This window comes from Onychomys torridus, chromosome 1 (genome assembly GCF_903995425.1).
Source record: "Onychomys torridus chromosome 1, mOncTor1.1, whole genome shotgun sequence".
Taxonomy (NCBI): Eukaryota; Metazoa; Chordata; class Mammalia; order Rodentia; family Cricetidae; genus Onychomys; species Onychomys torridus.
The window spans coordinates 17,129,114-17,190,856 of record NC_050443.1 but is presented as its reverse complement, the minus strand read 5'-3'; the positions used below and the strand labels follow the sequence as shown (position 1 = coordinate 17,190,856).

The 61,743-nt window shown below is 52.8% G+C and overlaps 5 protein-coding genes across 15 annotated transcripts in view; 1 reads left to right on the top strand and 4 right to left on the bottom strand.

The window, feature by feature from the left end:
* Window positions 1-1,302: 1,302 nt before the first annotated feature.
* Window positions 1,303-27,338, bottom strand: Prr12 (proline rich 12). Its single transcript, XM_036188526.1, has 14 exons — window positions 26,784-27,338; window positions 25,218-25,330; window positions 24,193-24,354; window positions 20,804-24,108; window positions 19,626-20,298; window positions 17,219-17,643; window positions 8,352-8,468; window positions 8,062-8,195; window positions 7,196-7,659; window positions 4,524-4,649; window positions 4,173-4,270; window positions 2,516-2,662; window positions 2,341-2,436; window positions 1,303-2,196 (listed from the first exon to the last, which is right to left on the bottom strand). The coding sequence occupies exons 1-14, from the start codon at window positions 26,867-26,869 to the stop codon at window positions 2,050-2,052; spliced, it is 6,093 nt and encodes a 2,030-aa protein (XP_036044419.1). The 5' UTR covers window positions 26,870-27,338; the 3' UTR covers window positions 1,303-2,049.
* Window positions 27,339-27,709: 371 nt separating this feature from the next.
* Window positions 27,710-35,784, bottom strand: Prrg2 (proline rich and Gla domain 2). Of its 4 annotated transcripts, none has more exons than XM_036198841.1 (8): window positions 35,622-35,776; window positions 34,838-34,898; window positions 34,107-34,257; window positions 33,388-33,569; window positions 33,156-33,195; window positions 30,000-30,144; window positions 28,523-28,651; window positions 27,710-28,213 (listed from the first exon to the last, which is right to left on the bottom strand). In XM_036198841.1, the coding sequence occupies exons 3-8, from the start codon at window positions 34,222-34,224 to the stop codon at window positions 28,195-28,197; spliced, it is 633 nt and encodes a 210-aa protein (XP_036054734.1). In that variant the 5' UTR covers window positions 34,225-34,257; window positions 34,838-34,898; window positions 35,622-35,776; the 3' UTR covers window positions 27,710-28,194. The 4 variants fall into 4 exon arrangements, with proteins under 4 accessions (XP_036054734.1, XP_036054755.1, XP_036054766.1 ...); XM_036198862.1 differs by lacking the exon at window positions 35,622-35,776 and adding an exon at window positions 35,561-35,592; XM_036198873.1 differs by lacking the exon at window positions 34,838-34,898 and having other exon boundaries at window positions 35,622-35,784.
* On the top strand, window positions 35,698-45,248 carry LOC118590956 (nitric oxide synthase interacting protein). Of its 2 annotated transcripts, XM_036198827.1 has the most exons (9): window positions 35,698-35,778; window positions 41,524-41,667; window positions 41,974-42,079; window positions 42,626-42,707; window positions 44,043-44,202; window positions 44,284-44,402; window positions 44,481-44,668; window positions 44,743-44,851; window positions 45,140-45,248. In XM_036198827.1, exons 2-9 carry the CDS (start codon window positions 41,598-41,600, stop codon window positions 45,209-45,211), a joined length of 906 nt encoding a protein of 301 aa, XP_036054720.1. In that variant the 5' UTR covers window positions 35,698-35,778; window positions 41,524-41,597; the 3' UTR covers window positions 45,212-45,248. The 2 variants fall into 2 exon arrangements, with proteins under 2 accessions (XP_036054720.1, XP_036054712.1); XM_036198819.1 differs by having other exon boundaries at window positions 44,043-44,402.
* A 4,532-nt stretch (window positions 45,249-49,780) lies between these two features.
* Window positions 49,781-58,863, bottom strand: Rcn3 (reticulocalbin 3). The gene is made up of 7 exons (XM_036179001.1): window positions 58,634-58,863; window positions 58,001-58,247; window positions 55,342-55,544; window positions 54,025-54,197; window positions 51,732-51,792; window positions 50,470-50,669; window positions 49,781-50,228 (listed from the first exon to the last, which is right to left on the bottom strand). Exons 2-7 carry the CDS (start codon window positions 58,240-58,242, stop codon window positions 50,121-50,123), a joined length of 987 nt encoding a protein of 328 aa, XP_036034894.1. The 5' UTR covers window positions 58,243-58,247; window positions 58,634-58,863; the 3' UTR covers window positions 49,781-50,120.
* Window positions 58,864-59,364: 501 nt separating this feature from the next.
* The window catches only part of Fcgrt (Fc fragment of IgG receptor and transporter), a 9,862-nt gene continuing 7,483 nt past the window's right edge, over window positions 59,365-61,743 (bottom strand). For all 7 annotated transcript variants that reach the window (XM_036191280.1, XM_036191244.1, XM_036191253.1 and 4 more), the window contains exons 5-7: window positions 61,384-61,653; window positions 59,979-60,095; window positions 59,365-59,670 (exon numbers count right to left, since the gene is read on the bottom strand). In XM_036191280.1, the coding sequence (XP_036047173.1) occupies window positions 59,561-59,670; window positions 59,979-60,095; window positions 61,384-61,653 (497 nt within the window). In that variant the 3' untranslated portion in view covers window positions 59,365-59,560. The remainder of the gene's footprint in view (window positions 59,671-59,978; window positions 60,096-61,383; window positions 61,654-61,743) is intronic.

Below are 61,743 nucleotides of genomic sequence, written 5' to 3'. Positions count from 1 at the left end.
CTGTAATCTAAAGCAAGCCACTGCCTATGGGCCTGCAGGCCACAATTTATGGGCACTTAAGGTTCACCCTCAACCCTTACCAGAAAGCTAACTCCATTGCTAACATCCCAATTTCAGTGCCCCTCCTCCACTCCAGTGTGGGGATGGGGAAATTGGGGCCTTCCTACACACTAGGTTAGCACTGTATCACTGAACCACACCCCAGCCTCTCACCAGGGGATTCTAGGCAGCAAGTAACTCTACTAGCAAGACCTGACCCCAGCCCTTTTCAGGCTGGCCTTGAGTTTCCATGGTAACTCCTCCTGTGAGTACATGTATAAGCCATCACACCCAGCATCTATTTAACTTGATTTTGGCTCAGAGACCTGGGACAGAATTTCTGCAAGCTCTTGGAGGGCTGCAGGGGCACTCTCAACAGTAAATGACTCAGTAACAGTACCTAACATTCATTATGGCACTGAGCCATACTCCCAGTCAACTGAGAGCTCCACACCAACCTAGGCTGTCTCAAGTGCTTCTTGGTGACTCATCCCCAGCATCGGACAGTGGTAAAGGGAACCCTCAACTCCGTAGTAAAAATTACTACCCAGCTCCGGTCACCTGTTCTCCATGAATCAACCTGAAGTCTAGTCTTTAAAAAGCTACACAGAGAAACCCTGTCTTGAAAAACCAAAACCAAAACCAAAAACCAAAAACCAAAAAAAAAAACCAGTGGAATTTAACTGGGGGACAAGGGGGTGGACAGGGACACAGGACCCACACGCCTATAATCCTGGCACCTGGGAAGTGGAAGCAGGAGGATTAGAAGTTCAATGTCAGTCGGGTACTTGGTGAGTTTAGACTACAGGAGACCAAGAAGTAGAGGCCAGTTGTGTTCTGTGCATGTCATCCAGTGTGGTCCTCTGCAAGAGCAGCTTGTGCTCTTAACTACCGAGCTACCTCTCCAGCCCCGAGGCTTTGGAGAGTCTGGGAGACAATGGCAGATGACTTAGATGGCTTCCTCCTTGTCAGCCACCATATTGTAAGAATGCTCAATGAGTTCCAAGGAAACACCACAAGTAAAGAAGTGAGGCCGCCAGGCTTACACCGGGATCCTGCAGCCACAACCCCCTGGGCAGCCTGGCAGATCCCTGGCCACCCTGACATCCTTGACCTTGACAAACCATGACAAAATTCACGCTTGTATGAGATCATTACATTTCGGGGCCACACACACACTAACCCTAGGCTGTCTACCTGATGGGCGTCCCTTGCTCCCACTGCCCAGGCCCACCCCACCGCCGCAGACAGAGCACTCCAGCCTGCTGGTAAAGTGTTGCTGTTGGGTTTCGTTTGGCTGGTTCTGTGTACACAGTGTATACAAGGTGAGTTGTACAGCGCCCAAGAGCAAGAGGTCAGGGAGAGGAGGGAACAGGACAAAAAGGAGCAGGGTGGGACGGAAAAAGGCATTAAAAAATAGAACCGCATTGAGAAGACAAAGGGAGTGGGCCGAGGGTGGGGGGAGAAGATACTGTAGGAGAGGAACAGGAGGGCAGGACGAGGGGAACTTCTCACCCTCCCTCTCCACCCTCCCCCCCCAGGTATGTACAATAAATAAGATTAAAAATAATTAACAAGATGTTTGGCCCCTCCCACCCAACAACACACGCCCTTGGGGAGCAGCCTTTAGCAAAGATGTTGGCTTGGAGGGGGGAGCTTGAGAGCAGAGGGGGTCCCCCAGTTCTCTCAGGTTGTCCCACCTCCCTCAACCATACATAGAATTTTCCTATACATTATGTACATGGTGGAGGGGCAGGAGCAATGGCTGTGTTGGGAGGGCTGGGCTAGGGGCCAGGGCAAGTGTTACTAAATAGACATTTATACATATATATAAATAATTTCTCTGTACACGAATGGGGGAGGGCGTCAGAGGGATAGAGGGGAGGGCTGTGTGGATACACCCTGGCTGAGGACGAGCCCTTCCCTCCTGGCAGCGAGGGAGCCCAGACGTCAGCTCCAGAGGACAGTTCGTGGAGGAGGGACCCTCCTCGCCAGGCAGGCCGGGTGCAGTCACCCGCAGCGGCTGTGGGCCTGTGCTTGGGCCAGGAGGTCGCTGAAGGAGTCGAACAGCTGCTCCAGCCACGGCTGGTTCCGCATACACTGCTGGACTACTTCCTCTTGGCCCAGGTCCTCGGCACCACCCTCGATGGCCAGGGTCTGTTGGGAAGCAAAGTGAAGCTGCACGGGAAGAAATGGCTAGGGAGAGGATGGGAGCAGGACCCTGAGTCTGAAGGAGGCAGGCTGGAGTCTGGACCCCCAGGTCGAGGGGAGGAGGGCTGAAGGTCTGGGCTGGGGACTCACCTGGTCTCGGCAGCGCAGGAAGGTGTGGTATTTGTAGTGGTGCAGTGAGTGATAGAGGGTGTAGTACCCCGACTTCTCCAGCTCCACCTTGAACTCCTGCACAGAGGAGCAGATGCTCAGATCCTCAGCCCGTCACCACTCCACCGAGGGTCACCCTTCCTGAGTCAGGTCCTACCTGGGCCCGCACGACGCTTCTCTTGAGCTTGCTGAGTGTCTTGCGGTTGTAGGGCTCCCCTGCAGGCCGCAGCCGCACAGCCCCCTCCTCGGGGGAGCCTTCTCCAGTCTGTTCCACCTGCAGCTGTGGGAACGTGTGCAGGGCATCCTGCGGAAGCCAAAGAGTCAGTGGCGGCCACCTCCCTGGACCCACACACCACCCAACTCTAGCACTCAGATCCTTCACTGTCCCCTAAGAGAGTTTCAGGAGACCCACAGGCATATTTTGTCTCCTAGGCCTGGCCCCTGTGACTCTATTATGGCCTCAAATCTCCCAAATACTACTTTTCTACCCACCATTCTGTAACACCCCAAATTATGTGCTCTATGGCACAGGGAGACTGCTCTGTTCTTGCAGACAACCCAGGTTCAGTTCCTAGCACATATGGGGATCTGAAGCCAGCCTCTGGTCTCCAGGGGAAACACACACACACACACAATTGGTGGCTGGAGAGATGGGTCAAAAGCTGCAGAAGATCCAGGTTTGGTTCCCAGCATCTACATGGCAGCTTCCAGCCCCCTGTAATTTCAGTTCCAAGAGATCTGCTGCCCTCTTCTGGCCTTGAGGGCACTGCACACACCTGGTGCATATGCATGCATGAAGGTGAAACACTCATAGGCCCACATCGATCTAAAACTGTGTACTCTAGTTCAGAGCGCAAGCCTGACCTATCCCAGAACTGTGTAAACCAGATGAACATCCGACCCAGGGGAGCAGAGTCATACTACTACCAAATGGAGTCCTCGCTCTCGCTTTTTTAAAGATAGGAACTCACTCTGTAGCCCTGGCTGGCCTTGAACCCACAGAGATTCACCTGCCTCTTCCTTCCAAGTGCTGGGAGTACAGGAATGTGGCACCACACGGTTACTTTTTATCTTGTAACACAGCCTCATTAAGTTGCCCAAGATGGCTCTGAGTTTTGATTCTCCTGCCTCAGCCTACCAAATAGCTGGGATGACAGGTATGTGCAGGCTGATTTCTATGAGTTCAAGGCCAGCTTGGTCTACACATAGAGTTCCAAGATAGCCAAGGCTACCTAGAAAGACGCTATCCCAAACAAACCAAAACAAAACAAAAAACAAACAAAAAAATGTATCAAACAGAATCCTTAGAATCAGATGAAAAATTTTACCCTACCTTTTCCAAGTCAGACTAACATGTTGCCAAGCATCTCCAAGACAACATAATATTCTATTCCAGATTTAATTCTCAGTGACAATCTAAAAGCCACCCCAAACAATCCAAATAGGACTAACCTCTTCCAGAACCCCAACCAGCCTCCCACGTTTACAGTCTGAATATTGTCAGGCCTGTACCACCGTGTCTGGAGAAGGCAGTTCTGTGGATGGACACAAGCCATACTACAAACTGAGCCACATCCCCAGCCCCAAGATATCAGAACTAAAATCCTCGGTGCCATGTCAGCACAAGATTGTCAAGGTGGCCCTGGGATGTTCCATCCAGCATGACAGGCCATTCCGGAGGGAAATGGCAGGCAGGACTGAGCCCTGGGATTTGAAGTCTTGTACTTAAGGAACTTCAAGTGGCTGACACCCCACACTCCAATCTCCACACCTGATCTGGGCCCTATGCAAGCCCCTCTCAGGCCCCTAAGCACCTGCAGCGCTGGGCTCAGTGACAGCCGCTTCAGGACCTTTTTCTTGTGCTCATTGAGGAGGCCATCAATCTTCCGCATGGGTGGAAGGTAGAGTTCATCTGCAAGAGCAGGGGTGTCAGAAGATAGCAGCTCCCATGCACAGGAGGAAAGAGGCTGGGGTCCCCAAATCCCCTTCTCGCTCCACAGGCCCCAGCTTTCCTCTCCAAGGACTAAGTGCCCAGTGCTCACCCGCAGACCTAACCATAGGCCTATCCCTGCTCCCAGGCCCATCCTTCAGCCCCAGGAAACCAGCACCCACCCACAACTCCTTCCCTCCTCTGAGGTCCAGCCTTCTGCCCTGGTCCAGCTCACCATGAGTGTCTTCCAGGGCCTGGATCATGTCCGGGTCCAGGGCAGTGCTCACTAGCATCTCCACATAGCTTCGGTACATCTCCCGCATGGCCCGTGTCTTCAGCAACCGTCCTGGAACTACCCGCTCTGGGGAGATATGGGACACAAACCATCTCTAGGCTACTGTGCCACACACACACACACACACACACACACACACACACACACACACACACACGACTTTCAACGGCAGGGATGGAGTCACAGTGCAGACTCTAGCTAAAAGGGTACAGGCAAGCCCCTGCTGACTGAGGTCAGGAAAAAGCAGCTTGGCCTCTTCAGCCAGAAGACAAAGTCAAGGTCACAAGAACATGGAGTGACAAGAACTACCATTTGGGGCCTAATTCAGTGTGGCTCCATTGAAATCCACAGAAACAAAGTTGGTTACGAAAACACTGAATCAAGACAGAGATGAGCTGAGAGCGGTGCACTTTGTTCCCACCGGAGGTGGAGGCGGTGGGTCTCTGAGTTCAAGGCCAGCCTGGGCTACAGTGAGACTCAACTGAAACAAACATATCCAAACAAAGTGCAGTCGAGGGCTGAGGATGTAGCTGAGCTGGCAGAATGCTCATCCGGCATCCACAAATCCCCATGTCCCATGCCCAGCACCAAACAGACTGGGAATGAAGACGTACGCCTGCCTGTGATCCCAACACTGCCACACCAGAGGCGGAGACAGGGGGATCCTCAAGTACATAGCAAGTTCTAAGCCATCCTGGGCTACATGAGATCCTCTTAATAATAATAATAAAAACAGAGAAAAGAGAGGGAAGAGAAAAAAGAGGAGGAGGAGGAGGAGGAAAGAGGAAGACAAGAAAGCTGTGAGGGGAGGACCACACTGACCAACTGCTTTCACAGCTGCACACAGAGTCAGCTAAAAATTTACACTGGAGCCGGGCGGGCGGCGCACGCCTTTAACCCCAGCACTCAGGAGGCAGAGGAAGGCAGATCTCTGTGAGTTCCTGGCCAGCCTGGGCTACAGAGCTAGATCCAGAAAAGCCAGGGCTGTTTTAAAACTCTGTCTTGAAAAAACAAAACAAAACAAAAAAAAGAAAAAAAAAACGAAAAAAACAAAAACCTACATTGGGGCTGGAGATGCGGCTTAGTGGTTAAGAGCACCAACTGCTTGAGAGGACCCAGCACCCACCACCTTCTTCTGGCCTCTGCTACACCGGGTGTACACATAATTCATGTTGTGGATTATCTTTTTGTACACTGTGAAGATGCGCCAGTGTTACTGGTTTAAAAAAGCTAAATGGTTAATAGCTATGCAGGATTTTCGGGGCAGATTCGGAGCAGAGAGAATGCTGGGAAGAAGGGCAGAGACGCCAAGGAAGCCAGCTAGAGGCGGAACAAGTCTGACACACAAAATGGGATAGAGGTAAAAGCCACGTGGTAGATAGACCACAGATTGAAAGATATGGGGCCGGGGTGGCGGCGCACGCCTTTAATCCCAGCACTGGGGAGGCAGAGGCAGGTGGATCTCTGTGAGTTCGAGGCCAGCCTGGTCTACAGAGCTAGTCCAGGACAGGCTCCAAAGCTACAGAGAAACCCTGTCTTGAAAAACCAAAAAAAAAAAAAAAAAAAAAAAAAAAAAAAAAAGAAAAGAAAAGAAATGGGTTAATTTAAATTATAAGAGCTAGTTAAAAACAAGTCTAAGCTATTGGCCAAGATCTCATAATGAGTCTGTGTCATGATTTGGGAGATGGCTGGTGGGACAGAAAAATCCACCTACAGGTACAGACATATATGAAAGCAATAAATAAATGAATGCCTGGAATCTTTGCAAATGGATGTGGTATATATGTTCAACTCTACAGATGAGGTCACGCCTTTCTCAGGGTCACCCGGGGGGTCAGAAGAACACCACTGTCTCTGGGCTCCAGGACAGAGGCTGGTCCCACATCTGCCCCAGGCCTAAGGACCTGTGATGACCCCAAACCACCCATCACTCAACATAACACGTGCAGCTGGCTTTGCTGGACACAGGGAGCACCCATGACAGGTGCTCCCTCTTGGTGCCTGTTCCCTCCTCTGGACATGGTGTTTTAAGTTTATTTGTTTATTTATATATTCTGTAACTAATTTATTTACTCTGCAATAAAGAAGATACAAACACTGAGTTACATCTCACCCTTATTTGTATTTTGGAAATGTCTTTTTGGGTTTTGTTTGGTTTTGTTTTTTCCCTGGATAGGGTTTCCCTGTGTAGCCCAGGCTGTCCTTGAACTCGGAGATCCGCCTGGCTCTGCCTCCCCAGGGCTGGGATTAAAGGCTTGCCACACCACCTCCCGGCTATTCTTTCATTTTTTTTTTGATACAGTGTTCTTATGTAGCCTCGGATGGCTGCCCTACGTCAGTATGCCTATCTTCCAGATGGAGTTACAGCATCTACCTCTTAGGGCTGTCCTGAAAATTAAGCAATGATGTACCAAGGTTTTAGCACAGACATCATTACATAGGAAAGTGACTGTGACTGTTAACTGTTAGCTTCTTCCATTACTGGGGAGGAGTTCCCTTTGTCCCCATCTTGTGGAAACTATCTGCAGCCCTCAGGCTGACGCTCACCCTGCCCCCTCCTGAAGTATTCCCTCCCTAGGTGACCCCCTCCGCCTTCAGCCACTGGAACTTACCATCCTCACTGGGAGCACCAGGGGAGGACTCTGAGTCTGATGAGCTGCCCCCAGGCCTGCCACCTGCTGAGGCATTTCCCACTGCCTCTTTCAGCCACTTCTTCCTCTTCTTCGGAGGTGGCTCGGCCTTCACCTTCGTGGGCCTGGTTTTGGGCAGCCGGGAGGTGGTGGACTGTCCTGTGGCCAGGCTCCGGTCGTTCCTCATCTGCCGCCCACCGGTGGCCCGTTCGCTCCGTAAAGGTCGATCACCTCCACGAGTCACCCTCTCCTTCTCCACAGGTCGGGGTGGGGATGGCTTCTCTGGGGCAGGGGGCTCGAGTACGGCAGGCTCCGGTGTCAGTTCTGGAGGCTTCTCCGATGTTACCTTCTCAGGGGTCTCAGGCTTAGGAGGTGGAGCTGGGGCCTTAGATGGAGGTGCAGAGCTGCCCCCCACAGGGGTCGGGCCCTTGGTCTGCCCAGACCGTCTGGGAAAGGACAGAAGAGACTGTTATCAGCAGGTTGAAGATTCTCTCTCACCCCCTGGGGCCCTGAGATATATCCCATAATGCTCACAAATGCTGTTCATGCTTTCTTCATGTGTAGGTGGGGAAATCTCTGCTCTCCCGCCTCCCTCAGCCTCTCTCCTTCCTTTCTCTGGGTCTCTGTCTCTCAGTACCCCTCACTCTGGGTCTCTGCCATCCCCTCTCTGGGTTTATCTCTGAGTCTCTGCTGCCTGCTTCTCAGGGTCTGTCACCTCCCACTCAGGGTCTCTTTCTCCTTCTTCCAGCTTGTCTCCCTGGCTGTAGTTCCCTCACTGAAAAGCTCCATCACCTGTATATGGAACCAGCCTCACCCTTCCCTCTCAGGGACCCTGTCACTGTCGGTACCTGACTGGCAATGGGGGCCGGTGCCAGGGTTTCCGAGCGCACACCCTCACATAATCCTTCTTGTTGACATTCTCCAAGAACTTCACATAGAGGCGCTGGTACCGGTTTTTCGCATCCCCAAAATAACCCAAATACTGTGGAGGGACCAAAGCCAGTGAGAGCCAGCATGCTTTACCGGTAAAAACCCACCTCCGGAAAAGGAGGTTTCCACCCTGCCTGGGCCATGCCAGAGAGGGACCCCAGTACTGAGCACTCTACCCCAAAGTCTGTACCATAACCCAATGGCTTACATTACTGGTGGCACAAAACTGCCTCTGGCCATCCTTGATCTCTGGAGTGAACTTCTGCAGAAGGGCCTTCTGGACACGCCAGATGGGTGGGGGCTCGCGGCCGGTCTGGAGTGCCAGCTGAGGAGGAGAACAGGGAGGCCTAGAAGGTTACCCTCATCCTTGCCCTGCTGGCCTGTTCCCACAGAGAAAAATGCAAAGCTGGAGAGGCACGGTCGCTCACACCTCTAATCCCAGCACAAGAAACTGAGGCAGGAAGATTGTCACAAGTGTAAGCTGGCCTAGGCTACAATGCAAGGCTGCCACAAAAACAAACAAACAAAAGACCCCCCAACAATGAAGACCCATCTACAAGTATTGCCCTCTTGGTGGTCTCACAACGCCCTAACCCCGAAGATGAAGCCTGATTACTACCCATGTTTTCCTAGTGTCTCGTTAAAATGTTTCTTTTCCCAGTGTCAGGGCTGAACCCAGAGTCTTGTGTGTGCTGAGGCATTGTTGACCCCCTAGGCCCTCACTGATGAGGGCTACACCCCAGCCATCTAAGACAGTCTCACTAACTTACCATCCTCACGGGCAGCCCCCCCTGGACCTCGGATGGCGGCTGCACAATCGAGCCCAGCCTCCTACTAATGCTTGAGTAGACAGGCTTCTTTGGCTTAAACCAGTGTTTGAACTTATGATATTTAAATGTGGTGAGCTCTGAACACGTGAGCACCCACCATTAGTGATACATGAATACTTGCTAGACCCAGGAACACAGCAGCAGAGACTCACAGCCATGGTCATCTCCTACACCAGCATCCCTGCCTCATCTCTGTACGTGACTTTAGACCCTCTCTATGCCTCCTATTCAGCAGACTGTTAGAACACCTTCTCTACACTCATGTGACTGATCTAAGAGTCACAAAAAACTGAGTCTGTGTAAGCAAACTGTACAATCCAAGAACAGACAGCCATTATCTAGCATGCAGGCCTCAATATTGGGGCTGGTACTCACAGCAGACATAACTAATTGACCCCAGATCTCACTACTTCTGAATACATTGCTAAAAGACAAACAAAGCAATAACTTGTGATAATGTGAAGAGAAACATCTATGGAACTAGGTTAAGAGGTAAAAGTTGGGGCTGGAGAGATGGCTCACTGATTATGAGAGCATACCGTTCTCCTAAGAGGACCCACGTTCAGTTCCCAGAGTCACAAATGCCTGCAGTTCTAGCTGCCGAGGGCCCACACACATATACTTACAAAGACATTTACATAAATAAAAATAAAATAAAACAAATCTTTAAAGAGGCAAAAAACATGGGTTGGGGATTTAGCTCAGTGGTAGAGCGCTTGCCTAGCAAGCGCAAGACCCTGGGTTTGATCCTCAGCTCAAAAAAAAAAAAAAAAAAAAAAAGAGGCAAAAAACAAATAACCTGGCCCCTTCTTTTGGGGGTATAGCCTGAAGGTGCCATCCAGAACCAGGAAGAAGCTTCTACCAGAAACCAAATCTGCCGCAGGCTGACCTTGAACTCCCAGTCTCCAGAGCTGTATGACATTTGTCCATAAGCCACCCAGGCTACTGCAACTTAGTACAGCAATCTGAGGAGACAGTGATAACCACAAAGCCTTTCACGAGGTATTCCAAACACAGGGAGCAAGACACACAACTAAGCAGAATGGAGTATGGGCATGATGGCGTGGGCCAATCATCCCTGCCACTTAGGAGGCTGAGCCAGGAGGACTGAGAGATCAAAGCCAGGCAAAGGTACACAGTAAGACACTCATTAGTAAGGAGTTGAATGGGGATGGGTTGTGGCTCAGCAACAGGGCACTTTCCTAGCACATTTTCTTCCCTGGCTTCCAGCCCTAGGTGTTAGGTATGAGACATGTCATCAACCTGCCAGATGAAGGACAGCAGGGACAGACAGGCTCTCCCTCTTAACCTCTGACATCCTCCACTCTCAAGGTTGCAGCACTAGGGTCCCATTGCACAGGCTTTACACCTGGCAACTGACCTTCACACATGAAGGGGACCACAGAGGAGATAAAACACTCAATGGCCCAAAGGAGCCAGGTGTGGTACTGCATGCCTGTAATTCCAGCATTTTGGGAGTCTGACTGCTTTGACGTTGAGGCCAGACTGGGTTACAGATTGAAACACAAAAGTGCTTCCTGAAAGAGGTGACGTCTAAATGGGTACTTGAAAGAGCAAAGTATGTCCTGGGCGACACAAGAATGCAGAGATGTGGTTATTGCATTCAAAGACTACAGATCAAGTGATCAAGAAGAATTCAGATGATAACTGCAATCAATTAGTCATGTCTGCCTTCTAATTTTATACTCACAAGTAGCAGGACCTGGGATCTATTGGTAATGTCTGCTTTGAGTACCAGCACAGTATGGGTATTGGCATGCCAAGTAATGACTATGTCGTCATAGCCTGGTGAAATTTACTTCCACACCCTCATCTTTTTTTTATGACTCTTGAATCAGTCATGTGCACGTAAAGAAAGGGTCCTAACAACTTGCCGAATGAAAAGCACAGAGAGGGTAAAAGTGGCATAAAGAGACAAAGCCAGCATCCCAGTCCTTTCTTCCAAGCTACCACATGGCGGCTCCCATTCCTCCTGCTCTGTGACATCACAGGCTAGGTCAGAGACGCCCACAAGATAAATCTATTTCAACCACATTCTGCTCAGCTCCAAAATACAGAGATGTTTAGCCCGGCAGGGAAACAATGCCTTCGAGTCCTCTCCCTTATCCAAACCCTGCCCTACAGGAATCAGACCTCTCAAAAGTTTGCAGCCATACTACAGACTTTCATCCCAACCAGTGTGAACAAAAAACTCACTGTTCTGGTTCTGAAGAGACCCCCATCAAGTCCTGTTGGGGCCCCTCATTAGGCACCAAGCCTCTCCATATCTACCCTCTGCTCTTTTCCCAACTGGGCATTTGGTCTTCCTCCAAAACACCCTTCCTAGTCTTCATTGTTGATTTTTATTACTACATGTCTGTCTGTGGGTGCATGTACCCATGGAGGACAGAAAAGGGCAAGACATCCTCTGAGAATAGAATTCATGGTTGTGAGGAATACACGGTGAATGTTGGGGAACTGAACTCAGGTTCTCTCCAAGAGCAGCTAAACCATCTCTACAACTCTCTATTTCCAGTCTTCAGGAATGAATCCAGATATCACATCCTTGCATCCACCCCAGTCTATCTTTAAGGCCTGTACTTCCAGGCTCTCTTCTTGTCAACCGTAGAGCCAACAATGCTCAATGATTGACTAGGAAGCTGCCCATTTCATGGACCCCATACTGAGGAAGTCAGCTCACTGTAGGACATCTGACCCGAACAGCCAATGGGTAAGACAATCACTAGTTTCCATCCTGGTACCAAAGGATGACTGGGACCAATCAGATTATCTCCTAAGAATGTGCGACCTATGATTAACTAAGCCATGTGCTGCTGTTAGTGGCAGCAATGTGAGCAGGTGAGCTACCCACACCCACGTATGCTATGTAACAAGAAAGGTTAGCTGGGTCCAGCGGCCTGGAACTCTCTACGTAGACAAGTCAGCCTCCAACCTGTGGTAATCCTGCCTCAGACTCCCAAGGGCAGGGATTATAGGAGAGCCACCATGCTTGGAGAGGCAAGAAAATCTCTTGTGTGTCAGAGTTCAAGGTCCTTCAGAGCAACAGAGCAAAACCATACACAAAATCAAATCAAGCAAGGTCTCAACAACAAGAAGGCAGTCATGGACAGCAGCAACAAATATATGGCTCTGAAGGCCTGAAACTTCCCCAGTCACCTCCTTTACCTCCCTGCTGACCAAGGGCCTCATCAGCAAAGACTATGTCTTCAAGACAGCTGTCCACCCAACCCCAGTACCCCAGGTCCTCCATGATGTGGCCTTGGCCTCCTTACCAGCCTACACTCATGGTCCAGCCCCTCACCCTAGCATTTCCTCAAACCTGCCATACTTCTCACATGGGGCCTGACTTTGGCCATGACGCTCAGCCTTCTACAGAACTGAGTTGTAGCATCATTTTCCTTTTATAGACAAGGACACTGAAGTAGCCACTGAGCAATCCTGCACCACCCAATTTGGAAGCCAGTTACCCATGCAGCTTTTTTCTTTTTCAGGGTTTCTCTGTGTAGCTTTTGACTGCCCTGGACTCACTCTGTAGACCAGGCTGGCATTGAACTCAGAGAGATCTGCCAGCCTCAGTCTCCCCAGCGCTAGGATTAAAGGCGTGCACCACCATGCCTGGCTTGGATATTTGACTTAAATAATAAATACATTCAAATGGCCAATTTCACTTGAATTCCGTTCCCAACTCGCCGTTTAGCTTTGGCTATTCTGGAACTTGCTCTATAGACCAGGCTGGCCTCAAACTCACAGAGATCCACCTGCCTCTGCCTTCCTAGTACTGGGATTAAAGGCATGTGCCATCATCCCCTGGCTCACCTGAATTTTTTATACTTGTGGAAATGAGAAAGTTTAAACTTTCATACATAGAACTGGGATGTACCTCAGCAGTAGAGCCCCTGCCTAGAATCCCCCAGTGAGGGGCTGGGTTGTACCTCAGTGGTAGAGCCCCTGCCTAGAATCTCCCCAGTGAGGGGCTGGGGTGTGGCTCAGTGGTAGAGCCCCTGCCTAGAATCTCCCAGTGAGGGCTGGGGGTGTGGCTCAGTGGTAGAGCCCCTGCCTAGAATCCCCCAGTGAGGGGTTGGGGTGTGACTCAGTGGTAGAGCCCCTGCCTAGAATCCCCCAGTGAGGGGCTGGGGTGGCTCAGTGGTAGAGCCCCTGCCTAGAATCCTCCAGTGAGGGGCTAGGGTGTGGCTCAGTGGTAGAGCCCCTGCCTAGAATCCCCCAGTGAGGGGCTAGGGTGTGGCTCAGTGGTAGAGCCCCGGCCTAGAATCCCCCAGTGAGGGCTAGGGTGTGGCTCAGTGTTAGAGCACCTGCCTAGAATCCCCCAGTGAGGGGCTTGGGTGTGGCTCAGTGGTGGAGCCCCTGCCTAGAATCCCCCAGTGAGGGGCTGGAGTGTGGCTCAGTGGTGGAGCCCCTGCCTAGAATCTCCCAGTGAGGGCTGGGGGTGTGGCTCAGTGGTAGAGCCCCTGCCTATAATCCCCCAGTGAGGGGCTGGGGTGTGGCTCAGTGGTAGAGCCCCTGTCTAGAATCCCCCAGTGAGGGGCTGGGGTGTGGCTCAGTGGTAGAACCCCTGCCTAGAATCCCCCAGTGAGGGGCTGGGGTGTGGCTCAGTGGTAGAGCCCCTGCCTAGAGTCCCCCAGTGAGGGCTGGGGTGTGACTGAATGGTGGAACCCTGCCTAGAATGCCCCAGTGAGGGCTGGGGTGTGACTGAATGGTGGAGTGCCTGCCTAGAATCTCAGTGAAGGTCCCGGAAATGGAACTCAAGCCATCAGAGTTTGGGATAGGTGCCTTTACCTAATGAACCATCTCACTGGACCTAATTCTTACTATTAATTAATAAGTATAAATCCATTTGTGCGTATACAGGCATGCACAATGGTTCAACTGTGGAGGTTGGAAGACAACTCATGGGAATGTTTTCTCCTTCCACCTTGGGAGTCCTAGGGGTCAAACTCAGGTCCTCAACTGCCTGGCAAGCAAGCCCCCAGGGATCCACCTGTCTCTGCCTCCTAAGCAGACTTAGGAACTACAAGTACACACCACCAGAGAGTTTCTTCAAGGGACTTACCAACTGAGCCATTTCCTTCGCTTCTGTTTCATCTGAGACACAATCTCATGTAGCCCAGGTTGGCCTCCAACCTGTTACACAGTTGAGGATGACCTCTACTTCTGACCTTACTGGCTCCACTTTCCAAGAGCTGGGATATCAGCTTCACACATCGTGTCTGACTGTCTGCTGCTTTCCAAGGCTGGTCTCAGAGCATGGACTCACCTGAGGACCTTCCTGCCTCAGCCTCAAAACAACACTGCTCAGACCACCAAAGGTTAAAAAATAATGCCAGAAAAGCAAATCATGGCAAAGCCTGACGTACACCCTCTGTATTTTACTGAGCATTTACCAAGCCTTGTAGTAAAGCCAGACCAATATCACAGCAACAGATCCAAAATGTTTCCAGCACCTTCTGTGTGTGGGCTGTAGAGACCAGGATAGGCCAGGTCACATAAGCATTGTCAACATACCCCTGGAAGAAGCTCACGTCACCAGCTGTGATTGAGAAAACTGAGGCTTAGGACGACAACATGACAGCCTGCCTCCTCAGCAGGAGAGGTACAGTGGAGTCTAGCAAACCCGGTGTGGGAGAAGCCTGACTTGCTCACCTCCAGGAGTCCCTGACCCCACCAAGAGGCACTGCCTCAGGGCTGGGCCCCGCCACTGCTCACACTTGAGTAGTATTTTAAGCATCTGAGTCCTCGCCTGGCCCCTTCCCTACCCACCAGCTGGGTAGTATCAGATGGATGGGTGGCCCTGGCTCCTGTCCCAGCCCTGGCCAGTGAGTGGGTCCCTTCCCAAGGCCCACTGGCTTTCCTGGTCTGTAAGATGGGGCTAGTGAAGGCACTGCCTGGAGCCCTGTGCACCAGGGTCAGAAAAGACACAGCACAAGGACTGTGGACAGCTTGCAATCTGGCCAGATTACCCACAAGTGAGGCCCAGGCCAGCCTGGGTAAATTAAGGAGACCTTGCCCTTATCCAATCAACCATCGCTCCAGCCCCAATTCCCAGTACTCAAAAACAAAACAAAACAAAAAACTAAAATTGTTAGGTCCACCTCACAAAAAATTCTTAGTAAGTTTCTGTCCTTGTCATGAATTCAACCCAATATCAATGTGAAGTGCAGAAAGAACCAGCCGAGGTTCAATGCAATACAATGTGCACAATGGCAATGCATAATCCCACCAAAGACATGCAGAACAGGCTCCCTGTGCCAACAACAGAGAGAGGGCAGCCAGCTGAGCATTAACTCTGCTTCATGGGAGCAGCTGACATACCCTACCAAGCCCAGAACCAAACAGACTCTTTGTTTTGTTTTTTTGTTTTTTGGTTTTTTGAGACAGGATTTCTCTGTGTAGTTCTATGCCTTTCCTGGAACTCACTTGGTAGCACAGGCTGGCCTCGAACTCACAAAGATCCGTCAGCCTCTGCCTGCTGAGTGCTGGGATTAAAGGTGTGTGCCACCACTGCCCAGTCCAAACCGATTCTTGACCAACACATTACCACTGAGTTACACCCTCAGCTTCTCCCTGGGGGATTCTAGGCAAGCATCCTATTGCTGGCCCATGCCTTCAGGATACTCCTGATTCAGCCAGATATGCCTATGAACCAAACCTCTTAGAGCACACCTAATTTTTGGGGGAGCAAGAAGTTGGTTAATACTGTTGGCGCTGGGCGGTGGTGGCGCAGGCCTTTAATCCCAGCACTCGGGAGGCAGAGCCAGGCGGATCTCTGTGAGTTCGAGACCAGCCTGGTCTCCAAAGCAAGTTCCAGGACAGGCTCCAAAGCTAGAGAAACCCTGTCTCGAAAAACCAAAAAAAAAAAAAAAAAGAAAAACAAAAACAAAAACAAACAGAACATAAAACTGGACTATGGCCAAGCATTGTGGTATACACCTGCAGTACTGTAGTCATGAAGATGAGGATTGCTGCACATATGGGGCCAGCCTGACCCACACAGTGAGCCACAGCCCAGGCAGAGCTCAAAGTGAGGCCCGTCTCGGGGAAGGTTTCTATCAGTAGCCAGGTGTACTGACACTCAGCTGTAGTTCCAGTCTTCTTTGTATTTATTTCTTCACTATATTTTCCAGGCTGGCCTTCCCTCTATTCTGTAGCACAGGAAAGTCCTGGACTTAGGGTCCTCCTGTCACAACCCCCACAGAACTTGGGGTGGCAGGCTGATACCAGCAGATCCAGTTCTACACCAAGAATTTAAAACTCAGCAGGCACTAGTGGCGCAGGCCTTTAATCCCAGCACTTGGAGGAAGAGGCAGGAGGATCTCTGAGTTCGAGGGTAGTTTGGTCTACAGAGTGAGTTCCAGATAGCCAGGGCTACACAGAGAAACCATGTCTCAAAACAAAAACAAAAAAAAAAAAAAAAAAAAGGAAAAAAAAAATTAAACTCAGCCTGACACACAGTGAGCATCCCAAAGCAAACAGCTGCTCTACTACCTGCAAGTTACACAGGCCTGCATTAGGTTGCTATCAAATATGTAAATGGAAAAGAATATACTCTTCTGGTAGGAAATCCCCAAGAAATGGAATTACCAAGTGATGAATTTTGAAACCTAAATTCCACAATACTGACCTGCCAGGCAAGATGTGCTCACTGCTGTATTAGTGGCATGAAAGTTACAGGGGCAACCAACTGCTCTGACTGGATTTGATGCCTGGTCCACAGGAGGAAATTAATGTCTGGCCCTATAAATCTGGTCAAGAGCCCACCACGTGAGAAGTCATATGACCCTGGAGGATGGGGAGGCACACCACTGTCATTCTGCTAAATGGTCGCAATGTGACACAGCCTTCTAAATATGTATGAACACCCAGTTTGGTGCTGCTCTCAACCCTGACTGGAGAACCTTCCTTCCGCATTGGGCAGAAGGCGATGCAGAGACTCAGAAGACATGCCTGACAAGCGCTCGGCCTGAAATAGTCCATCTGTATCAACCCCAGAGGGCTCAGAGTATCATGGAAGAGAGGCAGAGTGAATGAAAGCAAGTGACCTCACCCACCACTTCTACCAGCCACGTCAGACCCACCATAGACCCAGAAGCATCACAGCAAGCCCACCTTGGTGACACCTCTGCTTGCATTCCCACACAGGCTGGCCTGTCACGCGTCAGCTGCTCAGTCAGTGACATAAGACACATTTGTGAACAATGCTGAGACTCACCTTGAGGGAGGGGATGTCCTCTGCACGGATGACAAACTCATCCCGCTCCCGGAAGATGCCCTCACCACCGCTCTCTCCGGCTTCCTCATCTGTCTCCCCACACACAGCTGCTGTCTCCTGCTTCTTGGCAAGGTGCAGAGGCCGGGCGTCGGGAGGTTCAGGGTCCTCTGGGGATGGGGCAGCAGGCTCCTCTGGAGCAGCAACTGGTGGGACAGCTGGAGTTGCTGGTGGGGGTGGTGGAGGTGGCGAGGGCAATGCTGGCGGAGGTGGCGGCTGTGGTGGAGGAGGTGAGCTAGCCACAGGGGTCACCAGTGGAGTAGGTGAGGGCAAGGCTGGAACTGGGGGTGGGGGTGGGGGTGGGGCAGGCTGCGGCGTTGGGACAGGAGGTGGGGTGGGTGGGGGCTTCTCCTCCAGCAGAGGAGGTTCTGAGAGGGGAGGGGAGAGAGAGAGAAAGCCGTCAGATACATGGTCTGCTCTGGACTTCTCCTGTGTAGCCCCCGCTGGCCATCACCTCCTGAGTGTCCTGCTTCAGCCTCTCAAATGCTAGTCAGATGACAGTCATGTGCACTATGCCCAGCTCTACTAACCATACAAATCTTTGTGCCTCTAACTGCCACTCAGCCCCCAGCATATTCGCAAATGTCCTTAGGCGTCACTAAGGGTGCAGCAGAGGCAGGAGATGAGACACTCTCCTGTAGAGGTCCCTCCCGCTTCCTTCTGGGAGACCACCACTATAGCTTCAGCAACCACATGGAGCTCCGAAGGCCCCTGTCTGTCTGGGCTGTCTCTCCAAGCCCTTGAAGCCCTTATCTAACTATTTTTCTTTTTCTAAAGTTTCTTGAGACAGGGCTTCTCTGTGTTCCCACCATGGCTATCCTGGAACTCACTCTGTACACCAGGCTGGCCTCGAACTCACAGAGATCCGCCTGCCTCTGCCTCCCAAGGGCTGGGATTATAGGTGTGCGCCATTACCGCCCGGTTAACCGTTTGCTCCACAACCTAATGTCTAACTCTGAAGCCTGCCCCCTTCTGTGACTCCCAAGTCCTCATTCCCTCCTAGGACATTCAGGACCTCTTACAAGCCCCTCCCACGCCTCCCTATCTGCTGTCACAGATTTCTAATGCCATCCACATCTACCTAATTACTGTGTGTGTGCCATTTATGTAGAGCTATCTACAGAGATAGAAGAGGGTACCAGATCCTCTGGAATTGGATTCATAGGCAGTTGGATGTGGCTGCTAGGAACCAAACCCGGGTCCCTTTAGAAGAGCAGTAAGCACATTTACCTACTGAGCCATCCCTCCAGCACCTCAATTACTTTTTCATAGTACTAAAGACAGAACCCAAGCTTTTCACTCATTTGGGAAAAACACCGTGAGTCCCTTCCCTGGCAGATTCTCCACAGGCACTCTACCACTGAGTTACACCCCAGCACCTCACTGGGGGATTCTAGGCAGGGGCTCTACCACTGAGTCACACCCCAGCCCCTCACTGGGGGATTCTAGGCAGGGGCTCTACCACTGAGCCACACCCCAGCCCCTCACTGGGGGATTCTAGGCAGGGGCTCTACCACTGAGCCACACCCCAGCCCCTCACTGGGGGATTCTAGGCAGGGGCTCTACCACTGAGCCACACCCCCAGCCCTTCCTGGGGGATCCTAGGCAGGGGCTCTACCACTGAGTCCACACCCCCAGCCCTCACTGGGGGATTCTAGGCAGGGGCTCTACCACTGAGCCACACCCCCAGCCCCTCACTGGGGGATTCTAGGCAGGGGCTCTACCACTGAGTCCACACCTAGGCCTCACTATTGACTCCTCAGAGCACTCCTGAGACTCACATTCCTTAACAGATCCTAAGACTTCTCTGTTACCCCATTATATGTCCCTATCACTTACACCCTATTCTGTCTCTAACATCCTCTAAGGCCTGGTACCAGGCCCTGTGATTCCCTGTAGCACTTCTGAGCTCATTAAGAAAAGCTGTTCCAGGGGTTGGGGATTTAGCTCAGTGGTAGAGCACTTGCCTAGCAAGCACAAGGCCCTGGGTTCGGTCCTCAGCCCCAGGGGAAAAGAAAAATGTTCTGACGGGCAGTGGTGGTGCACACATTTAATCCCAGCACTTGGGAGGCAGAGGCAGACGGATCTCTGAGTTTGACGCCAGCCTGGTCTACAGAGCAAGATCCAGGACAGGCTCTAAAGCTACACGGAGAAACCCTGTCTCAAAAAACCGAAAAAGAATAAATAAATAAAAATAAAAAAGGAAGAAAGAAAAAGATGTTCCTGCTCAGAAAGGATTTTCCTGTCACTCGGAAGATCCCTTTGCCATCCATGCTCGTGGTCTACACAACAGAAAACCAACTGTGCCTGCTGACTCACACTGTCCCCAGACCACCTTCTGAGAACTCACCAGGCGTTCCATTACTGTTGGTGCTGGGCAGGCTGGGGAGAGGGGGCGGCCCCGAGACCGCAGGTGAAGATCCAGGGCCTAAGGGCGGTTCCTCTGGTGTAGCAGTGTCCTTAGGCCCCGTGAGTGGGGGATCATCCAGGGCCGAGATGGCCGAGGAAATGCTTTCCTGTAGGTCTCGGTTCTTGGCCACAGAATCTTCTTCATCAGAGGAGAAAGAGGGCAGCGTCTCCAGGTTGCGCTTCAGTTCTTCATCCAGACGCTTGCAGGGTGAAGGGCAGCCCAGCCCCAGTCCCTCACTTTCTGCGGCCTCTAATGCGCCCCCCAGGCCAAAAGGACCAGAAGGTGCAGGGTGCGGCACTGTGGGTGCACTGGGTGGTGGGGGCTGTAGGCCTCGGGCGGGCACAGCGGCTGGCACGCTCTTAGGGGGGCTCAGTGGAGGCGTCAGGCCGGCTTGGTAGAGTGGTGGGTGCCGCTTGCCCGACTTGAGAAAGTCGAGGAAAGAAGCCATAAAGCCTGACTTCATCTCCGGCTGCTTTTCCTCTACCTCCTTGATCTTGGCCTCAATTTTCTCCCGGGTCAGGTTGGAATCCAGGCTATTGTGGTCTACACCCGAGATGGCATCGTTGGAAGGCGCTCCCATGCCCTCACCAGCCTTGGGCACAGACAGCTTGATCTAGACATGGGGACAGCAAAGAGTCAAGGTCCAGAGCCCCAATCCATAGGCCTCCTCCCTCCGATCCAGGGATCCACATTTGATCCTTCCAAGTCTCTGAGACCTTGGAGTTCCATATCCCACCTCCCTTTAGACCAAGTCCAAAGCCTTCAACCAGGTTGTGGAGCCCTGGATTTCAATCCAAATGACCTTATTTAAATGGTAGGAGGCCAGGCCAATAGTTCCTTCCAGTACCCAGATCTTCCATAATACTCAGGCACACAAGATCTGAATGCCCAGCCCATCCTTCCATGTACAAGACTTAGAACCTGGTTCCTGACACCCTGTCCTCTCCTGAGCACCACATTACAATATTCCAGCTCCTGAAGACACCAGAATTCCATATAGGTAACTGTCTAAGTGCTTCTTAATAACTTAATAACCACAACTCCGATGCCTAGACAACCCTGACACCTTCAACCTCAGACAGTCCAGCCCAACCCCTCCAAGACCCAGACCCCCTCACCTTAAGTGGTTTCAGGGGTTCCAACCGAGTACTTCCCATGTCCTCAGCCTTCCTGCCTCTTCCCCTACCCCGGCCCCGAGGTTTCTTGGCCCCATCAGTGGCTATGGAGGCTGAGGCTGGGCCTGCAATGGCAGGGCCCTCCAGTGGACGAATCCGGGGTCTCCCCCGCGGTCGGGGAGGACCGTCACGCTTTGCCTTGGTGGGCTTGCGGCCTCGGCGACGAGGGCCATCAGGACCAGGGTTGGGTGGGCAAAAGTCTATATCACCCAGTGGTGAGAGGGCTGGTCGGGAGCGGCAGCTAGACACCAGATCAGGTAGGCGTCTTGGGTTTAGACGGATATCTGCAGGTACATCGGCTTTGTCCTCATCAGCCTCAAACTCATACTCCTGCGCATACAGCTTCTTGGGTGTCTGGAAGGGGGGGTCTCGACGCCGTAGTAAGTGAAATGAGGATGTCTTCAGCAGCTTCTTTGGCTTGGTTGAGCAGAAGATGGGCGAGGTGAGACCACCCTTGGGCTCGGAGACAGGTGGTGGTGGTGGGGGGGGGGGGGGGGGCGGCGGCGCTGACTGGTGTGGCCCGCTCTGGATCAGGCCCAGTGGCTCTGCGTTGACTGTGGAGGGAAGCTCAGGGGGTTTGTTGGGATCCAGGCCCAGGCCTGGAGTCTCTGGTCCAGCTCCAGACGCCCGGCCTCCACAGTAGGGTCCATAGGGGTCATAAGCAGTGGGACCAGGGGGTGGACCGGCACCAGTCTTGGGGTCTCCATCATCTTCAGTCTGTCCAGTCTTGCCATAGTCATCAGCCGCCCCTCCACCAAACATCTCCTCCATGGTGGGGAAAAAGCTCCGCTCCTCATCCTGAAGCAATGAGTCGGGAAAGCAGATAGACGTGAGGGGTACAAACCGGGGTGCCTTGGTCCCTTGAGGGCTGGGACTTCTGTAGGCGCCTGCAGGATCCTTGCCCTCTGAGTTAGGTGGTCCCACACCAGTGTCCCCAGGACCTGGTGGCAACGGTTCCAGAGCCCCGAGCAATTCTTGCATTGCTCCAGGAGGCTCCAGGCTCTCCTCCGGTCGTAAACGAGGACTTGGTGCTGTGGGTTCCAGGCCATGACTGCGAAGGTGGGCTTCAAGCTGCAGAGGCATAGGTGGTGGTGGTGGGGGCGGCGGTGGAGGAGGCTGGGGAGCCCCGTCCCGGGTAGCTGGCTCAAGGAGGTGGACGCCAACTTTGGGGGCACTGGGTGAGGGGCTGGGGGCATGGCTGAGCACGGAAGGGAGCAGCTGGGGGGGCGGTGGAGGAAGCACCATAGGAAGGTCAGGACCTCCGGCCTCCAAGAGGAGGCCATGGGGTGTGGGCTGGGTGGGCTGGGCCGTGGCTGGTGGGGGAGGTGGGCTCTTCTGCAAGAAGGCTCCCAGCTCCTTGGCACCTGCTCCATAGTGAACAACCGAGGTGGCTAGTCCCTCCGGGGTTTCACCGCCTCGATCTGGTCCCTTCTTCTTCTCCTTCATCCTCCCAAGGCCCAGCTCCAATGCAGCTGTGGCACTTTCATCCAAGCTGGCACTGGTCCGGATGACACTTTGCAGGTGGTACCTCTGGGGATCTTCCTTGGCCAATTCATACGGTGTGCCTGGCGGTCCTCCAGCTCCACCACTGCCCCCAAGTCCCTTAGAGGCACCAGCCGGCCCATCCTCGCCCACCAAGCCATCTGCCCCTGAGGTCCGAGGCGGGCTGGGTGCTTGAAGCAGGTGCTGAATCAGAAATTCTTCATCTTCTGTGCGCTCAGTGGTAGTGCCACCAGGGCCGGCAAGCAGCTCTGAGCCATCTCCTTTTCCCTTGTAGCCACCTGCTCCAGCTGAGTAGTTGCTGGCTCCAGGGGGCGCCAGGAATGGAGCGGAGGCTAAGACGGAACTCAGGTATTTGCCAGGAGCTCCCGGAGAGCCAACCCCAGGAGGACGGCCAGTAGCCGGCGGTGACTGGAGAGGCCGGATGATGTGAGATGGGCTAGCCTCTCCACCACCTCCCAGAGAACTGGGTCCCCAGCCACCTCCATGGCCTGAGAGAGCTGGAGAGTGGCCAGTACTGTAGCTAAGGGAGGGGCTGGCTGTGGGGAGCCCCTGTGAATGGGCAGCTGGCCCTGGGTAAGGCTCACCCTGTACCCCATAGAGCTGGCCCTGAAGCTGGTCTGGAGAGTAGCTCTGACAGGTAGCCAGGCCAGGAGGTGGGGGACCACTAGGGGGCTGCGGAGGCCCCCCAGAATAGCTAGGGCCTTTGCTTAAGTCCTGCGCTTGACCCCCTCCAAACCCTTGCCCATAGGCCTGGGGTCCCAGAAGCCCTTGGGGCTGGCCAGGAGAATATGCCTGGCCCCCAGCCCCTCCCGCCCCAGAGGCTTTTCCAGCCGCATAAGCAGCTGCGGGTCCGCCCAGACTCTGACACTTGGGTGTGGCAGTAGATCGAGGTGGTGGTGGTCTGGTGGCGCCCCCTGTAGCTGGTCCATAACCCCCCTTGCTTGTCTTGTAACCTGGGGACTGGATAATAGGGCGATACCCACCACCACCCCCAGCCCCACCTCCCCCTGCAGTCTCCGGGCCGGTGGCCCTGCCAGCTGCCCCAGCTGTGGCTCCACTGGGCCCACCCTTGCTAGGTTCTCCAGCACCTGGAGAAGGTTCCCCACCTCCCAAAGGGCTGCAAGCCAAGCTGGCCCGGTGGCCCATGGAAGGGTAGCTGCCTCCACAGCTCAGATAGTGCTGCAGGGAATGGGCTGGTGGTGGGGGCGGTGGGGGCTGGGCACTGGCTGGCCGCTGGTAGTGTTTGATGACCGTGTCCTGTCGGGGCAGGGCCCGCTCGGGGGGCGGACCTGGGGCAGCACCCGAGAAGTTATAGAGCTGAGGGGACGATGGTTCTGCAGCAGTGGCTGCAGAGGAAGAAGCCAGCAGATTGAACTGAGTGGGGAGGTGGCGGGGAGGTGGAGGTGGATCTGGGGGGCCAGGACGGTAAGGGGGGGTCTGAGCAGGGCCAAGGCCAGCAGGCCCCAAGACACCACCCCCTGCCAGGCGCTCAAAACCCAATGACGAGGGCACTGTAGGTGCCTGTGAGGGTTTCAGGTGGAGCACATCATGGGGAGACAGGAGCCCATTAGCAGGAGGGCTGAATGGTGGGTCCTGGAGACTGAGGGAGGAGGGCACTGGGAAGGGGCGGCTGCCGAAGGAAGCTGGGTGCTGGTAGGCGGACAGGGCAGAGGAAGATGGAAAGGTGCTGGAACCCGGGAGGGCACCCGAGATGAAGAGCTCCGTGGGGCCTGGTGTGTGCATGGCTAGGGATGAAGGAGAAGACCACAGGTCAGAGCGGACCACCAGACAGCCCTTCTCCAGCCCGCTGGGAACCGGCAATAGCTTACCTGTCTGCCAGGACGGACTTCGGAACTGGGAGAGGAGAGAGGAGGCAGAGGGGCCAGGCTGGGGGCCCCGGGACTCCAGGGCCGAGATGAGGTTCATGACGGAGGCGTCAGGCCCTGCTGAGCCTGCGTGGTGGAGGCCAGTGTCAAAAAGTCCAGAGAGGCCTGGTAAGACACAGAGGGCAGGTCAACCGCCCCAGGTGGAGGCAGGGGGTCAGAGAGGAGAGGAAAGCCTTAAGCCAGTTCAGAGAATGGCTGGAGAGAAGGGCAGACACGCAAATGGAACCCAGCACCTTTCAACTCAGTCCTCACGAGGCTGAGGCAGGAGGATCAGACCTTCAAAGACAACCTGAGCAACTTAGTGAGGCCCTGCCTCACTATTAAAGAAAGGGAGGAATGGAGAGAGGGAGCATGGAGGGAGAAAGGTGTTGCTACGTGCTGCACAATAAGGCTCAGGCTCGATTCCCAGCACCACATTAAGTACCCACAAAAAGTCCAAAGAGGCAGAAAACGGAAAGAGCCAACCAGGAGAACAAGGGGTCGATCTGGACTGGTTTAAAAATCAGAGGGAAGGGAACCAATCAGAGGTGTGGGCGGCAAGGCCACAGTGCTGGTGAAGAGGTTAAGAAAAAAGGGGCGGGACAAAAAATTGGAGCCAATAAGGGGAAAAAAGGAACCAAGGAGCCAAAAGGATCAGGGAAACTCACTGGGAAAGAAAAGACTGGGATGGGCTACAGAGAGGAGGAAAAGCCTGGAAGAGAAGGTGGGATTTGGGGGCCCCTGATGAGTAGCAACCAATAGGAGTGAAAGGGGAGGGCCCACAAAGCTCTTGACGAATCCGGTGTGACACGAAGCAGGGACCAGCAGCCTCAGAGGCAACCAATCAGGAGAAGTAGCAAAAAAAAAAAAAAAAAGAAGACGAGGGCCAGGACCAAGGGCAAGGCCAATTAGCAGGGGTGGAACTTTCAGCAACCAATCAGGTGTCTTGGAGGGCGGACCGGCCCCAGCCCTCCGGGACGGGGACGTACCTGCCGGGTGGTGGTTGGTGGCATAGCTTTGTAGTGGGTGGGGGGCCGCGTAGGCCTGGCGGTGCAAGATGTCGGTTTCTGGGTGCGAGGTCCGGGAGCTGCCGTAGACCAAGCTGAGAGCAAGGGAGAGATGTCAGAATCTCCTCTCAAGCTATCCTCTGAGAGGAGGGCTGAGGGAGCCTCCCACTTGACTGGAGGTGTTACTCCAAGGAACCCTGAGATAGCACCAAGGAATCCAGTTGCCCCATGAGGGGAGCACACAAACGACCCTGTTCAGGAAGCCTTCAGAGTCCTACGTTTGCCAGCACTTGCATGCAGAGGCAGAGGACGCCAGGGGAATCTACAGTAGCCCAAGTGGAAGGTGTGGTCCTCTCCTGGAACCCTCCCCCGCCACAACAGAACCAAAGGTCCAACCCTGCAGAAACGCATGGGTACCCCGAGCCCCGCTGGAACAGCACAGACCCTGAATTAGGGAAGGGATCCAGCCAAGCCAGGAGCAGAAGGCAGCTTGTGCCCCAAATGGCAAGGGGAGAAGGTGGAGAGGGGACAGGACCCAGGGAAAGTCCCAGGTACAAGTACTGACATGAATTAGGTACATCCCCAGGGGCTGCGGTTCAAGTGCACGGGCTTAGCAAAGCCAGGTGCATGTACAAACAGGAGTTCAATTCACAAATGGGGGAAGAAAAGGTCCTGAGTGTGAAGTCCCACTCGAAAAATTTGTACACGCTGGGGAAACCCAAGGGTTGAGGGGAAGGGGCTGAAGGGCAGGTGAAGAGTGAGGACGCGCAACACGGATTAAACTGCAAGAGTCAGATTCACAGGTGAACATGCGGCTAGCCACGCGTGCAAAGGGCCCACGCTCACACACGCAAACACAAACGAGGAAAAGATCAGACTCTACCCCTACAAGGGCCCAAATCTGTGGCCCTGGACCGAAGGGCCAAGAGTGCACCACCAACCAGGATTCTCAGCTTTGAGGGAGGTGGGGAGCAGAAGGGGGCGTGTCCCTAATCCCAGGACCCCCCAACACACAGAAACCTAGCTTACAAAGGGGGCGGGGCCCGTGCCCACTCTGCGCGCGGAATTTCTTGGAGGAGGGAGGGCCCGAGTGGCCCGGCCTCGCGCAGCCCCGGAACAATAGGACCTGGGAGGGGGTGCGCGCCCCCCCAGGTCTGCGAGCTAATTCTCCTTTCCTCCCACCTTTGCAGCTGCAGAGCCAGGGGCGCCGGGGGGGAGGGGTCAGCAAGCCGGGAATCCAAAGATGGGGGCAAGTCCAGGCCTTGCATTGCCAATCCTTCCCATCTTCCCAAGGCCTTCCCGGTTCGAATTTGTTTTTGCGCCTCGCCTGCTTCGTTTCTCTTTTGCAAGCCGGAGCTAGCTTTGGCGGAGTTTACAATTTGCAAACTGGGGCGGCGGCGTTGTTACAAACCCAAAGAAGGCCGCTCCCTTGCAAAAGCCGGAGGGGGAGTTGGCGATGCACGCGTCGCCAGGCGGGCCCCAGGCCCAGGCCCGACAGGAATCCCCCACCTCTTGGCCCGTTTCTCCAGGTCCCCCTCAGCTCCTTACCTAGCTTTCGCTGACCTCTCGTAACTCCATCCCGCCCCGGCGCCAAGCGGGTCCCCGAAGCCGGCGCTTGGGTAGTTCCTGTCCATGAATTGGCCGCGGTGGAAATGGGGGGGGGGGGGAGGGAGGGGGAAAGGAGGGGGCGCGCGCGCGCTCTCCTCCGCCGCCGCTCCCTCCGCTGCTTTTTCCTCCCTTTCTCTCTCTCTCTCTCTTTTTTTTTTTTCTGTGCGGCCACCGAAGGCCCCGGGCGGGGGAGGGAGGGGGCAGGGACGGAGGGGCGGGCAAAGGAGGGTGCAGCCGCTGAGCCAAGGAGGGGGGGTTCCCCCTGGAGGAGGGAAAGGGGGGAGGAGGGACCCCGCTGTCTCCGCCTTTGCCCCGGCGCTTGCAAGAGAGAAGGGGGACGCGCGCTCGGGAGGGGGCGTCCCGGACGGCCCCGGAGTGGGTGCAGGCACTGGGTGCTCGCTCTTTCGCCGCCGCCGCCGCCGCCTCCTCCTCCTCTGCGCTCACGGTGCAGCCATCTTTGCACAAGGCGGCTGGGGGGGGGGGGGGGGGAAGGGGGGCGGGCGGCGGGGTGTCTGGCTGCGCTCCGCTTCCTCCCACAATCCCGTGCAAATGCAAAAAAAAAAAAAAAAGAGAAAGAGAGAGAGAGAGAGAGAGAGAGAGAGAGAGAGAGAGAGAGCACTAGCGGAGCCTGGGAGAGAGAGCTAGCAAGAGAGCGAGCGAGCGAGCGAGCGAGCGAGCGAGCGCACTAGCGGAGCCTAGGGGTGTTAGGGTACAGCGCCTGTACAGAAATCCAGTTCGCTCCACCGCTCACATTTTGCGCAGGAACCGGGTTCAGTCGTTTGCATTTTTATTTTTCTCGAATAATTTCAATTTTGGGATTTTTTTTGTGTGTGTGGAGGGAAGTTCTTTTTCTTTTTAAATTTCCTTTTCCAAAGGGTTTTTAGGTAGGTAGCAGCAGTTCAGCTCAACTCCATTTCCCCGGATGCAACACAAGCGTGACACCTTTTCCAGCACATAGCAAATGCGCCCTCCACCTTTATGCTGGATTACGAACCGCCCATGTGGGGAAATACACGAAGACGGGGCGTGTGCACGGGCCTGGTTCTCTGCGTGTACGCTCCCCGCGACACCGGTGGGGCGACAGTCAAGTCACGTCTTGTCCGAGTTTCAGGGCCGGTGCTCAGGAGGGGCGGGTACGAGGAGCAGGAGCGCGGACTCGGCAACATGATGGTTAGGGACATGCGTGTATCCGTGCGCGGCGGAAACACGTGTGTCATGATAGACGTCGGGTCCGACGACCCTGACTCCCACGCACACATTGAAGCCAGGGAGTCAAAGAGGCCCAGCGACTTCCGGAATCTGCTGTGAATCAGGGGCACCGTTCGGGGAGCCCGCGCTCGGGAGCGAGTCTTCAGTGAGGCCTTCTGAGGCTGCCCGGGTGGGGGTGGGGAGAGTACAGTGCAGAGTCAAACAACCCCCTCCAACAAGACCACACCGACCGCCCTTGGTGCTTCAGCCAATCCTGAATCTTGTACGCACAAGCCCCACCCTCCTGAAAAGCTGCACTCTTACAAGGCGGGTCCACGCCCCTACAGACAATTGCGTAGGGCCCGCCCTGCCCTGCAAGCCCCGCCCCTTGTAGGCTTCCCAAAGCACCAAGCCCTGCCCTTGGGGGACACGCCCCTCCCACTCGCTGCCTTCCTCTGCACTATACCCCCGGCAGAATCCCCACCTCGTACCTGGAGTAAGGGGGCGGAGGGGCGTCGTGCACCCCAGAGGCTGCTAGCGCCTGCTCATAGGTAGGAAGGCCTGGGGGTAAGGGTGGAGACAAGGGCGTCGGGGGACTCAGGGGGCTGATGAGCCCGGTCCTGGAGACAGAAAAGGAGTGGTTAATATAAAACCTACCTTGGAGTTGGGCTCAGCGTTTAAGAGCACTTGCTGCTATTGCTGAGGACCCGGGTTCCATTTGCAGCACCCACATGGCAGCTTATAACCATCTATAATTCCAGACCCAGGGATCCAACGCCCTCTTATGACCTCTGATGGTATACATACATACATGCGTGCAAAACACCCATACACATAAAATAAATTTTTACAAGAAGTAAATAAGAAACACACATGACCAAGGGTTTACAGACTAAGACTCCTCAGTCTTAGTGGGAGGGGGCAGAGGTGGAAGGGAGATGGCCCAGAAAAGTGCCTCAAAGGACAGCCTGACGGACATAGACAGGTAGACATGAAAATGAACCTCAAATGCACACTCTCATCCACAGGAACATGGGTGCACCAAGGTAACAGAGAGACGCCAGGTGGACAGACACCGGGGACAGACAAGACAAAGTTTGTCAGGTCCACACAGACAGGAACAACACAGAAACATTTAATTTCAAAATTTCCCAAATCCACTCTTTTAAGCAAGGTTGCCCAAGCTGGCTTCAAAACTTCCAACAATCCTGCCTACCCTCCCAAGCATTGGGATTGCATGTGTGAACCACCATGCCCAGCTTCCAAATCCATTCTTTTACATTTTATTTTTATATTAAAGTAGTTATGTATTCTGTGAGTGTGTGTATGCACACATGCCCACACACAAACGATGGTCAGAGGACAGCTCGGGGGAGTGTTTTCTCCTTCCGCCATGTAGGTCCTTGGAATAGAACCCAGGTTGTCAAGTTTGGGGGGCACCCAGGAGCACGGGCAACCCCACGTCCCAGCCCTTCAAGGGCTGCCTGGACACACACATTCCACTACTCAGCTATACCTTCACTTCTCCTTTCACACCTTATCTTGAGAGAGGTCCTCCTTAAGTTACCCAGGCTAGCTTTGAACTTGCCTCACCATGATACCCAGGTATAGCTATCAGACACCCTGTAAGACTCTGCTGGTGTGAAAGACACATACACAGCTCATACACACACATGCTGCCACCTGTATGCATGGAAAAGACAGTACAACCGGCAGCTATGGGCCACAGCCTACACAGGAACAGCCTCCCACTTGCAATTTGTTCAGTGATGACCTCACTGGAACCTGATACTCACAAGTCAGGTATCAACTTCACATAGATTTTTCTCTCCAGAGGCCTGTGGCTCCAGCCTCTTCATCACCGGTCTCTTGCCTCAGACCTTAGCCCTTCTCCTCAGATCAAGCCTCCTCCCTTCCACCTTCCTCTCCTTCATCTCCCACATTCCCTCCTCCTGGAAGACCCCTTACTCTTGCTGACAGGACTCCGGGACTCTGAGTCGGCGCCGCCGTCTGTAGTGCAGATACCAAAAGGCTCCCAAGCCAGCCAACACGATGAGCAGGATCCCAGAGGTCAGTCCCACCGTCAAGCCTGCAACATCTACTCGTCCACGCCCTGTGGGTAGAGGGTACCACTGATCCAGGGGCTACCACCTCCTCCAGCATCTCCATTTCCTTCCCTAAGGGCATGGGCTGGGAAGCAAGGCAGAGAGGCCTGAGCTCCCTTCCTGCTCCTGTGGCCTCAGGCAACAAACACTGGAGCTTCATGAACCCTACCAGGAGCTCTTGAAAACTCATTGAGATCTGAGTTGGAGTGATGGCCTGTCATCTCAGCTACTTGGGGGTGGGAGGGGTCCTGAGGCTGAAGGATAGTATGTTTGAAGTCTATCTGACAGTGAATCCAACGTCAGCCTCGGCAAGTTAGCGAGACCCTGTCACAAAGCAAGAAATGAAAAGAGTTGAATTTGGGATGTACTTCGTGGTAGGGCAGTTGGTTATGGCCTGGTTCATCCCACCACTGGAGAGGGAAGGGAAGACAATTCATTGCAACATATGAATGTGTATCTTCTACTTAAACTGAACTGTTAGTGTAGCACACAAGGAAGTACCACACCATAGGAAGGAGGCTTCAGTATTTACAAGGATAAGAACGGATAAATTGGAGGACACGCTGAAATATGGAGGTGTCGAGCTTACATGACGCTATGCCTAAGGTGCAGACCCCATCAACAAACAAAGGGAGCAAAGGGAAACTTCAGCGTCCCTGCCCTCAATATGACTTGGTTTGCTTTTGGCTTTTTTTACTTTCAAATATGTTTATATACTTTTCGTCATGCTGGTGATCGAACCTCTAGGGGTTCTGTTTGTTTGTTTTGTTGGTGGTGGTTTTAGTTTTTCAAGACAGGGTTTCTTTGTGTAACCCTGGCTGTCCTGGAACTCACTCTGTAGACCAGGCTGGCCTGGAACTCACAGAGATCCGCCTGCCTCTGCCTCTTGGGTGCTGAGATTTAGGTGTGTGCCACCACTGTTCCAATGAACTTCTAGCTTTTTAAAAGATTTATTTTATGTGTATGTGGACCACTCATGTCTGGTGCCATAAGAGGTCAGAAGAGGGTGCTGGATTCCCTAGAACTGGAACTGATGATTGTGACCATCATGTAGATACTGGAAACTCAGCCCAGGTCCACTGCAAGAACAGCAAGAGTTTGTAACCCGAGTCATCTCTCCAGCCTCCTGTTGATTTCCTAAATAATCTACTTTATTGTTTTGTGTGTGTGTATGGGGGTGCACATGTGTGTGGGTACTCACAGAGGTCAAAGGAAGACACTGGACTAGAGTTGTCACCAGTTGTGGCAGCACCCAACCAGGGTCCTGGGAACCAAACGCCAGCACTCTGCAACAGCAGCAGCAAGGACTCTGAAGGCTGTGGCATCCCTCTGGCCTCCCTGCTGACTTTTTTTTGTAAGGCATGAGGGAATAGGAACTCTCCCTCTTCGGCTGAGGGTTTCGTAGAGGTAAGAACTAGTGGCTGGCTGCTCTGTTTCTCTGATCTTTCAGTTTTCACCCTGCTATCTGGGCTTTTTATTAAAAGACCATCTAAGATTTGAACAACATCTGTGTGTGTGTGTGTGTGTGTGTTTGTGTGTGTGTGTGTGTGTGTGTGTGTGTGTGTGTGTGTGTGTGTGTGTGTGTGTAGTGACCACAGTTCAACCTTTGGTGTTTTCCCCAGGAGTCCTCCACCGTTAATTTTTTCATTTAATTATTTATATGTGTATATATGTGTGTAGAGGTCAGAGGACAACTCCCAGAAGTCAGTTCTCTCATTCAACCGAGTGGTGTCCAGGGACTGAACTCAGGTCATCAGGCTGATGACAAGCACAGCCGCCTGCTGAGCAGTCTCTCTGGGGTGACTTGTTTTCTGAGAAGGGTTCTCTCATTAGGAGGGAAGGAGGCCAGACCTCAGTGACTTAGGTAGGCTGGTTACCCAGGGAGCCCCACGAACCCTCCTGTGTCTCCTCAGTACGCCAGCATGCTCAGCTTTTCCTGTAAATTCTGGGGATCAAACTCAGATCCTTGGGGTTGCGTGGCAAGCACTTTACCAATGACCCATCTCTTCAGCCCTTGGTTTTGTTTTGAGAATGGGATCTCAAGCTGGCCTCAGACTTGATAGGGAGCAGAGGCTGGCCTTGTACTCACAAGCTTTCTGCTTTGGCCTCTGGAGTAGCTGGGACTGAAGGACCAAGGTCAGGGCCATCTTATCTGGCTACCTCTTGTTTTAGCTTGCAGTGAGAAGACAGGGCTTCCAAAGTCTGGCAGATTTCAGGTGATCCAAGGAGCCACTAGGCCTTGCTAGGATTGTAGAAAAGGAGCCATCTCCCCTAGCAACCAGTTGGACTCCAGCACAGACCTGGGCCTGTTGCTAAGGTGCATCCACCCCTAGCAACCAAGCCATGAGGGGGTGGGGCAGCTGGTGCCCAGACGGGGGTCCTCCAGCTGGGCAGGAGGCCCTGGTCCTCCAGCTAGGTACGGTTGCTAGGGAGAAGGCCTCCTTAGCAACCAGGCAGGCTGTGGCTGGCATGGGGCTGTAGGGGGAGGGGAAGCCAGCCAGGTAGTGCTTCTGGCTTCTTCTGTCTGGCCTGGCCAGGGCCCTGTTGCTAAGGAGCAGTCCCCCTTAGCAACAAGGCTCAAGCCAAGATGAGGGCTTCAGAACTCAGAGGAGGGGCTGGGGTAGGCAAACTGGACAGGTGAGCATGGCCAGGCTTCCTGCCCTAGCTCTGTTGCTAGGGAACGGCTCCATTAGCAACCAAGATGCAAGCAAGGGGCTGGGGCTCTAGAGTCTAAAGAAGGGCCCAGGTCAGTTTGTCCTTTCTGATAGTCCCCATGAAAATAATCCTTCCTTCCATGTACCCACCCACATGCCCCCCTCCTGGGGACTTGGACCCTAATATGAATGTGAATGCGGTTGTGCTGGGTTTCTCAGACAAGGGCCGTCATGAAAAGGGAGGGGCACCTTGTCAGCCATCTCTGGGCAGCATGGGATCTGAGAGAAGGCAGTCCTTGTATGTGTGGAGAGACTTTGGATGGAACTCCGGGGCAAAGGCTGCTTCCCCAGCACCACTCACTCACCTCCCCTGCCATTGTAGGTATAGCTTTCCCAGAAGCGTTCCTAGAAGGGTTGGAGGGGAGAGAAGGGAAAAGAAGCAACTAGACATGGAACAGCCCCTCACAGCCAGTCCACCCTGATAGCTGAACCCCAGGGAGGTAAAGAGGGAGGTGAAGGCTGGATGCCTAAGGTCCTCGACACCTGGGGAAGGCAGGCAGAGAGGGCCTAGACGCCAGGGTCCTCAGAGGCCCTCACCGTCAGTGTGTTGTCCTCAAAGTATTCCCGGGCCTCCTCCCATGAGCACCTCTCCTCCTGGCACTCTCTTTCCAGGTTCCCGGGGGTTAGCAGCTCCAGGTCCCAGTGGTTAGCTCGAGGAATCCGCCTGTGGCCAACTAGGAAACTCTGGGCCTCCGGGGGATCCAGGAAGATGTCAAGAACTAAGGACATCAGGGTCAAAAGCAGAGGCCTTAGGATCGAGGGCAAAGAAGATCAAGAGCTACGGGTTCTGAGGGGTGAGGGCTAGGCTTGGAAATCCCCAAGTATGAGCAAGGAGGGCCAGGGTCTGGACGATTGGGTATGAGGGAGGATGATTGGAGTCTGGGAATCTGTTTCCCAAGGCTGGGGCTTGGACTTATGGGTCTGGGGGAAGAGACGGGCCTGGACCCTTGGGTCTGAGGGAGGATGGCTGGGGCCTGGATCCCTGAGTCTGAGGGAGGAGGGCTGGGGCCTGGAGCCCTGGGTCTGAGGGAGGAGGGCTGGGGCCTGGAGCCCTGGGTCTGAGGGAGGAGGGCTGGGATCTGGACCCCTGGGTCTGAGGGAGGAGGGCTGGGCCTGAACCCTTGGGTCTGAGGGAGGAGGGCTGGGCCTGGATCCCTGGGTCTGAGGGAGGAGGGCTGGGCCTGGACCCTTGGGTCTGAGGGAGAAGGGCCAGGGTCCTGGAAACCAGGAAGTATCCTGGGTAGAGGAACACTCACCTTGGTTTTGCTCTCCATGAGGTAAGGTGTCCAGGCAGGTGGCCAATCCCATATAGACTAAGAGCAGGGAAGGATGGCCCCTCATATTGTGTGGATTCCCAAATGACAGATGCCTCATCAGAGTTCTGAGGCAAGACTCCCTACCTGGACTCTGCAGTCAATGAATGAGAGAAAATGTGAGCACTCAACCTGCATCCCATGCTAGACACCACAGTCTGTATCAACTCATCTTATTGTTCAAAACAACCGACCTGCTCCTGCCATTCTATAGATGACGAGACTCTGTCACCAGGTGGGGAAGTTACTTGCCTATTGTACCAGGAATTCAAATGTGAGAGAAGGATCTCAGTGATGACTGTGCCCTCCCAATGAGGAGCACAGAACTGGTGTGCTCTCTTCTGTCACTCTGTTGTATCCACAGTACCCATCACAGGTCTGACCCATTGTAAGCATTTAAACAGGTTCATCTTCAGCCCTGATCCCTTCCAACCCGGCAGATTCCATTCCAAGCCAAACTCCCTCAGCCTGTTGCCTCATCCACCCTCAGAGATCAAATATTACAAGACAGACGAGGCCCTAAGTTTCTAGGTCTGAAGGCTTGAGGGGCCAAGGGGCCCTGGACTCCAGGGCCTAGGGTCCCAAGTTTCTAGATCCCAATGGTGTGGAGAGTCTGGACACCAGAGTGCCCCACCGGCCACCCTCAAGTTTCTCTTAAAGTATTATTCACTTACCTGCCTAGACCTGGGAGCCTCTCTTCTTTAATGAAGACTCCCTGGGTCAGCTATAGCCAGCCTTGAAAAGGGGTAGGGGAGAGGGGAGGGGAGAGGGAGGAGGAGGGGTGCTTCACTTCGGTAACTAGGCCCGGTCCTGGCTTCTGGCAGGGGGCGGGGCTACTGATTACCTGCTCTGGGAGGGACTCAGGTAAGGGACAAAGTACTTAAAGGAACCTTAGGACCAAGGGCTCAGGGACGCAGAAGCAAGGGACACAGAAGCAAGGCTTTCTTACTCTAATGGGGGTATCTAGGGGGCTTTATTAGAGCCTTGCCCTCTCTCCTTTCCCAGTCGGGTCTCTCCCTACAGACAATTGCTTGGCAGAGCCAGGAAAATAAATCTTGGGTCTCTGGAGATCTACAAACTGGTGGGAACGGAATGCTTTGGTTCCTAGAATAATTGGGCGGTACCACATTATATCTATTTCCGGAGGGTGACTGACTCGACCAGCTTGGCCTCGTGATCTTTTGACTATTGCTTTCTATAAAATGAGGAAAAAAGAGTTCTCACTTAATCGTCTTTTAAGATGTATCAGGAAAAAATAAGTATATATTTTGGAAAATGAGTATCAGAATCTCTGGGCGAAGGAGTTAGTTCTTAAACTCAGACTTGAAGAAAGTAACTGCCCCACTCTGCCTATTGCAGGCTAAGCTGTTTCCCATATTCGTGCCACTTTCGCTCACCGGAACCTTCGAGTTGTCACTCACGTTTCCGGGGGGTAGAAGAGAAGAAGAAAGGACTTACCAAGCCAGGCGAAGCGCCTCCGCAAGTAGGGGCAGTGTTATTTCCGGTTTCTACTGCCGAGCGGAAGTGGGAGGAGTGGAGGGGAAAAAACAGTACTCTTTTCCGGTTCGGGGCACTGTAGAAGCAGCGACGGACGTGTCGGACAACAGTTTGTGAGGTGAGCTGCAGGCGGTGTGGGGTCGCGTCGCTAAGATCCCTTCTTGTAGGGGGAGTATTTGAAGTTCCGAGGGTGACAGGATAAGATTTCTCACTTCGACTTCCTGGCAATCATTAATAGAGCGATCTGTAAACCCTGAGTTGGAAGCTGAACTACATCTCCCAGCATGCCCTGCAATATATGTCGTCCTCATCCTGGGAGCGCTTAGAAAATGTAGTTTAGCTGTGGAAAGGCGATCCATCCCAGTGCAGGATGAAACGTGGGACTCCCTGGATTAGTGAGAACTGAGGCAGAACTCCATAGTCTGCCTCCCTTTTCCAGACAGTGGTGAGGAGGGCAATGAGCAGTAGTGGGTGAGGCCCTGAAGGAGCCTTGAAGCAAGTGAATTTTTTTTTTTTTTAATTTTTATTTTACTTGAGACAAGAGTCTTTCTACGTAGCCCTTGCAGTCCCAGAACTCACGATGTAGTCCATGCTGGCCTCAAACTCACAGAGATCCTCCTGCCTCTGCCGCCCCAGTGTTGATGTTAAAGGTGTGCGCCACCACGCCCAGCCACTTATTTTCATTTGTTTATTTTGTTTTGTTTTGTTTTGTTTTGAGACAGGGTTTCTCTGTGTAGCTTTGGAGCCTGTCCTGGAACTCACTCTGTAGCCCAGGCTGGCCTCGAAGTCACAGAGATCCGCCTGTCTCTGCCTCCCGAGTGCTGGGATTAAGGGCATGTGGCACCAACGCCTGGCCACATTCATTCATTCATTCATTTATTTATTTATTTAGGTTTTTCGAGACCGGGTTTCTCTCTGTAGCTTTGGAGCCTGTCCTGGAACTCGCTTTGTAGCCCAGGCTGGCCTCGAAGTCACAGAGATCCACCTGGCTCTGCCTCCCGAGTGCTGGGATTACAGGCGTGCACCACCACCGCCCAGCTATTGTTTGTTTTTCGAGACAGCCCTGTGTAACAGCCCTGGCTACCCTGGAGCTAGCTCTGTAGACCAGGCTGGCTTCAAACTCACAGAGATCCACTTGCCAATACCTCCCAAGCTCTGGAATTTAAGACATGGGCTACTCGGCAATTATCTTATTTTTTTTGAGACAGTGTTGCATGCAGTCCAGGATGGCATTACATTGCACTATATATCTCTGTAGGGAGATTAAGATTTATTTAAGGGGCTGAAGGGATGGCTCAGTGGTTAAGAGCCCTGACATCTTCCAAAGGACCTGGGTTCAATTCCCAGCACCCACATGGCAGCTCACAACTGTCTGTAACTCCAGTTCCAGGAGATCCAACACCCTTACATAGACACACATGTAGACAAACTACCAATACAAATAAACCTTTAAAAAAAAAAAAAAAAAAAAAAAAAGCCGGGCGGTGGTGGCACACACCTTTAGTCCCAGCACTGGGAAGGCAGAGGTAGGTGGATCTTTCAGAGATAGAGGCCAGCCTGGCCTACACCTGATGTTCCAGGTCAGCAAGGGCTACATAGTGAGTCCCTGTCCCAAAAAGGAAAAAAAAAAAAAAAAAAAAGATTTATTTTTATTTTACGAGAATGAGTTGGGTTTTTTGTTTGTTTTTTAAGACAGGGTTTCTCTGTGTGGTCTTGGCTGTCCTGGAACTCACAGAGATCCACCAGCCAGTGCCTCTGAGTGCAGGGATTAAAGACGTGGGCCACCACTGCCCAGCTTGAATGAATGTTTTGCCTGCATGTGTGATTGCGAACCACTCGCATACAATGCCTACAGAGGCCAGAAGAGGGCTATCAGATCGTGCAGAAGTAGAGTTAATTGTGAGCTGCCAGGTGTGTTAGGTGTCATACCCAGGTCCTCGGGAAGCAGCTAATGCTCTTACCCAGTGCACCATCTCCTGCCTCTTAATTTGTCTGTTTTGTTGAGACAGGGGTAGCCTTGTACGGAAATTATAAGCATGCAGTCACCACTCCTAACTCATGTTTGTATTTTCAGTAAGCTTTATTGAGGTATAATTTCACATAATATATACTTTGCCCACTTCAAACAAACAATTCAGCGGTTTGTAGTATATTCACACAGTTGTATAGACATCACCACTAACAATTTTAGAGCATGTTCTCTGGGTGTGGTAGCACACACCTGTAATCTCTCGAGTTCCAGGGGATCTGATGCCCTCTTCTGGCCTTCAAGGGCACCAGGCAGGAACCTGCTACACAGGCATAATCACTCAGTGGTGGAGGCAGCAGAATTAGAAGTTCAAGGTCATCCTCAGGCTGCAGAAAGAATCAGGGCAAGCTGGGCTAAATGAAGTCCTGTCTCAAAACAATTTTAGGACATGTTCTCTTTTTAAAGTGGTTATCTCTGTGTGCATTCATGGTGTGCATGTGCACATATGTGTTGTGTATGATGGGGGCACTGTGTCACAGCACACAAGGGCAGAGGACATCTTTGTGTCTCCTTCCATGTTGAAATGGTTCTGGGGATGGAACCCAGGACATCAGGGCTGCACCAAGTGTCTATTACTCACTGTATCATTTCTGTCCCGTTACATTGTTTAGATCACATTTATTTGTGGATGTATGTTGTGTGTGCACACAGGCGTGTACGCCACTACACTTTTGGAGGTCAGTCAGAGGACAACTTGCAGGAGTTGCTTCTTTTTTCCATCATGTGGATCTGTAGACAGATTTTTCTGTGGACCACCAGCTCCTAAAAAAAAAAAAAAAGCGACAGAGACTTAACGTGACAGGTCAGCCTGTAGCCTGTCCGTCCCCACTAGCCCCTGTAACTTAACCCAGTTATGGTAATCTCCATCGCCTCCTGGCCTTTTACCTCTCTTCCATCTTGCACCTCCTGTCTCCTCTGTGGCCTCTGGCATCTCTCCCATGCCTAGATTCATCTCCTCTAGTTTTCTCTCTGCCTAATCGCTTCCTGCCTAGCTATTGGCCATTCAACTCTTTATTAAACCAAAAGATTGTTCCACAGCATAAGTCCTAGGGTTGAACTCAGCTGTCAGGTTGCAACAACCCTTTACCCCTGGCGCCGGCTCACTGCCTGGCCAGTTTTTTAAATGTTTTGTTTTTCTGTTGGTGTTTTGTTTGTTTGCTTGGTTGATTGGCTGGTTTTTCAAGACAGGGTTTCTCTGTGTAGCCCTGGCTGTCCTGGAACTCACTCTGTAGACCAGGCTGGCCTTGAACTCACGGAGATCCGCCTGCCTCTGCCTCACTGGACTGTTTTGTTGTTGTTTCAGTTTTTACACTCTGCGGGGGGCTGGAGAGATGTCTCAGCTTTAAGGGCACTGTTGCAGAGGACGCAGGTTTGATTCCCAGCATCCACATGGCAGCTTACAATCATCCGTAACTCCAGTCCATACCTTCTTTTGGCCTCCAGAGACACCACACGCAAGTGGTACATAGACACACATGCAGGCAAAAACCCATACACATAAAATAAAAATAAATACGTTTTTTAGCAGGGTGGTGGTAACACACACCTTTAATCCCAGTTCTCGGGAGGCAGAGGCCGGCAGATCCCTGAGGCCAGCCTGGTCTACAGAGTGAGATCCAGGACAGACACCAAAACTACACAGAGAAACCCTGTTTCGAAAAACAAAAAAAAAAAAAAAAAAAAAAAAAAAAAAAAGGAAAATGCCCCTGGGGCCTGGAGAGATGGCTCAGAGGTTAAGAGCACTGACTGCTCTTCCAGAGGTCCTGAGTTCAATTCCCAGCACCCACATGGTGGCTCACAACCATCTGTAATAAGGTCTGGTGCCCTCTTTTGGCCTGCAGTCAAATGTGTATACACAATAATAAATAAATCTTAAAAAAAAAAAAAAAAGAAAGAAAGAAAGGAAAGAAAAGATACCCCCCCCTTTAGCTGTCCCTCCCACTTAAAGAGGGAGTGTTTTACCAACCTAGCAGAATCCTCTACCTGCGACGCAGCCAAGAGATGCCAGCCAGCCAGTGCCAAATAGTGCTCAGGGTCAAGGCAGTTGGCGACTAAGAATAAAGCAGGAACTTGCCCCGTAAGGTCACCGGAGCAGAAACCCAGGGGGCTGGGAGTAGGTGTGAGTGACAGCAGACAGCAGGTGCGAGAGGACTGGGGGCTGGGCAGATCAGCGGAGGCTTGGCAGGTGGATGCCAAAGGCAGGAGGCCTCTTCTTAGAACTGTTAGTCTGCAGTGGATGGAATGTGGCCTTCAAGCCTGCTGGACCGACGTTCTAACAATGAACTGCGTTCATAACAACGTCTTGCCCAACTGCCTAGGCTGTGTGTGGCGATATTGTGTTTGTGATCTAACAAACAAGGCTTGCCTGAAGATCAGGGTGCAGAGCTAAGCCACTAGTTAGCCATAGAGGCCGGGCAGTGGTGGCGCACACCTTTAATCCCAGCCCTTGTAGGCAGAGGCAGGTGGATCGCTGTGAGTTCAAGGCCAGCCTGGTGTACACAAGATTGATCCAGTCTAAAAGAGAAACAGAGCCAGGCAGTAGTTGCACAGGCCTTTAATCCCAGCACTAGGGAGGTGGAGACCGGAAGGGAAATGGCTGGGTGGAGAGGAATATAAGGAGGGAGGAGACAGGAGCTCATGGCATTCAGTCTGAAGATTCCTGGAGGCGGGATCTCCCCTTTCGGCTGAGGACTTCACAGAGTTAAGACTTTTGGTGGCTGCTCTGCTTCTCTGATCTTAGGGCTTTCACCCTGATATCTGACTCCGGGTTTGTTTGTTTGTTTTTAATTTTTAATTTTTATTTGTTTATTTTTGTTCATTTGTTTTTGAGACAGGGTTTCTCTGTGTACTTTTGGTGCCTGTCTTGGGTCTTGCTCTGTAGCCCAGGCTGGCCTCGAACTCACAGAGATCCGTCTGCCTCTACCTCCCAAGTGCTAGGATTAAAGGCATGCGCCACCACCGCCCGGCCCAGGTTTTTATTATTAAGACCAATTAGGATTCGTGCTACAACTGTTCTTGGATTCACTCTTTAGCCCAGACTGGCCTTGTCATTGTTTGTACAATTTTTTTTATATTTTATTATTTATGTGTGTGCATGTGACTATGTGCATGCATGCCTGTTTATGGGTGAGCATCCACACAGCAGCTCACAACCATCTGTAACTCCAGCTCCAGAAGCTCTGTCGCCCTCTTCTGGTCCCTGCAGGCACATATCCATGCACGTGATGCATATTCAAACAAGCAGGCATACACATATACCCATAAAATAATTTTTTTTATATGATTGGTTTTCTTTTTCTTTTTTTTAAAGATTTATTTATTTATTATGTATACAGCATGTATGTCTGTAGGCCAGAAGAGGGCACCAGATCTCGTTACAGATGGTTGTGAGCCACCATGTGGGTGCTGGGAATTGAACTCAGGACCTCTGGAAGAGCAGCCAGTGCTCTTAACCTCTGAGCCATCTCTCCAGCCCCCATAAAATTTTTTAGCGGTCAGAGCCTCCACAGACAGTGGAGGGGTAAGCAGAGGCTTTCCTTTGTCCTGTCCGGTCCCACAGTAAACAGCAGTCTTTGCCCGCCATTCTGCCCAGGCGCGAAGGGAGCGATCAAAAGACAGGGGGGTGAGGGGCTCCTCAATTTTAACCTGTCACATACCCAGAAAGGGCCACACCCATTGGGCCAGATATCCCAAAGATCATTGGTTGACTGAAACAGATGCCCGAGGTGGCGGCACACTTTTAATCCCAGCACTCAGGAGGCAGAGGCGGGCGGAGTTTGAGATCAACATGGTGAGTGGCCGGGGCTGCCTGGCTCTCTCTCCTTCCTGCCCCAGACTCTGCCACTGTGGAACACGCCTCTGGGCAGCCGCAGCTGTCACTGTGAGTGTCCCGGGACCCTGTTCACGGGATGACGCGGCATGGCAAGAACTGCACTGCAGGGGCTGTCTACACCTACCATGAGAAGAAGAAGGACACAGGTACCGTCCGGGGACCCTGCTCTCACCTCAGGTGCCCGTCAGTGCCCGTGTACGCTCATGGCAACATAGGCAGTGTGGCCCATGTCAACTGTTCCCGGATACCACCTTTGCCAGGGAAGGCTGAGAGCCACAGTGGTCCCCACCCCAGGGGAGGGAGCCAGCCATGAGCCTCTTCACCCCTGCCCCACTGTGAGGGGAATAAGGCTGGCCTCACCGCGTCTTTCTCGGGTCCCACTCAACCCCACATTTCCTTGGGAATTTGGTGAGAGGCATGTCCCATCCATCACCACCTTTCTCCATCCCCAGCGGCCTCAGGCTATGGGACCCAGAACATCCGGCTGAGCCGGGATGCCGTGAAGGACTTTGACTGCTGCTGTCTCTCACTGCAGCCCTGCCATGATCCTGTGGTCACGTGAGCAGGGGAGGGGCAGCTGGGGTGTGTGGGTTTCAGCGTCTCAGAGCTCCGAGCTCCTCCAGCACGGGTGGAAGGACTGCATTGCTGGTAGCTGGGGCCGGGCTTGACAGGTGGAGTGCTTTCCTAGCCTGCAAGAAGCTCTGGGTTCATCCCCAGTGCCACAGAAAACCAGGTGTGATGCCCACCTGTCACAGTAGCAGTTAGGCCATGCAGGCAGAAGGATCAGGGGTTCGAGACAAGCCTCAGCTACATAGCAGTGTAAAGCTAACTTGAACTGCAAAACACCATGTCCCAAAATAAAATGAATAAAAATAAATAAATGGGCTAAAGGGAGTACTATGGAAGATGTCATCTAAGGATGTTTAGTGGTACCCAGGATGGGGAGTGAATATGCTTTGGTCCTTATAGCGTAGGGAGTGGATGGGTGCTGGACTGAGGATGCTCGATAGTGGTACCCAGAGTGGGGAGTGAATGGCTAGAGAAGTGAGTGGATACCATCATGTGATAAAGTCCAGGCCCCCGCTTTCCCGTCCCTCTCTGCAGCCCAGATGGCTACCTGTATGAACGGGAGGCAATCCTGGAATACATCCTACACCAGAAGAAAGAGATTGCCCGGCAGATGAAGGTAATGGGTACTGAGGAGAAGACTAGGGATCCAGCAGGGCAGTTTCTAATCCCAGCTCCTTTTCTCAAGGGGCCTTCACTGATGCTGGTTTCTGCCTGGAGCGCCATCCAGTCCCATTTCTTTCTAGATGTTTCCAGGCAGCATCTGTGTTGACCTCCTGCAGGCCAGGGCCTCTGGGATCCACCCTGCTCACCCTTCTCTAGGAACCTGTGAGCCCTGTGCCCTACACCCTCTGCTGCTGTGTGTACTGACCTGCACCCTGCAGGAGCGGCCTCCCTTGCTCTCCTCAGCTCCAGGCATTTGGCAGAGGCTTGTGATACAAATGGACACCATCTGTGGGCCTTATCTCTGAAATGGCCACCAGTGTGAAATCAGAGGGCACCACAGGGCAAGTGGAAGATACAAATATGGTTTCTCTAGGTGCTCACTGTAACTCAGGCCCATCTCTCCAGCAACAGACATGCTGGGTGTCTAGGAGGTGTCCTTTATTTCTGTGTGGGGCATACCATCTGGCTCCCCTTCCTTCCACAGCCTGGCTTTCTGGCGCTCAGGACACACTGAGGGGTTGTTTTGTTTTTGTTTGTGGACGGGGATGGAACCCAGGGCCTCACAGGCCAGGCACTTGCTGTACTACCCCTGCTTTCTACCTCAGGCATGCTTAGCATGCTCAGCACCCCACTCCCCAGCTTCTCCAGCCTCCATGTTCTCCCCACAGCCCAATGGATAGCCAGCCCCTCCCTTGCCATGGTACCCCTGTTGGAGGCTTCATGGACTCGGGCATGGTTACTGTTGACAGCTGCTGGTGCCAGGCAGGCCTGAGCAGGGAGCATACCTTACCTACTCTGGCCACACAGGACAAAGCACACTGTGCTGCCTACAGACTTCCGAGTCAAGCCCCTCCGTTCCCCGGGTTCCCCGGCCAGCCAGCATGCTTTATTGAGTGCTTACTGAGTGCCCATCGGCTTCTAAGCACTTGAGAAACTTAACTTTGTGGCTGTTTGTGGAGTGCTTGCTAGAGTGCCACGTGACCAGATGTTATGACTTGATTGGCTGAAGGTCAGTAGGTCAAGGTCTCCCTTGAGTTCCAGGCCAGCCTAGGCTACTTGAACCTCAGACTCACCTTGAATAGGGCCTCTCAACAGGAGGACTGTGAGTCCCACACTGTCTTGAGTAGGAAACCAGGGACTCAGAAATGCCAGGGCCCCCTTAGCAAGTGCACACAAAAACATCGCTTGTTGCCGACCCTGCCAGAGTTGGCTCATCTTCCTATTGGTGGATGGGGTAGATAGCGGGGTGGGTGGCTGGGATGCTGAGCCAGGCCCCTCTTCTCCCCAGGCCTATGAGAAGCAACGAGGAGCCCGGAGGGAAGAGCAGAAACAGTTGCAGCTCGCTGCAGCCCAGGACCAAGTTCGAGGCTTCCTGGAGAAGGAGACAACCATCGTGAGCCGGCCCCTCAACCCCTTCATGCCCAAAGCTGCCACCTTACCCAGCACAGGTGACAAACCACCTGCCTTTGGCCAGCGGTCTTCAGGGGGTGGCTTCCTGAGGTGTGTACCCCAGCTTCTCCCTCCCGCAGATGGTGAACAGCCAGGGTCCAGTGCGGGTCCCCCAGGCAAGGACAAGAGCAAAGCGCTGCCCAGCTTCTGGATTCCCTCACTGACGCCCGAGGCAAAGGCCACCAAGCTGGAAAAACCAGTGAGCTACCAATGCCCGAGCCCCTTACGCCCCTTACATGATGACCCTCTACCCTGTTGACCCTGCCTCTGCCCGCAGTCCCGCACTGTGACTTGCCCGATGTCTGGGAAGCCTCTGCGCATGTCGGACCTGACGCCAGTACGCTTCACACAACTGGACGACTCTGTGGACCGCGTGGGGCTCATCACACGCAGTGAGCGCTATGTGTGTGCTGTGACCCGAGACAGCCTGAGCAATGCCACACCATGTGCAGTGCTGCGGCCCTCGTGAGTACGGTTGGGGAAGAGAGACTGGAGGGGCTTGAAATGCCGCAGGGCTGACCGTGCTGTGTCCACTGCAGTGGGGCCGTGGTCACTCTGGAGTGTGTCGAGAAGCTGATCCGGAAGGACATGGTGGACCCTGTGAATGGAGATACGTTGACAGAGCGCGACATCATTGTGCTGCAGCGCGTGAGTTGCCAGGACCCCACCCCAGTCGCCCCCACCCCAGACTGCTCACCCCACTCCTCCCCATGTTCGGCCCCGCTTCACACTCGCACTCTTGGTGCCCCACAGCAGCTTGTTCATCCTCCTCCTGCTTCACGACGTTTTCCTGTGCACTCCTCCATCCTGGGACCCTTTGTCAAAGCAGCCTCCCCCGTCCAGTCTCTCCTGTGTCCCGGGTCCCCTCCATCTCCTGCCCTGTGACTTACTAGGAGCCACTGTTCTCCTCCAGCGTGTTCTTTGCCTCCTCTCCAGGGCGGTACGGGCTTCGCAGGCTCCGGAGTGAAGCTGCAGGCCGAGCTGTCTCGGCCAGTGATGCAAGCCTGAGCTGTGACCTAATAAAGCTGCCTGTAAATGGACTGGATCTCTGCTCCTCACTGTAGGCAGGAGGTGCAAAAGAGCGGGCTTAGCTGGGCAGTGCTGGCGCTAATCCCAGCACTTGGGAGGCAGAGGCAGGTGGATCTCTGTGAGTTCGAGGCCAGCCTGGTTTACAGAATGAGTTCTAGGATAGCCGGGGCTACACAGAGAAACCCTGTGTTAAAAAAAAAGAATAAGAATCTCAGCGTCTGAGTATGTCCAGCTTTCCTCAGTACCCTCCACGCCAACCCCCTAAACTTGTTCAAAAGTGACGCAGGCCACCCACCCCCAACTCCATGTAAAACTCCTTTTTTCTTTCCTTCTCTGGACTAGGAAGGACACACACTAAGCAGGTGTTCCAGGCTCTTATCTTTTAATTCAAAACAGCTTGGTTATGTGTGTCTGTGGGGAGGGCTTTGTGCATGTGAGCACAGTGACTGCACAGGCCGTTGTAACCTGTCAGACCCCCTGGAGCTGGAGTTAGAGGCCATTTTGAACAGCCTAGCCTAGATGCTGGAACTCACTGGTCCTCTGCAAAGAACAGTGAGTACTCTTAACAGCTGAGCCATCTGTGCAGCCCCAAGTGTCCCATCTTAAGGAAGGTGTGGTAGCCCATGCTTTTATCCCAACACCAGGAGGCTGCAGCAGGAGGATTGCTGCAAGTTTTGGCCTAGCCTGTACTACGTGAGACTGACGCCCGCCTTTAATCCCAGCACTTGGGAGGCAGAAGCAGGCCTGGTCTACAGAGCTAGCTCAAGGACAGCTAAGGCTACACAGAGAAACCTTGTCTCAAGGAAAAAAAAAAATAAAAGACTGGTTCAAAGTAAGAACACACATATCTGAGTCCTTAACCTGGGTGAATTCTTGACGGGAAAACGTCGGCTGTGCAGTGATAAACAAATGTGACGGAAAGCCGTCTCTTTTATAATCTTACATCCTGTAAGTCAGTTGCCAGTACTTAAAAATACCAGATACCAGGCATCGTGATAAGTGCCTCACTGCCAACGTCTCACATTACCAGGGTGCATCAGGACACCCGGAACATTCCTGTGTGCATAGTTTGCTGCTTTGTGTATTATTTTAATAAGATACTGTTGACCACAACCTCCCAAAGATTTGGAAGCCCTTTTGGCCCATAGATTTGTGTCCTCTTGTAACCACTAGAGGGCAGAATGCCATCTCCACTGAAAAACCAGTTTTGAATTTCAGCACTTCCAGAAACAAAACAAGATAAACTGGATAAAAATAGAGCGGCAGGGGCTGGGGAGATGGCTCAGTAGTTAGAGTGCAGAGGCCGGAGGACCTGAGTTCTGATCTCTGGGGCTTGCTGCCCATCCACACCGTCCTGTCCCAGGTTCAGCTGCAGACCTCTAAGAAGTACTGTAGACAGTATACATCCAGCACTGGCCTGTGGACCCCACATGGGGGACACACGCGATAGAGACCTAAAGCAACCAGGAAGTTTGGAAAATGCAGAGCAACTGGGGAGTTTCCAATGTGCCACTTTTAGCCTGGGACAGGGTCAAGCCTTGCCAGGAGTGACTGCCAAATGCCGGTGGAGATCCAAGCCAGGCCTGGTGGTCCACACCTGTCACCCCAGAGTTCCAGAGTCTGAAGCAAGAGGATTACTTCAAATTCAAGGCCAGCTGGAAGGAAGGGAGGGGAGAGGAGAGGAGAGCGTGGAGTGAGCAGAAAGCTAGGGAGGTACCCCAACTGTGCTCATTAAACTCAGCGGAACCCAGTTGAACCACAGGTACTACATGGGGTTCCCTCCAAGAAGCCCAACAGGGCTTTAAACCCTCGGCTAAGATCTAGTAGAAAGGACTGATGTACAGTTGGAGCTCCATCCATCAGTCAGCAGATCAGCAGAAAGGAAGGTGGCCGCTAGGGAGACGCTCTGGTTTAGAGGACCTAGCTTCTGTCCCAGCACCCATACAGGGTTCACAGCCATCTGTAACTCTAGTACCAGGGGGTCTGACACCCTCTTCTGGCTCTTTCACACATGTGTGCAGGCCAAACACTTGTACACATGGGTGGTTTTTTTTTTTTTTTTTTAATTTAAAGAAAAATAGTTTTCTGGAGAATAAAACGGACTCCCAAACTACCACTGTTATCTAAGGTGGAGTGTGACTTGGGGGACCTGCCTGGAATTCCCAGTGAGGAACTGGGGTGTCATTAGAGGATAGAGCTCAGAACCTGGGTGCTAACCCTGGAACTCCTGGCCCGATGCCATAATAAAACAACATTACTTTGTTTGCTAACTTTAAAAGTTAACACCTCTAGGTGGTGGGAAGAGAGTATAAGAAGGCTGACCTGTACACACACAAAACTTTCAAATAAGATTAAACTGCTTTGAGATATACCTTGCATATGTGAACAGATGTCCTACGCGGGCAGCTGGATGATTTTCACAGTCTGAACGCCACTGGGGAGCAGCCCCCCAGATCAAGAGTATAGGACTTAAAATCCGTGGGCTTCTGGCACATTCCTAGAACTGGCCGGCAGGGGGCGCCCAAGCCATTCAGTTCCTTGCTAAATAATTGTTCCGTCTCTGGAATACATTGAGCCTGAGGCAAAACACCGAGCACTTGGGGACTCTGAGGTCCTTTGTCTGGCCTGTACGTCGAAGCCCTTCGATGCCACTTTTTCTGCAGATGAGTGCCATAGATGTTTGTAAAGTTTGGAGTCTTTAAGGAAGGCACTGGCATGGACTTCATTAAAAAAATTCTGGGATCAGCTGGTGGTGGTACAAGCCGTTTAATCCCAGTACTCAGGAGGCAGACGCAGTTGTTTCTGAGTTCAAGGCCAGCCTGGTCTAAAGAGTTACGGGACAGCCAGGGCTACAGTGTGAAACCCTGTCTCAAAAAAAAGAAAAAGTTAAAAAAAAAATCTGGGTCCAATCTCAGGTAATCAGGCTTAGCAGCAAGCACATTTATCCACGTGCTGGCTAGTTCTATGTCAGCTTGACACAAGCAAGGGTCATTTGGGGGAAAATCTCCTATTATATGCATTGGTGTTTTGCCTACACATCTGCCGTGTGAGAGTGTGTGTGTGTGTGTGTGCGCGCGCGCGTGTGTGTGCGCGCTTAGATCCCCTGGAATCAGAGTTACATAAACAGTTCTAAGCTGCTGGGAATTGAACCCTGGTCCTTTGGGAAGAGCAATCAATGCTCTTAAACCCCAGCATCTCTCCAGCCCCAGGAAGAATGTTAATTGAGAAAACTACATAGCATTGACCTGTGGGCAAGTCTGTGGAGCGTTTTCTTGATTGATGTAGAAGTACCCAGCCCATTGTGGGTGGGGCCACCCCAGCAGGTGGTCCTGGGTGCTATGAGAAAGCAGGCAGAGCAAGCCAGGGGGAAGAAGCCAGTAAGCAAGGGTCCTCCATGACTTCTGTCTCAGTTCTTGACTGTAGGTTCCTGCCCTGACTTCCCTTAGTGATGGGCTGTGATCTGAAATGAACCCTTTTGTCCCCTGAGTTTCTTTTGCTCATGGTGTCTTATCACTGCAGTAGAAACCCCAAGACACCTGCTGAGCCATCTAGCCAGCCCCGCCCCCCCCATTTTCCCTGATTTTTTTTTTTTTTTTTAATTTGTGTGAGTGTATACACATGTGTGGACGCCTTAGTGCCCAGAAAAACCATCTGATGGGTTGGGGATTTAGCTCAGTGGTAGAGTGCTTGCCAAGCAAGCACAAGGCCCTGGGTTCGATCCTCAGCTCAAAAAAAAAAAAAAAAAAAATCTGATAACTCAGAAATGGAGTTAGAAGCATTTGTGACCCCCTTGCCACAGGTGCTGGGACCCCAACACCGGGATCCCTTTTAACCACTGAGCCAAAGATATCATTTCCCTTCCCCATCCCTCCCCTACTTTTTTTTTACAACAGGGGTCTTACTCTGTAGCCCAGGCTGGCCATGAACTCCAGCAATCCTCCTGCCCCAGACTCTGGAGTACTGTACAGGCATGTATCACTCTGTTTAGCTCAGTGTGACTGGCACCAGGTCCTCTCTGCCCTGAGCCCATTCCTGGCTATTCCATTACCAGAACACAGCTAACACGAGGCACCTGCACAGGGTAGCTCGCTGAGAGCTGTGCTTTCTCTTACTGTGGATTTGAGCTTCCCCACCACCCTGCAGTACTTGAAGGCAGGACTTCCTGCCTGGCTTTCCTCTGGCCTCCAATCTCTGGGAACGCCCTCATATTTCCACTAACACCCATCTCCCGTGTCCAAATGCCCTAGACCAGTGGTTCTCAACCTTCCTAATGTTGCAACCTTTAGTACAGTTCTGCATGCTGCGGTGACCCCCAAGCATAAAATTATTTTTGTTTGCACTTCAAAACTCTATTTTTGCTAGTGTTATGAATCATCTGTAAATATCTGATATGCAGGATATATCTAATATTCAATCCCAAGGGAGTTAAGACCCATAGGTTGAGAAACACTGCCCTATACCTTCCTGCAGGCCTCAGCCCAGCTCCCAGAATGCTCCTCCTTGGGCACAGCATCCTTTACCCCACCCCCAGAAAGACACACACCAGAGTACCCCAGCAAGGCTTTTATTGCTCCCAGGCAGTGGACAGTACAGGTCAGCCTGTGTGACTGAGGTTCAGATTAGGGTTGGGCCAGGGTGTAGGCCCAGGGTCTGTGCTGGGAGACGGTACCAGTGGGTGTCACTTGAGTGCCTGAGTATCTTAGGCAGGTTGGGGGTCCCGGGGTGGGGGGTGGGGGTCTCAGGGAGGGAAGGTGACTGAGTGAGTCCTGAGAGCCCAAGAACCAGGGACACCAGAGCTGAGTCTGCCCTGAGGGAGGGGCTGGCTGCAGATGGCCCCTTGGCTGCCCCCCTGGGGTCATGGGGTCACAGGTCTGAGCAGACCTAGGAATCAGAGTTCGTCATGGTGCCTTGTGAGGTCCTCACCGTAGTTGGTGGCCTGGCTGCCCACAAACATGTTCCAGTTGCTCAGGATCTCGGCTTTGCTCAGACGGCCATCCTAGGGATAAAGGGATCAGCGGGAGGCAGGCTCCACAGGGGATCCCTACCCATTCAAAATGTTCCTAGAACCCCTCCTCTGCCTTGCTGCTCTCCCCTAGGCCTCTGCCCCCCACTTGTCTCTCTCTCTCTCTCTGTCTCTGTGTCTGTCTGTCTCTCTCTGTCTGTCTCTCTCTGTCTGTCTCTCTCCCCTCCTCTGTGTCTCAGGAACCTCCTTCGTTCCTGCAGAGACCCCAGCTCACCTTGTCTGTGTCACTCTCATGCAGTAGGTGGTTGGCCTCCACCAGGGGCTGGTCCTGGGATGGAGGCAGCACCCAGTAACCGACCTCACTGCTGTCCAACCGCCCATCCTTGTTCAGATCCCGGAAGTCCCGGAACTGCTGCCGCTCCGTCTGCACCCAGGCAGGTTCCTCCTCCCCAGGCACCTCAGAGTACAGGTCAGCTGAGGGGATGGGAAGAGGGTGGGCCAGATAAGGTGAGGGGCGGCCTAGAGGCTAGGAGACCATCATCCTGCATCCAAGAGCTATCCTCCTCATCCTCCTCGTTGTCTACCCTCTCTCCCTGACCTCACCACCCCTCTCACTCCATCCCACCAGCACACCCACACCTACAGGCTGCCAGACCACCATACACCTTCTGTTTTGTTTGGGAGATAAAATGTTATATAAAAAGATTTAGAAAGAAAAACAGAAAAGATAAAGCATCCATTCCCTACAAATGTTATAAGCACATGATGTTTAAAATGTCTTCTGTGCCAGGCGGCAGCGGTGGCACACGCCTTTAATCCCAGCCCAGCACTGGGGAGGCAGAGCCAGGTGGATCTCTGAGTTCGGGACCAGCCTGATCTAAAGAGTGAGATCCAAAACAGTCTTCTCTTTCAAACTCAAAACCCTCCATACATGGAGGCTGAAGACACGGCCCAGTTGGTAGAGTGCCCGTTTAGCAAGCAGAGCCCTGGTTCTGTCCCAGCACTGTATAGTCAGGGTGTGGCTGTGCCTGCCTGTGATCCCAGCCCTGTGGAGGCAGTAGCAAGGGGATAGGAGTCCTCTTCACAGTAAGTTCAAGGCCAGCCTGAGTTACAGAAGACTCTATCTCAAAAAACAAAACAAACCACAAACCCCCAATTTTATCCTCAGTAACACTTCCTGCAATGAAAGTTTGATGCCCAGGACATGACTGCAGTGGGAACGTAAGTGTGCAGGTTGAAACACTTCAAATAGCCCCAAACCGGACAGTTAGAGACACAATGTCTGTTACTGAACAGGACAAATCTTGAGCCTGGTACAACAAAGGCCTGGGCCACAGCTTTGTGGAACCCCAGGCCGTCCCCAAAAGGGCCTCTGTCTCCAATGCCTTCTGCAGTGGACGCCCAGGGACAGCTTCCTGGGCGAGTCATGCAGCAGATTCTGCTGCACACAGTGGGTGTTTGATAAAGCACAGACATGAGGGGCACTCTCTCTGGGGGCCAGGAGATGCACCTCAGGTGGGGACAGGGCTCGCTCACCGATGTACTCCTCCACCTGGACGTAGCCATCTTTGTTCTTATCAAGGTCCTCCAGGGTTTCCTGGGGAGAGGGGTTAGCATGAGAACTCTCCAAAGGGAGAAGAGACGAGGACCCTGTGACAGGGATGCACGTGTGTCTAGTGGAAGATGGCCAGGAGACCTTTCTGTGATCGACCTTGTCCAGCTCTGTGTGTCTTGTTTTATGACAGGCTCACTGTGGAGCTCTGGCTGGCCAAACTCACTCTGCAGACCAGGGTGGCTTTGAACTCAGAGATCTGCCTGCCTCTGCCTCCTGAGTGCTGGAATTAAAGGCGTGCGCACATGCCTGACTCATGAATTTTATATATATATATATATATATATATATATATATATATATATATATATATGTATTTTTTTTTTGTCGGAGCTGAGGACCGAACCCAGGGCCTTGTGCTTGCTAGGCAAGCGCTCTACCACTGAGCTAAATCCCCAGCCCCGAATTATATATATATATATATTTGTTTGTTTGTTTGTTTTGTTTTGTTTTGTTTTGTTTTGTTTTTCGAGACAGGGTTTCTCTGTAGCTTTGGAGACTGTCCTGGACTAGTTCTGTAGACCAGGCTGGCCTCAAACTCACAAGAGATCCGCCTGCCTCTGCCTTCCAAGTGCTGGGATTACAGGCGTACACCACCATCGCCCAGCATATATTTTTAAAGATTTTTTTTTAAATTTTATGTGTGGGTCAGGCAGTGGTGGCACATGCCTTTAATCCCAGCATTTGGGAGGCAGAGGCAGGTGGATCTCTGTGACTTCGAGGCTAGCCTGGTCTACAGAGTTGAGTTCTAGAACAGCCAAAGCTAAACAGAGAAACTCTATCTTTAAAAACAAAAAGAAGAAGAAAAACAAATTATGTGTATGGATGTTTTGCCTGCATGCATGCCTGTACCATGTGAATGCAGTGCCCCCCAGGGCCAAAAGGACATCAGATCCTGCAGAGCTGCAGTTACAAACAATGGTGCTGAGAGATGAACCCCAGTCTTTGTGTAAGAACAGCGAGTGCTCTTAACCATGAAGCCATCTTCTCCATGGACCATTTTTTGACACATACCCTCATCATGTCTACTCTTCATGTTATCTGTCCTAATTTAAAAAAAATCCCTTCTGGGCCTGGTGTGGTGGCTTGTGTCTTTCATCCCAGCACTCAGGAGGCAAAGGCAGGCTAATCTCTGTGAGTTCGGGGCCGGCCTGGTTTATAAAGTGAGTTCCAGGACAGCCAGGGCTGTTATACACAGAAACCCTGTCTCGAAAAACAAAACAAAAAGGACTGGCTGGTCAGAGAGCCCCAAACCCTAGTCAAGATCCAGTTTCAAAAGACAGTGTGGAGGATTCTTTGGAGAGATGGCTCAGGTGTTAAGAGCACTTGCTGTTGCTGGGATTGTGCACGCCTTTGATCTTAGCACTTAGAGAGGAGAGGCAGGCGGATCTCTGTAGTGGGTAGCCATCCCAGCATTGGCCTGGAAGTTCCAACCCCCATTGAGGCTTCGGTAATGGTCACGCCCACAAGGCGGGGCTGAGGAGGGAGCAGAAGACCCAGGATCGAGAGGAGGTCGCTCTCTCTTGGATCCGGGACCCTGGACACTGGAGGTAGACTGAGCAGAGTTCTCCAGAGAACACCGCCGGACTGCACCATACCTTTGCCAGACCCTGCAACCTATCCCTTCATTTGTAAGTTACCCCACAAAATAAACCTCCCTTTTAACTACGTGGAGTGGCCTTCATAATTTCACCAATAGATCTCTGTGACTTCAAGGCCAGCTTGGGCTACAAAGAGAGTTCCAGAACAGCCAGGGCTGTCACATAGGGAAACGCTGTCTCAAAAAACAAAACAAGACAAGAACAAAGAAACACTGGCCATCTTACAGAGGACCTGGGTTCAGTTCCCAGCCCCACAGCCGGCAGCTCACAGGCATCTATAACTCCAGATCCAGGTGGTCCCATGCCTTCCAGCCTCCACAACACCTGTACATATTTTCTTTCCTATAAGTATGTTCTACACCTGGTATCTGAGACATACTTAAATTACAGGGTGTTGTATGTGCATGTCAAATAAACTATGTTTTCTGGTTGTCTGGCACAGGCCAGGGACTGGAGGAGACAGGGAAGTCTGACAAGGAGATGCCGGGCACTGGATGTGGAGTAGACACAGGAGAGCCTGCTGTCTCCACACCTATGCTGGTGGCCTGGGACCCAGGTGGAAGACACAGGGACCCAGGACAGGTTTGGGAAGCAGGTTCTCTGCAGCCCCACTCACTGCAACTACGATGTCCCGCATGTGAGGGAACTCCTCGGGATGCAGGAAGGCTGTCAGCTCTTCCCTCGTGGCCATGGAGTCCCCGTCCTGGTCGGCCACCCGGAATCGCCGCTCATCCCGAGCCAGCATCTTCTTGTAGACCTCAGCATCCTCCACATCATGAAACTCCTCCCCTGGGGAGGGACAGATGGGAGTGAGATGTCGGTCACAGAGGCAAGGATTGGTGGCTTAGGAAACAGCAGAAGGACCCCGAGGCCGCTGTGGTGTGCCTAGCCTGGCGCTCTGGGCAACGCTTCTCCCTTCACCTCCCAAGGGCTGAGGACTGCTGCCCAGGAGTGCTGGCTAATTTTTTGTCAACTTGACCTGGGCTGGAGTCATCTGAGCAGAGGGAACACTAGTTGGGAAAATGCCTCTATAAGACTGTAGGCAAGCCTGCACAGCAGCGGTTCTCAGCCTTCCTAATGCGTCGACCCCTTAAGACCCCCAACCATGAAATTACTTCATTGCTACTTCATAACTATAATTTTGCTACTGTTATGAATTGTAACATCTGATATGCAGGACATGTGACAGCAACCCCCATCAGGGTCAGGACTCACAGCTTGAAAATTACTGCTGTAAAGCATTTTCTTAATTAGTGATTGATGTGGGAGGGCCCAGTCCACTGTAGGTGGGGCCACCACTGGGCTGGTGGCCCTGGGTTCTATAAGAGAGCAGGCTGCTACTGCTGGTGGCACACACCTTCAATCCCAGCACTCGGGAGGCAGAGGCAGGCAGATCTCTGAGTTCACGGCCAGCCTGGTCTACAGAGAAAGTTCCAGGACAGCCAGGGCTACCCAGAGAAAGCCTGTCTGGAGAGACCAAACAAACAAACAAAACAAAACAAAAAAGAAAGTGGACTGAACAGCCATGAGGAGCAAGGCAGTGAGCAGCACTCCTCCATGGCCCTGCATCAGCTCTGCCTCCAGGGTCCCGCCCTGTTTGAGTTCCTGCCCAGACTTCCTTCAGTGATGGACTATGAATGTGGCAGTGTGAGCCAACTAACCCTTTCCTCTCCAACTTGCTTTTGGTCATGTTTCATCACAGCAATAGTAACCTAAGACACCAGGGCTGCATGGAGAGACTGTCTCAAAAGAACAGATCAGGTCAGGACAGCAGCACACAGAAAGTGAGTGCTCCTGGTCAGGATGTGAAGTCTCCAGTCAACTTGTCACACAGGTTGGATCTCAGAGGAAGAGCAAACGAGATCAGAAATGGAGGAGAGGTATCAGTGATAGGTCCTAAAAGAGAGTCAAAGAGCAAGGGTGAGGGGCATACCCGGCTCATAGTGGCCATACGTGGCATTGCGCAACTCCTCCCAACCCACGCGCCCGTCGCGGTCCGTGTCGTAGGTGTGCCAGGCTGCGCTCACCGAGTCACGGATGTGCCGCTGCTGCGTGTGCGCGATCCACGCGCGAAGCTCGGCTAAGGACACCCAGCCATCGCTGTCCCCAGCAAGATCCATGCGGTCCACTATCCTCCTGTGGGGGGGTGGGGGGGGGATGGGGGTCAGTCCCTGGCCCTTCCCAGTGAGGCCCCAACCCTAGAGCAGAGCTGCTGTCAACCTCAGTTTTGACCCTGCCCCTGCCCACCTAGGCCCCTTCCTTTCCTGCTGAGCCTCCCTTGCACCTACATAAGGCCGAAAAATGGGGACTTAAGTGACAGCTCAGTGGGTTAAGAGCACTGGCTGCTCTTGTAGGGACCCAGGGGTTGGATTCCCATGAACCTCACAGGGCAGTTCACAAGCCTCTGTAACTCCAGTTCCAGAGGACCCTCGCCCTCTTCTGGCCTGCTCAGGAAAAACACACACTCAGGACTAATACAAATAAATCTTTTTTAAATTTTAAAACAAGATCAGGGTATGGTAGCACACGCCTTTAAATCTCAGCACTTTGGAGGCAGAGCCAGGCAAATCTCTGTGAATTCAAGGCCAGCCTAGTCTCCAGGACAGTCAGGGCTATGTAGAAAGACTCTGCCTCAAAAGAACAAAACAGATTATTGCGTGTGTGTGTGTGTGTGTGTGTGTGTGTGTGTGTGTGTGTGTGTGAGAGAGAGAGAGAGAGAGAGAGAGAGAGAGATTCACCTGCCTCTGTCTCCCAAGTGCTGGGATTAAAGGCATTAAAGGCATGTGTGTGTCACCACTCTGTTTTCAAAAAACAAACAAACAAAGAATAATTTTTAAAACGCTTTAAATTTTTTTGTTTGTTTGTTTTGGGACAGGGTTTCTCTGTGTAGTTTTGGTGCCTGTCCTGGATCTTGCTCTGTAGACCAGGCTGGCCTCGAACTCACAGAGATCTGCCTGGCTCTGCCTCCCGAGTGCTGGGATTAAAGGTGTGTGCCACCACCACCCGGCCAAAAAAATTTTTTTAAAGAAAATAAGGGGGCGGGAGAAATGGCTCAGTGGTTAGGAGCACTGGGTGCTCCTCTAGAGGACCTGGGTTCAATTCCTACCATCCACATGGCAGCTCCCAACTGTCTCCAGTTTCAGGGAATCCATGGCATCAGGCGTGCACATGGTGCACATATATATGCATGCAGGCAAAATTCACGGAAAGTAATCTTTAAAAATAAAGAGGAAAAATGCCACCCCAGGTCTGCAGGCAAACAGGCAAGGCCCTTGTCAATCTTCGGACCTTTTCCACCCCAGAGCCCTGCCTACACCTTTCCCACCCTGTGCTCACAGCCAAGCCACCATTTAGGACTGAAAATTCTGCATGATATCACAAGTGAACCCAGAAAAGGCATTGTCTGTCTTTGTTTTTTGTTTTGCCTTTTAGAGAGAGTCTCACTATGTAAGCTTGGTTAGCTTGGAACTCACTACATAGACCAGGCTGGTCCTGAACTCACAGAGATCTGCCTGCCTTTGCCTCCCAGGTGCTGGAGGATCAGGAGGAGCACTGTCAATGACAGGTCCTGCCCACCCCAAGTCTTGCCCGCCCTGGAGATGCTGCCACACAACTGGAAAAGTAGTCAAATTAATTAAGAGGCACATTTATTTAATCTCGGCACCCGGCAATCCAAAAGCCCTCCTTCTCCTAGCTCTCCCCTACAGGCAGTCCTCCAGATGTGGATTAGCACCTGGCTCTAACCAAGGTCACACCCTCTACTCTTGCCCACCCATAAACTCTGCACAGACCTCAACCCTAGCCAGAATGAGCAGTTGGAGCAGTGAGTCCGGCCTCTTGACCGCATCTGAGAGTTAACAGCTTCTAGTAACCTTGAAGCTCCCCTGTCGGGCTCAGCCTGCCTGTGGACTCAAGTTCTACCCATTTCCCTGGACGGGCAGATCAATTTCGGGCTCCTCCCTTTCCAGCTCAGCCCTGTGGCCCTTCAATGCCACTACTTGTCCAGTTTAAAATGACAACTCATTAGCCAGGCGTGGTGGCGCACACCTTTGATCCCAGCACTCAGGACACAAAGGCAGGCGAATCTTTGTGCATTCTGGTCTACATAGTGAGTTCCAGGCCAGCCAGTGCTATATAGTGAGACTCTATCTCAGAATAATAAAAGTAATGATAATGATAAAGCATATATGCACAGAATGGCCTTCTTGTCCCCAGGGTCACGCTGACTGTGTCCTCCACACAGAAACGGCAGTCTCCTCCAGCTGGAGTCATGACTCCATCCCTCCCAGTTCAACCTGAATTCTGAGCTTGGGATCCTTCTCAAAGTTCATTTCTTTAGTCTCTACCAAGAGTGGGTGACCCCTTTCCAAGCTACGAGGGTCAGAACAGGGATGTCCAGACAGAGACATAGAGGACTCGAAGCAGAGAGGGACCCAGGTGTTAGTGACGCAGGTCGCCCACAGCCTCAGGTTTAACTCTGCTTTTTCCCAGGAGGTGAGTATCACAGTCCTGTCCAGTCTCCTGCCTCTAATCTTTTCAGTGAGCTCAATTCTCCCCCACCTCCCACCTCTGCCCAGCTCCCCGCATCCTACCCAAGTCGGGCCTGGCTTTCCTCTGGACTGAGTTGGTCAAATTCCTTGGCCACGTCTCGTCCCAGGAACGCCTCGTGGTCGTACTGGAAATTCCCGTGGGCGTCATCGTGGAGGGCCTCACTCAGGGGGGCTCCCTGATGCACCCTACCCTGGCCATGAGGTCCAGCGTCAGGGGATGGCTTCCCCAGGACCCACCACCTCAGCAGTAACAGAAGGAACAGAAGCGACCATCGCCACATCATCGGTCCTGGGAAGAGGTGAGGACCAGGGATCAGAGGGTCACGGGAAGAAATCCGAGCCAGACAGAATGTGGGGAGAACTTCAAAGTTAGAGGCATTGCATAAGGCAAGGCTGCAAAAAGTTTGGGGCTCAAGACAAGTCGGCAAAAAGAACAGGGAGTTTGAAGGTAAAACCACCTATGGGGGTAAACCCGAGCCTCGGAGGAGTCCCGGAGAAAGGGGGTGTTTCAACTGGAGACGTGGCAAGCGTCCCACCAAAGTTCAGGGGATGGGGGTAGCTGAAAGCATCATGCAGGGTCCTCTGTGTGGCCCCCAGACTTCACCGCGACCCTCACTCCGAAAGCCCCTCCCTGGCTAGCTTTGCCCCCCACCCCACCCCACCCCACCCCGTTACCCGGTCTGGGTTCAAGTCCCACGCAGTGCTCGGCTTTCACGCAAAGATGCCCAACTTGGCCCAGGGCCAGTCAAGCTCCGCCCCCTGCAGCCCAGAGGCCCCTGCCCTCTGACCAATGACGGTGCAGGAGGGCCTCAGGGGCGGAGCCAATGAGCGCCAAGATTGCCCGGGAGAGCCCCTCGCCACGTCCACACGGCGGAGCGCTGGCCTGGAAGGCGTGGTGGGCGAGAAGGCAGATGGAACTACAACTCCCAGCAGGCTTGTGGGCAGCCTGCGCAGCCACCTCCGGAGGCTCAGGCCCCTGAAGATTACGGGAAATGTATTTTTTTTTTTTTAACCACTTCCTTATTCTCAAATTGGTTTAAGAAAAGAAGTCGAGCTTGGTGGCTCATGCTTTTAATTCCAATACTTGGCAGGCAGAAGCAGGCGGATCTCCAAGAGTTAGGGGATAGCCTGGTATACATAGCAAGTTTCAGGACAGTCAAGACTACATAGAGTTCCTATCTCAAAAAAAAAAAAAAGAAAGAAAGAAAGAAAAAGACAAAGAAGAACAGAAGAGCTGAGTTCCTTGAAATGCCTGGCACAGTGTAGGTATCATATACATTTATGACTAAAAGTACACAAGTGTATAAAATGGGCCGGCCCTACCACAGCAACCAGGAGGAGGAGTCTGTATGATCTTTCCCAAACTCCCGCCGCCTGAAACTCAAGAATAACGGTGCACACACAGATTTGGGTCCAAATTTTATGTGGAGATGGAAAAAAAGCCATATTCATTAGAAGGGGAAACTGAGGCAGGCCACAAAAGGAGAGGTCCAAGGGAGGACATCTGGCCCAGGGCTCCCTCAGGAGGCTCAGAGATGCCAGGAGTTCAGGAGGTCGCACAGCACCAAATGCCGCAATGGGTTTTGGCGGCCTGAGTTGGCATCAGGAAGTGGCTGGAAAGGCATTTGCACCATGAGGGTCAGCCTCAGGGGGCAAGTTCCCACCGGGCAGCAGGTCACCCGAGTCATCGCCGCTGAGAGAAAGCCATGGGGCTAAGAGAGAGGAAAAGAGGTCAGCGTCTGTAACCAAGCTCTCACCAGCCCCACACACCATGAGGGTGCCACTCTGTCCCATCTCTTTCCCTGAGTAGTCAGGACCTGTCTATCTGTGTCTCCCCCTCCTCTCTTTCTCTCTGGGTCTCTGTCCCTTTCTTCTGTCTCTCTATCTTGTTCATCCATTCTCTCGGTCTCTCCCTCTCCCTGGACACTTGTCCTGTCTCTCTGTCTCTCCTCTCCCTCTCCCTCCTCTTTCCCTCTGGGTCTCTGCTTACCCCCCCCCACCCTTCCCACTCTGCACACACCTGGCAGCCCACTGCGCATCCTGTTCCACAGCAGCACACCCCCTGCAGCAGCTACTATGATCACCAAGAAACCAAGAATAATTCCAACCACAGGCACAGAAGATCTGGCTGGCGAATCTGCACCAGAAAGTGTTATGAAGACAGGGAAGAAAACAGCTGATGAGTCCCGCAGAGACCCTTACCAGCATATGACTGAGGGTGGGAGTGTGCAGAGGAAGGCCCTGGGCCTCAATTTCCACTTTGCATGTAAGAACCAGCCACACTGGTGGCACATGCCTTTAATCCCAGCACTCGGGAGGCAGAACCAGGAGGATCTCTGTGAGTTTGAGGCTAGCCTGGTCTACAGGAAGAAATTCAGGACAGACAGGCACCAAAACTACACAGAGAAACCCTGTCTCAAAAAAAAAAAAAAAAAAAAAAAAATGACCCAGCCACACACTGCAGTGGTTGCACACGCCTTTAATCCCAGCACTTGGGAGGCAGAGGCAGGCAGATCTCTGTGAGTTCGAGGCCAGCCTGGTCTACAAAGCAAATTCCAGACCAGCCAGAGCTACACAGAGAAACCATGTCTCCAAAAAACAAAAATCAAAAACCAGCCACACTGGTGCTGGAGAGATGGCTCAGCTGTTAAAAGCACTGGCTGCTCTTCCAGAGGACCAGAGTTTGGTTCCCAAGCTCATCCAATGCCAGGAGACCTGACTCTGACCCTCTAGAACAGAAACATAGGCTGGCAAGATGGCTCAGTGAGTAAAGGCCTTTGCCGTAAGCCTGACCCAAGTTTGATCCCCATGACTGACATGGTGGTAGGAGAGAACCAACTCTCACAGGTTGTCCTTAAAACTCCACAAGTGTGCATGGCACAGGCTCACCTCTGCCTTCCCTCCCACATAAAGAGTGTAGGAAAATTAAATACAGATTCCAATGCTGGGATTAACAGGAACGCCACCACCACCACTGCCCAGCTATAAATTTTTTTTTTTTTTTTTTTTTTTTTTTTGGTTTTTCAAGACAGGGTTTCTCTGTAGCTTTGGAGCCTGTGCTGGATCTCACTCTGTAGACCAGGCTGGCCTCGAACTCACAGAGATCCACCTACCTCTGCCTCCCGAGTGCTGGGATTACAGGCGTGTGCCACCACCGCCCGGCCTTTTTTTTTTTTTTAAGAACAATAGCAATACTGAGAGAACACAGCCACACTGTGAGTGGGCTAGCTGAGAACCCAACTCAGGAAGGAGAAGCAGGTGTGAGTCAGCCGTGGTAAGGACGCTCAGTGGCAAAAGTGAACTGGTCAGAAGCCATGAAGACCAGCAACAGCAAGACAGAAGATGGTTGGACTCGGGAGGACTGGCCATAGGGTTAGGGAGAGTCGGGAGCAGCAAGCAGCCCGAGGCTGGAGGGACAGCCTCACCTAGGTCCACAGTGAGAGGCCGCAGCAGCCCCTCATGCTCCACCTGACATTGGTAGTGGTGTTCATCTCCTCGTTTGACCTCCAGCAATGACCAGGCGTGGAAAGAGCCGTCCCCGTTGGGACCAATGCTGCTGTTACCAGAGCCTGCGGCCAGCCCATTGCGCAGGAACCGTAGCTTCAGCTTGGGTGGGTAGAAGGAGAAAGCAGCGCAGGTCAGTATGGAGGAGCCGGAGTCGCTAGGACTGGCCTTCAGGCGCATGGAGGGCGGCTCTGTGGGGACACAGGGGATGGGGCAGCAGTTAAGCCGGGCTGTGACCCTCTCTGAAGGCTTAGTGTGAAGCTGGTCACCGACAGACCCCC

What these genes read in the sequence shown, in the direction of transcription:
- Prr12 (XM_036188526.1), bottom strand. Translation starts at nt 26,869, where the DNA reads ATGGACAGGAACTACCCAAGCGCCGGCTTCGGGGACCCGCTTGGCGCC. An exon ending in AACCCCTGAAACCACTTAAG is followed by an intron (nt 20,299 to 20,803) that starts GTGAGGGGGTCT and finishes CCCCATGTCTAG; the next exon opens with ATCAAGCTGTCTGTGCCCAA. An exon ending in AGGACATCCCCTCCCTCAAG is followed by an intron (nt 8,469 to 17,218) that starts GTGAGTCTCAGC and finishes TCTCCTCCTCAG; the next exon opens with CTGGCACTCCAGACCGGCCG.
- Prrg2 (XM_036198873.1), bottom strand. Translation starts at nt 34,224, where the DNA reads ATGAGGCATCTGTCATTTGGGAATCCACACAATATGAGGGGCCATCCT. An exon ending in TACCTACAATGGCAGGGGAG is followed by an intron (nt 30,145 to 33,155) that starts GTGAGTGAGTGG and finishes CTCTACCCACAG; the next exon opens with GGCGTGGACGAGTAGATGTT. An exon ending in CCGGAGTCCTGTCAGCAAGA is followed by an intron (nt 28,652 to 29,999) that starts GTAAGGGGTCTT and finishes TTCTGTCTCCAG; the next exon opens with GACCGGGCTCATCAGCCCCC.
- LOC118590956 (XM_036198819.1), top strand. Translation starts at nt 41,598, where the DNA reads ATGACGCGGCATGGCAAGAACTGCACTGCAGGGGCTGTCTACACCTAC. An exon ending in CCACCAAGCTGGAAAAACCA is followed by an intron (nt 44,403 to 44,480) that starts GTGAGCTACCAA and finishes CTCTGCCCGCAG; the next exon opens with TCCCGCACTGTGACTTGCCC. An exon ending in TGTGCAGTGCTGCGGCCCTC is followed by an intron (nt 44,669 to 44,742) that starts GTGAGTACGGTT and finishes TGTCCACTGCAG; the next exon opens with TGGGGCCGTGGTCACTCTGG.
- Rcn3 (XM_036179001.1), bottom strand. Translation starts at nt 58,242, where the DNA reads ATGATGTGGCGATGGTCGCTTCTGTTCCTTCTGTTACTGCTGAGGTGG. An exon ending in GTATGGCCACTATGAGCCGG is followed by an intron (nt 54,198 to 55,341) that starts GTATGCCCCTCA and finishes GTCCCTCCCCAG; the next exon opens with GGGAGGAGTTTCATGATGTG. An exon ending in ATGAGAGTGACACAGACAAG is followed by an intron (nt 50,229 to 50,469) that starts GTGAGCTGGGGT and finishes CTTTATCCCTAG; the next exon opens with GATGGCCGTCTGAGCAAAGC.